Raw genomic sequence first — 71,038 nt, forward strand, 5'->3', positions numbered from 1 at the left:
TGAAGAGATAAGGCTGAGAGCCCACCTTCACGAAGGCCACCCCTGTCTTCAGGTGTGCTAGGGGAAGCTGGCACGCGAGGTCTGAGCGAGGAGGGGAGGCAGGCTCTGCTCCAGCCCTCCTGCCGGCTGGCAGCCCCTTGCCGAGGCCGTCTGCCTGCCATGCGGAGCCATACGGGAGAGGAGAGGGGCACTTGACGGAGAAGAGTGCTACAAACTGCTCACAAACCATCCCTTGTTCGGTGCTGTCGCTTCAGGAAAGATTTACCCCGCGCTGTCACAGAATTGCTGCTTCAGTCAGAGCGGCGTTCAGTCCTCTGGTAAACGTAAGCCATTATCCAGTTTTGCTTGGGTTTGTGTCCAGAAAGCTAAAACAAAAGCAGCATGTTAATGGTGGGGACGTTTTCTGGGATCCCAACACACTTCTCGTGACCATGCTTTGAGTGAAAACCCCCTTTGCCCACAATCCCGACCAGCACCCCGCTGAGCCGGTTCTGCCGTGCGGTGAAGGCCGAGGCCTCAGCCCGCCCTGCGGCCCTGGGGGGGGGCAGCCCCCTGAGGGACCCCGGCACCCCTCGCCCCCTCCAGAGGCCACAAAGCCCCGCATGCCACAGGTTCCCTTTCCTAGCACTGAGATTTACAGACGGCCTGTATAAAATTTAAAAAAAAACCCCACCACAAAAGAACACCTTTTATTCCATGCATCGCGCCTGAGGGCGCCGACCCCACACCAGGCCTCTCCCTGACAGGATGACACAGGTCTGCCGCCGGCACGGGTTCACCTCAGCCCTCAGCGGGTGGGCTCGGTCCCGGTGGAGCCGGGAGGGCCGTGGGAGCGGCCAGGCGGAGGGGCTGCCGGCGGGCAGACGGCGGGCAGACAGCACCGGGGCAGCACCGGGGCAGCACCGGGACCCCCCGCCCGGGGCTGCTGCGCCACGCGACTCCCCTAGGGGGCGCACTGCTCCGGCGGCACGCCGGCAGTGCGCGGCGAAGGGGCGGGGCCCGCACCAGCGGCGGGCGGTGATTGGCGGATGCGAGGATATAAATACAGGCGGGCGGAGGGGGGACAAAGCAGTCTGCGCGGGACCGGCGAGCGGAGCGTGCTTGGCGGAGTGTCCCGCGGCTCTGCCACTTCCACCTGGGTGTTTTTTCTTTTTTTTTTTTTAATTATTTTTATCTTTTTCTGAGGAAACCGAGTGTGGGTTGTGGTTGGGGTGTGGTTTTTTTTTTTTCTTTTGTTGTGGCCGGCCGAGGGACTAATCTGAGATCAATGAAGGAAAGAAGAGCGAGCCAGAAGTTATCGAACAAGGCGGTGATGGATCCCAACCAGAACGTGAAGTGCAAGATCGTGGTGGTGGGGGACAGCCAGTGCGGGAAGACCGCGCTGCTCCACGTCTTCGCCAAGGACTGCTTCCCTGAGGTGGGTCGGGCGGGCCGGGGCCGGGGCGGGCCGGGGCCGGGTCGGCGGTAGCGGGGCGGGCTGACCGTGCGCTGTCTCCCGGCAGAACTACGTCCCCACCGTCTTCGAGAACTACACGGCCAGCTTCGAGATCGACGCGCAGCGCATCGAGCTCAGTCTCTGGGACACCTCGGGTGAGCGCTTCCCCGCGGCGAGGGGTGGTGGGGGGTGTGGGGGGGGGGTGTGGGGGGGGGATCGGTGCGGAGCGGCCGCCCCCGTCGGTGCGGAGAGCCGGGGGAAGCGGGAGATCGGCCCCGCAGCCCCTCTCCGCCGCGTCCTGGCGGGGCTGCCCGTCTCCACATGCGAGACGAGCGGCTACTGATGGGTTCTGGTTTTTTTTAAATAAAAATCTGAGGTATATTTTAGGGATATACTTGACTTTTGGGGAGGGAAAAGGGTGTGGACAAAGGTTCCTTGAAGCGGTTCGCCGGCATTGCAGGGCAGGCAGGGCAGGGGGATGTGTTCTCACCTGCCTGACTGGCAGGAGCTTCTCTGGGGAGCTCCAGGGACGCGTTTGCTCCTCCGCTGCCGGGAAACCCTGCTTTACCTAGTAAAAGAGTGAAGAGGTGTTTATATATGCTAATGGTAAATTACATCAGCTGAGACTTGAGTTCCTTGTGGCCTCCTTAATGCCTGTTTGGGGTTTTTTTAGGAAATAGAGTACTTTTGCCCCTGCTTTTGAGAAGTCTTTAAAGCCTGGAAAGACAAGGGAGGAGGGTGTCTCTGGCCCTCTGAGGGTGCAGGGGGAGCCATCCTTTCTTACACACCATGAGCAGAGCTTGGGGTCCTCATCACTGCTCTGGTTGTGGCCCCGTCAAAAACCCTGGCTCTCATGCCTCAAAGGTTGAGGTTCTTGGTGCTTGGCTATCTTAGATCTCACCTTAGGCCAGGAACCCCTCTAGATCCTTCTGGCGTTGATAATCGGACTAAGCTTACTGCCGGGTGGTGGGGATGCACCCCTGAACTTGCCACCTCTGTGCTGGAGAGAAGTGTGGGCAGCCAGTGGATCAACATTAACGCTGCAGAAGTGATTGGAAAAAAAGCTGGAGGAACTTGACAGAGTATGCAAGGTCTTTCTTCTTTAGGCAGGTGGTGTAGATAGCTTTTTAATGTTGAATTTGGACTCAGCAGTTCCTTCTAAATACGAAAGCAAGCCTTTTACCAGAAAAGAAAATGGTAATCCCTTTTTTTATAAAATAGGAGTTTAGGCGGTGAGTTGGCTTTCTTCTTGCTGTTGAGGAAATGATTCCAAATTCTTGCAACACGATTACTGGGAAAAGGCAGTCTCTGTGCCCACAACCAGTATCAGCGTAACTCTGATTTTTTTGTCTTCATCTTATGCCAAGTAAGACTTCCAGACTTAAGAGTGTCTGGTTCAGGCTTTCATCCTGATTACGAAGCTGGCTGTAACAAACTCTGTGGAGTAAGGGCTTATTAAAAATTAATAGTTCAGTTATTTTGGAAAATTTTATCTTTAGCTATTAAATTACAACACGCTCACAAGTTGTTTGACATGGGAAGGTTTGGAATCTGTATGTCAAAGGCTGGAGACACCCATGTAATGAAACACTCTGTAGCACTTCAAAAGACAAAAGCAGTGGAAGAAACGCCTGCCAGCCTTCGCGTGTGCATGTCATCCTCTCAGGCCTGTCCTGGAACTAATAGAAAATTTGACTTGAGTCAGAAGCTTAAGATCAACAGCTATAGCTAATTTGTCTGCAATCTGAAACTGAAGAGGAAATGTTGGAAGGATCCAATGCTGGGTCTTAGAAAGTATTACTGAACAGCAGGTCCTCTGGTTGTGGGACTCTGCAGAAGAATTTCCTCTCCGTAAACAGCCCTTCTCACCAACCGCAGGAAGAAACACTACCCAAACCCAATGCAAAATCACATCACCAGATAAGGGACATCAGAAGATAAGATAGTGTTTCAGCATTATCTTAAATTCTTGGTAATTTATTTTTTACAAGTCTTTGTCCTAGTCTTCTGCTGAATTAGAATAAATGTCTTAATGACATTTTTAAAGCAGGACTAGATCTAGTTAACTTAAAAATATGACTGATTAACTGCCAAATACTAATGGAAGATAATGTCTGTTGCAACATGGGGGTTCAGTATCTCCTGAGGGAGGGGGGAAGGACGCTATTTAGCTGAGGTTGATTACAATATACTGCAGATACTTTCAAGATGACTTGATCAGTATTTAGTATCTATTTTTAACCTTCTTCAGCTATTTTCTAACTAGGAGCATGCAACAGGCTGCCTTGCAAATTAGTTTCTAACTTGAGTTAAAGTAAATGTGGGGTTTTGCATTGAATCCTTTGGAAGGAAGGTGCTGCCACTTTGAGCATTTTTTTTTTGCTCACTGAGAAAATGAGAAAAGCTGTAGGCATTGGTTAAAATAGTCTTGTGTTAGAGTGAGAACAGGCCCTGCTGTCGTAGTTTTGGTTTACGATCCTTTATATAATAATAATGTGCTTTTTTCCTAGAGGACTTCTAAGTATAAAATGTAGAGAGTCACGCAACTGATGCAACATTGTAGAGCTAGCTTTAAATTTATTGGGAAATTTTTGTTGTATCTTGGATATGCCCATAGAAATATGGGACGAAACACTCTTACAAGTAAGAGTGGAATGGGAAGATTCATTATTCAAATACTTTTCTGGTCCTGTCTAGTTCTGCAAGTCATTATAAGGATTTAAATTAGCCACAGCATTAAGGAAAGCACTTGCCAACTTGAATTTCAATTGGTTTTTGGACTACCAACCCTTCTTTCAAAGCAGGAATGTCTGGTTGCAATCTAACTACGCCGTAAATTATTCCACTCTGTGGTAACGTAGCATGGCAGTCTCGAGCTATTTGGGAGCTGCGTGCTTGGTCTGCCAGGTAGTGTTAGAAGTTTCTTCAGGCTGAAGCTTCATCTTGTAGTCTGATGGACACTGTGAAGAATACCTGTGTATTAAATGTCTTTGCCTACTATAGGCATGGTCTTAATGTGCATTTAACAAGGTTTTGGCTTCTTCCATTAAAAGTGACTACTTTGATATTTCTAGTTCTTGCTAGTACAACAACAGCTGTGGCACAGAAATCACATACTGTTAATTAGGTTTACATACCTGTGTCTCCCTAAAACATACTTTAGTTTCTTGTTTTATTGGTTGAACTGTGGAAACTGTACTGGATACTCCAGTAAAGTAATTCTCAACAGGGCCAGAAATACTTATGCATTGCTAGGGATTAGCATATAATTAAATCCAGAAGGGCCTTAGAGCTTTAAATCAGGTTAGCTTTACTGTGATTTGAATGTGCACAATGTATTCAGTGTCTATATAGAAACATAATATTAATTATAAAGCTTTTTGCTGAAATCTTTCAGAAGCCATCTGAAACATACATAAATTAAAGTTAGTAAGTATTTTCCTGAGTGCTCTGGCAGTAAGCATTGTAAAGGAAATGTCAAATTTCTGTCTTTGCCTTCCACTTTGCTTGCAAGTTGGCTGTATTAGCCTTGCAATTTTTTTCTTTCATGGCAGAGTAACAGGAACTAGTTTTTATGGGCTTTTCTTTTCCCCCTTTAGAGGGGAAATAATTAGAATTGATAACTGGGAATGCTAAGTCACCTACCAAAGTCCTGTTTTCTGTTTGAGATGCTATGCATATTGTGGTAGTCATGTGCTTGGAGGTGACTTGTCCTGTGATATTCAGTATACAAAATCCAAAACAGCCAAGGTGGCTTTGGAAGGAGGAAAGCCATCGACAGTGAGTCAGCTCCTTAGAGTGGCCACTGCACTATTTGATGTGTTTTCTATGCAGCTGATAATTAGTGAGCCCAAGGGTTTGGGAGGGAGAATGCTGCTGTTCAACTGTTGTTCTTTCAGTTGACTGGAGTCCAAAAGGCTACAAAGACTAATGCCTGATGGCTGCTTGGTGGTGTGTAAATACTAAAGTCTTGCCTGTTACTGAGCACCGCTTTCCTTAGGGCCTGGGGACAAGCAGAGGCTGAGCAGCACCATCAGCTCTGTAGGTGGGACATGGGGCTGAACCTCCTGGTTGGAACTGGTGGTGATGGTGGCTGTGGGTCTCGCAGACAGATAGGGCATCATCTCCATGATCTGGCATCTTAGAGTAGCATTAAGCCATCAAAAAATTAAGTATGCTTTAATGTTTAACCATGTAATTCTGTTATTTATTAAGGTAGCAATATTTAAGCCTAAGCTTGGTATCTTCTGTAGACCAAAGCCAACCATATTGCTGGGGAGGGGTTTTATTTCAGTTTAAAAGCTGAATTCATGTTGTAGTTTGCATGAAACGTAACTCTTTAGAAGTAGATAATTCTTAATTTAAGTGAAAATAATTTAAACATTATTTAAGCTGCCAAACAGATTAAAAAAAGGGGAGATTGCAGCTGGAATATACTTCCACCACAAAGTAAAACAAACTACAGCATTATCAGCAGTTCCTTGATAAAACTGAAAAATCATCTCTTGTCCTTGACAAGAATGTTTTATTTTGTAGAAACAGAATCACAAACAGGCTTATTTCTCCCCCCCCCACAAATACCCTAGCTGTAGCTCTACATTCTCCTTCTGTTTTCTAGGGTTGGCATGGCTTCAAATCTACAGACTAACTTGAAAAAGAGTGAGCAGCCTTACTGGGCTGTGCTCAAGTTGTCTGTTCAGACTTGAGCCTCATTCCTGAGATTCCTGGCTTCTGAGGGTTTCTCTGGGCGAAACGATGAAATGCCAGATTGAATAGGCTCGCACAGCGAGGGCCGTAGCCCCTCTTTATTTGCGCAGTAATAAAGGTTCAGTTATTGCTGTTGAATGAGACCAGGAAATTTCCTTTGTTGGTACTGCAGCCCGAGTACTTTAAATGGTTCCCGTTTGTTCTGCCACACACTACCCCAAAGAAAAGGAGGTGTCAAATATTCCTCCTCGCTTGCATCCGAGCAGAAGGGCTGCCTATAAAAGTACACTTATTCTAGCTCAGCATCTTTAATATGAGAGGTTCAGAAGGAAGACCCAAAAAGAAAAAACCCTCAAAACAAACACAGCTACAGCTGACACAGTAGAAAGGAGTCTCTGGGCTGGAGGTGGTGACTGTATGTATACATAAATACATGCTGATGGACATATATGGTATGTTGTATCCCTGAAGACTGGTGAGTGAGAAGATAGGTATGTGTCTAAGGAATTAGTTTCTGGGTGAGGCTTTTTTGAGACTCCTTTCTAGCCAGCCACCATTTGGCCAAGCATTAATGATCTTCAATCTTGCCCTTGCATGCCTGAACTCGCAGGGAGATGTGCTAGCCAGGCAGCGGCTCTCACTAGCCTGCCGGCCAGGCAGCAGTCTGCACTTTGGCCAGTCTAATGCGGCAGAGCGGTGCGAGTGGCTAGTTAACAACGGCATGCTGCTCTGCAGTTCCTCTGTCCGGGGTAAATACCTTTGCCCTGGGGCTCCAGGCGAAATAACTTGGCCTTGGGGCTCCAGGATGGAGGCACTGTAATAGCAGTGCTGGGGAATAATTAGTAATGGAAAATGCTTATTGATAGTAGCTGCAAGCAGAGCTGAGCTCCAATGAGTAGGTAACTACTGGTCAGCTCAGCTCGCTTAGATTTCTTTCTAACATGTCATTTGCAGCTGAAGACAGCTAACTTTTTTGAAGAGCGGTTTTTTTGACAGCTGCCTCTTTGTTAGATTGACATCATTTATGAAGATGAGCATTTGAATAAAATAGTCTTGTTCAACAAATTACCTTCTGCTACCTAGTTTGGTAATGCTTCATTCCCCATGTGTTACTCTTCATTTCAAAAACAACATTCCTGGGATTCTTGACTCTTTCCTTCCAGTATAAGCTGTCCAACTGAAGTCATCTGCGATACGTTCACACCATTTCCCCGCTCTGCTTTGTGCAACAGCATGAGCTGTCTGTCAGTTAAAAACTTGAGGAATTTCTCTAATGCAGTTAATAGTCTGCTCAGCCTTTGAGACATTACAGCCAATTAGTTTTAGATAGTTGGAAAATTGGCGGTATAATTAGCTGATAACCCTAAAACTCTTGAAAGCTGTATTCTCATTGCATATGTTCTGTGCTGTATTTTAGGTTCATGAGAGAAAAATACAGAAATAAGACCATATGACTAAGAAAATGCATTTTAAGTTGCAGGCATGCATTTTAAAGCCCAAGCCGTTATCCTGTTGGACCACTTAACTGTTTAAGTACCCTTCTAAATCAGAAATGCATTCTCCTCAGTAAGTGAAGCTTCAGCAGAGTTAAGGCCAAACGGAATGGTGGCTGAGTGACTGGAACTTCCTAGAAAAAAGGAAGATTTTTTTCCCCAAAACCTGTTCCTGGATTAACCAGATGATAAAAATGAGATTTCTGACTCTGGAGATGTATTTGCAACTCTGCACATCATGATGATTCTTAAAGAAAACCAGCGTATCCCTTAACAGCTCTGGAAGTAAAACATGCACAAAGTGCAATAGTGGACCTATTTATTTATGTTCCATCAGATTAGTAGATTAGCTTTGATCTCATTGATTGAAAAATTTTATGGGCTAAATGTAGACATTTATTGCAAGCATATATTGCTTTATAGATTGGTGAGGCTTTTTGTGGCAGATAACTTGCGTACCTGTCTACAGCACTGGGATTCTTCCTGCTGGAGTACTGCAAGAAAAGCTTCAATTTGAAGCAAGAGTTTCTTCTAAAAATTGCCGATATCCATGACAACCTAAGATGCTTTTTGCACTTGAAACTATTTGTTTTAAATTAAATGTTAGAAGAATCAAAATGATTTATTTAAAAACTTTCTGAATTTTTCCATGAACTGGAAACACATGAACTTTGACAAATTGGCTTTGAAGAAGCCTTTTGGAGGTTAAGGATTTGTTCTCAAATTCAAATCCCCGCAGGTTAATGCTGGGACTTAAATTTGGACTGACCCAATTTCCCTTTCCTTGTTATTGGGGGCATCACAAGCTTTCGGTGGGAGTTGGATCACTGGGGTGCTATCACTCTTAATTATTTGGGAAAGCTGTTGCTTGTGTAGGTGAGAAACAAAAGGAAAGTGGGGATGTGAGCAACTGCAATGAGTGTTTTGGGAATACAGTGCTATTGAAGAAAAGGTGGTAGTAGGATGCTATTGAAAAGCTTCACTGAAAATCTTTCTAAGCTGTCTGAATAAGCTTTGAGTGACTGCAGAATGTGGAAAGTAGAAACTAATAAAAATGTTGTTTGTTTTCCTGCAGGGTCTCCTTATTACGACAATGTCCGCCCGCTCTCCTATCCAGATTCTGATGCTGTCCTGATTTGCTTTGACATCAGTCGGCCAGAAACTCTTGACAGTGTGCTAAAAAAGGCAAGTGTTCGAGAAACATCTGAGTACAGAACTGTTTGAGTAGCTTGTCTTTAAATCTCTGAGGAGTGGTGCTGCCTCCTACATTGGGAACTTCAGTTTGTTGCTTTTAATGGAGAGATGACAGGACTGCACTCTGCACTGTTAGAATTTGAGATAATTTGTTTGAAAGGGGTGAATGTTAATTGAAAACAAAAGCTCCCTAATGGATGCTCAGGGGTGAAGTAAATTCTCATACCTCAGCCGTTACACAGCAGTGAATTGTTCAGGGTGGTGTGAGGTGCAGGGCTGGGTGCAGCAAGAAATTGTCTCTCACATTATATTTGTATAACAGACAGGATTGAGAAACTTTGCCATGTTGCAAAGACGGTTAAAATGTGCCTGCCAAGTGTTTGGACTTTTGCCATGGCTTTACATAATTCCTCAGCCTGGAGTTTTAAGGAGCCAGTGACAAATGCCTCTGGAAGACACCAGAAGACCTAGCAGTGGCATAGAAATGCAATCTTGCACTGGGCTTAGAATTTTTCAGAAGCTTGGTGATCTGAGATTCAGTGCCAGCCTTTTTGCCAAGTTCAAACACTGAATTTTGATAATCAAGCTCTGTTTGCAAGGTCGTCATGGTCATTCCTCTCCTTGGTCACTGGGCATGACTCAACTTTGCAGTGTTGTCTTTGAGGCTTAATGACCTGAAGTTCCTTTTTTTTTCTGTAGCTGGGGCCAGTGATTCTTGTGTCACTGGGAATAAAGTGGCACACAATGCTCTGAATAGTCCACAGAAAATACTTAAGACTATTCTCTCAGCTACTAACTGTGCCAACAAGTATCTAGAACTGTCTCTTTGTTTTCTGTCCTTGATAACCTTGCTTAATTTTGTGAGAGATTTTTCTTAATATGCTTTTAAACCCAAACAATATCCTTAAGTTTCAGGGTTTGTGTCATCTCTCCAGATTATGCTATGAAATTTTTGGCTTTTTTTCTCAAAATAACCCTGTAGAAGGGGAAGAAAACCAAGGAATATATCGCAAGTTCTGTTTGAAGGGCTTATTACTGGTTCACAATAGCTAAACCCTTGACGGATTTGTGTGGTTTTAGGTGTGAGGATGTAGCCATGAGCCAATATTTAGCAATGCTGCCTCTGTATCTCCATCCTGAGGAACCATTAAATGTGGTGACACCCGGTTTCTTTGGTTCCTGTCTGCAAATGGCTATGGCTGGGTGTTTACCCCTTGTGAGGAGCGACAGGTCTGCAAACCTTTACTCATGTAGGTAAACAATCTCGACTCATTCCGTCTTGATTAGTAAGTCGGTGGAATTAATGAGTGTATGAGACTGTAAGATTTCATCCCTGACCAGATCCTGCTGGAACTAATGCCTTTAGAAATTAGCTTGAAGGTAGATACAACTATTATGTAAGAATATTTCCACATAAAATGTCATGACTTATTAAACTTCATCTTGTATCCATTGCTGCTTTGCATTTAAACATTCAACTACTCGAGTATAACAACAACCTAAAATTTTACAGTGGAAAGGTGAAATCCAGGAGTTTTGTCCGAACACTAAGATGCTTTTGGTTGGTTGCAAGTCGGATCTGCGCACAGATGTAAGCACACTAGTGGAACTTTCCAATCAGCGGCAGACGCCTGTGTCCTATGATCAGGTATGTGCCATGTCCTTTGTACTTGGGGGTGGAAGATAAGACTCTCTTCTATCACTGTTGCCATCTTTAAGAACAACTTCTCCCCCCTGTAGACATGAGTGCATCCTAGAAGGCAGATGTGCATCCTCTAGTAGTAGATGGAGGTGAATTTGAAAGCTATTATGAGTAAAGGCAAAGCCTAACTGTAGACTGGATGCAGCAGAAAATCGTGCAGCCCCACAATGTGTGCTTTAAGCATTGTAAGATAGTAGCCTCATTGGTTGCAAAGAGCCTTTTAAGTGAATTGAAGATTAAGTTTTCTGGATCTGCAGAGGCCAGAGTAGTAACTGAGTGGTGACATGTCCTGTGGTAAAATTGTTGTCTTCAGACTTCAGATTTGAATGTTGTTTATTTGACTTTAGCATCAAGTATTGTATATAATCTGTCTCCTTTAAAGTTCTCTTGCCTTAAAACACCTGAGAAAACACCTTGTAGTGCTCTCTGAAGGTGGCAGCAAATCCAGAAAGCATCTTAATTCTTGGCAGCAGTTCTCTGCTGCTGGGGAAGCGAGAAGTTTGGACAATCTATCCTCCTGCCTGGCTCCAAACTTCTCACTTCCCCAGTGAAAACTGGGGTGAAAGGAAAAGGCCGTGGGAGAGCAGGAGATAGAGAACAGGGGAAAACTGGGCTCTAAGGTAAACTTCCCCTTATTACTCATGCATATGTATCATGCAATCATGCATTGCAGCTGAATCACAGTGGTGGTTTGAGATACACCCTGCAGGGTGTAAGAGTGAGAATGGTACCTCCAGAAGTAACTTTAGCTAGCGTATATATCCTCTGCTATCAATTTTTGATGTTTTATCCCACTCTCAGGTTTTCCAAACCAACAGCTCCTAATACGTGATCACTAATACTGCAGCCTCCTACAGCATGTTTAAATTTGACAATGCAAACTGAGTATCTTGATTAAAATATAACATGGAGTGTTGTGCTGCGATGGCTTATGCTGTTTATGGCATTTTTCTACACTTCACTTCGTAAACATCCCTCTATCTCAGACAATTTTATATGAAACTAAATGCCAGTTTTTTACCTTAATGTAAAACAGTACAGAAGTGTCCTTAAGTCTTGCTTGTTGCAGATGATGTCATCTTAGTTACAGACTACCACTGTTGTATGTGTATATATTTATGCTGTTCAACCTCAGAGCTGTAATTTTCCATGCTATTTTTCTTTGAACATTAAACTTAAAAGGAAATCCTGTCTGCCGCTTATTACATACACAAGTTCATATATTACATTTTTTTCAGTATTTCGGTAAAATCACCAAATCCCTTTCCATAGACAGAGACCAAAAACCTGCTGATGGGTGGGTTTGTCCCTTGGAGATGAAGACTCGCGCCTCTCTGGTGTCACAGCTTAGCCTGTACCCCCTAGGATCAGGAGTCAGCCCAACACAAAGGACTAAGCCAGAAACTATTGGCAGCTGAAGAGAAAATAGTACGTGCTACAGGGAAGCCCATAATTCAGCAGACTCCCATAATTTCATCTGTACTCTATGTAAGCAAAAGCTTAAACTGAGCAATGGTTGTATCTCTTGTGGTTGCCAAATTCGTGGGGGCATGAAGCACCCCAGTGCTCTCCTGCGCTAGTCCTAGGGAAGAGTCCTCTGGGGTCGAGAAACACAGCTTATTTTTAAATTTTCTTGCCCTGCTAAGTCAACATAGGATCAAAGAGCTTAGTGGGGTTTTCCCCATTCCCCTTAACCTCATAAGGAAGCGTTGGGAGGATAAAGCCCAGGATGGTGACACTCTTCTTCCAGTATGCTACCTGGTTTCCAGTCAGCTACACCTGAGCAAACATTTCGGAGGCTCTAAGGTGTAGGCTAGGCTTGGTTAGTAGGAGTTGAGGTGTTTAACTGTGGGAAGGGCTTGTCCTAGAATCTAATACTCCTTTATCAGCCACTCCCACTTAAAATTGATAAGATGGCTGCATCACTGCAGTGTAAATAGTGCACACTGAAGTCCTGATAGATTAGTGCCATCAGCCTGGCACTAGAACAAAGAGGAGAGGGGTTGGACTGGCTTGCGCCTGTATCTCAGGCTCATGAAGATGGGAGGAGTGGCACATCAAGGATGTGGTTGGGTCTTGTAACTTACTAAAACGATTCATCCCTCAGAAGTAAAATTCCATTGAAACTACTCCATTTTTTCACACAATGCTGTATTGTCTTCCAGTAGTAAAATCCACAAGGGTATTGTCATCTGCCGGTCACGTGGTGTTTTCCTTGGGCTGCTGGAACAAATATCCCTGCTTTGACTTTTAATGCACTTAAAATCAAAAAAGGGCTCATATAAGCACTAATGTCCTTTTTTCCTTTTTTTTTGCCTGTTCCCTAGCTACAAGTTGATCTAACTATCCCTGACCCAGAACCCCACAGAACGTTTCCCTACGAACTTTGCCCCTCTGTGGAGCTGTAACACGGGCTCCGCTCCAGGTCAGAGACGTGCTGGCTAGCCCTTAAAGCAGTCAAAATACATTTTCTCTTTGGAGATAGCAGCCTTAAATCTGGAAGCTGTTGGGTCCGGACGTTTCCCAGTGAGCACATGATTCACAGATGCAAGTTAAGGTGTAAGGGTGAGATTGCTAAATAGGTCCTCCTGACACTTTTCTGGCTTTCTGCAGTTGTTTGCAGGTCACTGAGCTTATCTTCTCTCTTCCAGTTTCTAATTATCAGCATAGGAGATAATGCTTGGATAGTTGTTTAATGCATCTTGGAACCAAAGCTCTGTTTATTTAGCAAAATTAGCTGCTGGCTGTCGTGCTGGAGCTTTAGCTTTGGTTTTCACAAAACACTGTGTACGAGGAAACAGCGCTGAAAAGTAATTGTATGGTTTGCTTTGGCTCTCTGCGGAAACTTGGTATTGATTGCATGTTCTTTTTTCCCTTAGGGTGCAAATATGGCCAAACAGATTGGAGCAGCTACATATATTGAATGCTCAGCCTTACAGTCAGAAAACAGTGTCAGAGACATTTTTCATGTTGCCACCTTGGCGTGTGTGAATAAAACAAATAAAAATGTTAAACGAAACAAATCACAGAGGGCAACAAAGCGAATTTCACACACGCCTGGCAGGCCAGAACTTTCCACAGTGGCGACAGACTTGCGAAAGGACAAAGCAAAGAGTTGCACGGTGATGTGAAGGACCTTGATTTCCTGGAGAAGGAGGAAGAGAGCGTCCGGGAGGGGTGGAGGCTCAATGAAGTACACAGCCACATGGTATTTAACGAGGGCTTATTGCCAGTGCTTTAACGGAGACTCTTCACCTCTTGTGTGAGACTGTACTTAGGAACTGAGCAGCGAGAAGAAATGGCTCTAAACGAGGTGGCATCGGGAATTGATATGTGGAAGAAAATGCCAAAAAAAAAAAAAAAGGGAAAATGTTTTGAATGTGCTGAGAAAAGAGAGGGTGAATGGGAAAATAACACTGTGGAGAAGAGAGATGTCATTGACAGTGCTTGTTTCTTTTATTAACGCTCTACTCCTGGATGCTACCACTTTGATTTCATTAAAATAATACTTTAATCTTTTTTTTTTAAAGAAGGCGTTATTAATATGCCCTTCTCATTAAGACACTATCCCTGTGACCTTATAGTTGGTTTTCCAAAGGATATGATCTAATTTTCTAGTAGCTCATCATTAAAACGGAGCGTATGTCGAGGCCTGTGCGTCACCTAGAGGAAAACACTGTATGTGAGAAGTCTGGAGTTTTGCCTTCCCAAGACGGCAGCGCAATCTGCGTTTGAGTACGCTGGTAATGAAGACAACCGTTTGAGATTTCCCAGTGTTCTAGGTGCCCTCGCACGCTAGAAATTAAACGGATCGAATTGGGGTGTGGGGGCAAACTGCCTGCCCACTGCAGGACTCTGACTTTCCGTTCCTCTTTGTGATTGTAATTTAGAGTGGAAATGATCTCCAGTTCTGGTGTTCTGTATGGGTATCTCGCTGTAGGTTGAAGTGAAAGGTGCTAAGAGCTATGATGACAAATGATCCTTAGTTTTACAACCATGATAATTCGTTAAGCCTTACTGCCCATCTGGGGAAGCCCCAAGACTCCTCTGCTTCTGCTAGGAGCTGGAGAGCCAGGTGGATCCCAGGATCTCGCCCTCTGTAAATGCTATGGAGAGGTGCTATTCTGTGATGTGGTTCTCTGCAATTAGCTTTGCAAAAAAACCCTGAGAATCTGCAAATGAGCCAGCAGAGCCAGATTATCTTTTGTGATGCTCTTATTTTTGGGGCAAGCCATCTCTTGCTGCAGACTTCGTTTGCTCGTGGTGAGGAAATGGGGTCTGAAGAACTGTGACGCCTTAAGGGGTCCCCAGTGGAAACGGGATGCTGCCCTTAGTCTTTAAGACTAATATATACGTATCCAGACAACAATCATGAAACATCAGAGAACCAGTTAAGTCTAATTCCTTTTTGCTTACTGAATACTATTGTTACATTAAATAAATTGCCCTTTAAAATGGTTTGCAACTGTTTACTGACCGACTGAACTCCTAGCTTCTCTCAAAAGAAGGATACTGTAAGCTCTAACCAGCGTGGCTGTCGCTTGTTGAGGACAAGCATTTTGTTCCCAAGGGTAATGCTTCATTTTTGAAGTGTTAAAGCTGTGTTCCTGTTGACTTGTGCAAAGGTAAAGGGTCACCATAATTAAAACTGTTCTGTGTGTTCCCGGCACTTTGTTTCATCTGATATAAGAAGAAAAAAACCCCCACAACACCGATTCCAATTATTTCCCACAAAAAGACATTTTTACCACAGTAATAAGCTTTTGACTGATGCAACAGTGCGCTTAGGGCAGTATTACAAAATAGCTGGTAAGTGCTTTCTGTATTTAAATATTGTGGAAAAAATAAGTTATAACTGTTATAAAACAGGACATTCATTACTTTTTTAATTGTTGAAGTCACTTTGTATGTTTCGTTAATGTTTCTGCAGTATTTATTAAAATTACCTTTTTTTTCTTTGAATTAAAAAAAAAAGTAATTGACTTGTAGTGGAAATAACCTTTGTGTGTTAGTTCATTAATACCGGTGTGTTTTGGACATAATTGTGCTGAGCTACAGGCCAGGCATAGCTGGGAGTTGGGATGTGATTTGAATAGAAATCAGTCTTACCCTTCCCAACAGCGTTTTGGGTTCTTTGGCATTTTATTTAAGTACGTGGTATGGGTTTCTTACCTGAGTTCTGCTTCCCAAAAGGTGACAGAGGCCGAGGAGACCGGAGCAGGCGAACGAATGAAGTTTGGTTCATTTTGCCTCTGAAGCTTTGAGAGCTGCTTTTTAAAAGGTTTCGTATATTCCAGGTTGTTCCTAGGAACTGTTCTTTGGCTTTCTCCCTTAAACTTGTCCTCAAACAAGTCAAGGGAGTTTCTGTCTCACTTCTGGGTCTACATCTCCAAAGTCATGCAGAAGCCCCAGCAGCTGCTTATCTCACTAATGCTTGTGACCATCCTGTGCTGACCTGATCATCCTTTTTCTATTTCTGATGACAACCAAGCCAGGTTCTGTCCCCTGGCTGTGTAGATGCTGTAATTACGGGGGTGGATGACTTGCTGTGCTAGAAGGTGGCTCAGATTGGTGGGAGGGTGCTGGGCTGGGTCCGTGGCGTCGCTCCCCGCTGCAGAGCCCTTCCAGCAGCTCGTGAGTTCCTGGGGACCCCCGTTCCCCTGCGTCCGTGAAACGCCAGCCCTGCAGCAGCTCCTCTTGGAGCTGGAGGCGGCCTCTGGCAGGGTGCAGCGGGGGTGTAGGAACTCCTCTGGTGAGGCTGGCCGCTGCGGTGGGGTGTGTCTGGCCAGGGGTTAATTATTACGCCTAAAAAGCTGCCTCGTCTTTGTAGCCTGAACTTGTTTCGGTCTCTGGTCTTTCCATCCAGTTGTACGTGTGTCAGATTGACATACTTTTGATTAGTGAATTTAAATACACCTTTAGGTCACCAAGAACCAAACAGATCGACTCCTTCAATGACTTTGAATGTCTTGCTCTAAAGGATATTTTCCAATTCATATTCAACCAACCGTGTGGTTCCTCTCAGTGCTCTTTTAGGTCTTTGCCATCTTTATCAGGATTATGAACGCTGGAGGAGCAGTTGGGCCACGCAACATTTCCACTGCTAGTGCTTTGTGTTTATGCTAGGCTTTACCATCGCACCCTTGGCGCCAGGTCGCCAGTTCCTCACACCGAGTGCTCAGGGGGCTTCCCGGCATCTGCCTACGGCACGGCTGGATTTTGCTCACGCGTGGTAGAGCGGTATGGTCGTGCACGTTCTTCACTGCTTTACCCCTTGCCTGGGTTTTGTAGATCCTGCTATTTCTTTTCAATCCTCTGATCTGCTGTTTTCATGGTCTTGGTAAGACCCAGTGAAGTAGGTTAGGACAAAGAAATAACCTCCTTGAAGCCTTCCTGGTGATTCCAGTTTTGGTTATGAGATCCACCAAAGTTTGTAAGGAATTTTTAACCCATTTAATGTGCACGGGCTTGGTTTGGTGTCACTCCTGTGTGAGGCCCAAGTGTGGTGTGGTCACAAGTCGAGTGGTGTGGATTATGAAGGTACTGTTAAAGGTGCTTTTAAGCCATACTTAGACCCCTACAGAAAGGAGATGAAGGTCCTCTTCCAAAGAGCGTTGACCATTAGTTGATCACTACCCTCCTTTAAGGCCACCAGCTCAGTCCTCCTTTATTTTGCTCTAAGCAGATGGAAGGTGGAGGTGCCTTGATTTATTGACATGTTCCTCTTAATATATAAAAAGATAGGTCTGTCTAAAGCCACTGATCTTTTTTTCTGTTCCTGCTGCTAGTTCTGCCATTTTCTTTAGACCAGAATTGCCAATTCTGTTGTGCACATGAAACATCTCCTACTAGCTGTGGCCATGGCGGTTGAAACCTCTGAGCAAGAGGAGGGACCAGAGGTTTACTCTTCTCAAGCTAGAGCTGGGCTTGAGGTGACATCTGCAGCTGCACGGTTTGGCGTTGGTAAGATGGTCGGCCCCGTCAGCTCTCCAGTTGCTTGCTGAGGTGAGCAAGGAGCAAATTGGAAGTATTTTCAGTTGTAGGCTGTGGCTTGGTCAGATGTTTCTCTTCAGTATTTGATCCCTGGAAAACAGATTTTGGCAGATCACCATGGCTTGCACTTCCAAAAAGCGCGATCTTTTTGTTGTTGTTGTTGTTCTTTTATTGCACAGCTGGGTTGTGCAATCACTTGCGGTAATTGAGGCAGTTTACTAAAACTCATTCCTTGGAGAAACCCCGGGGAATCCCCAGGAGAGCAGTGTTTCTAAACGCGGTGGGCTGGTTTGTGGTGCAGAAATAGACCTGCCACCGCATCTCAGTGGGATGGCAAACCCTCGCCATGCTGAGTACGTGCAATTCAGCACCTCCGCGTTTTGCAGACCGTTTTTGATGAGCGCGTCCTCAGCGCGTGATCCTTGCGAGGGAGGAGGCAGTGGCCAGCAGGATGCCAGCACAGCGGGGAGAAGGTGGGCGACAAAAGCAAACCCACCCCACGTTCCTCAATAAACTTTAAAAATGGCTGAGTTATGCTGTTTGATGGATATTTATGGGTATTTCCACCCATCTTGGTAGCTGCTTGAGGCTCTAGCAGGTGCAGTTATTTTGGTTTGAGGGTGTGGGGCTGCTCGGTGGTGCTGGGTCCTGGGTGGATGGGTCAGTCTGGTGGCCCTGGTTCCCCGCAGGCAGGACCTGCCCGTCTCTGGGGCTGATGGCAGGCAGGGAGGAGAGCTCGAGGAAGAGACGGCTCATGTCTCGGACTGTTCTTCGTAGCCAATCTGCAGAGAGAAACGGGCAGAGCTCGCCTAATTAATAATTTGCTGTTGTCAATACGGCATTTCGTTGCCTAATCCTCACGTTGGCTCTCCTAAGGGAGGGATTATTTGCTGAAAAGCAAGTAATTAGTAATTCTCAGCTCATTGGGCTTCTTCCTACCAAACTCCTTTCTTATAACAGAATTTATTTTTTTTTTTCTCAGGGACTTTCCATCCCATTCGGGTCTCGTTCTAACTGCCAGCCTTTCTCCAAAAGCCACTGAGATGCTGGAGTTGCAGCAGAGCTGCAGTTCCCGGGCCTGCAACAGCGGCCGTTGCTGGTTCGTACGCTCAAGTGATAATATATTGGATGCAGAAGCAACGTTTCTATTTTCCTGCAGCTCCTTCAGCTTCCCGGGAGGCCCTTGAATGTCCAAAGTGGCCCTTGCAGGGTGCTGAGCCCCAACGAGGGGATGCTGGGGTCCAGGCTCCCAGCACAAGAGCCCCGTGAGAGTGGAAGTTGCTCGGTATCGAGGAGGGATGTTCTTGCCAAGTGTCTCTTGTTTCTCCTTCCTAAATTAGTTTGGAGGATTAGGGATGAGAAGCAATCTGAGGGGAAAAAAAGAGAAAGAAAAAAAGGTCTTGTCCAATTTTAAAAAGGATCTGTGAAAAAGGAAGCCTTCCTACAGCTGTCAAATGGGAAATGGTTTTTTTTAGCCCACCGATTCACGCGCTTCGCAGAAGAGCTAATCCTGGCAACTCCAGCTCCTTGCCGTTACACAGACACCGTGGCACACGTTCCACAAAGTCCTCCAAAAGCTGATAAATCTTTTTCTCTTGCAATTTGCTGAAGTTGGTAAGAGGTTGCTTGTGCATCAGCTGCAGAAAGGCTGTGACAGGGGACGTCCTGCTCTGCCATGGCCATCCTGGGTGCCGCTTTGGGATGAAAGTGGCTGTGTCGCTCATTTAGCAGGAAGATGTAAAATGTTGGAGTGGGGAGGTATCAATAACCCGCTACAGTGTGCCTATGTGGTGTGCTCATGAAGTGATTTTTCAGTGTATATGCAAGGAAATAATGGTCATATTAAGTAATATTATTAAATATATACATGGGGAGAGTCAAGGTATGGTCCCTGCTAACCCATGAGCAGCAGAGGAAGGAGAAGGGCTCTGGCTGGTGGGGCTGTGCTGGGGTCACCTGGCTTTTTTGGGGGAAAGCCCAAGGAAAGGCTTCATCTCCAACACAAGCAGCCTTGACTTAAGCAAGCACCCAATTTGAAGGAGCAGAAGAATAAATAAACAAACAAACACTGTGGATGGCTCCAAGATGTTGGCCCATGGCTGGAGTCCGGGTCAGCCAGGCCAGCAAATGGCATCGGTGGTCCTGGGATGTAACAGGGCAGAGGATGCTGAATCGCTCCCCGGCACCAAGTGGTCTACATGGTGGTTGTCACCCTGCGATGTCAGCGGTGAACAACGGCTGTAATGCCCTGCAGCACCTTTGGGTGCTGCTTGAGGAGTTACAGTGGGTCTTGGTATGACCCCAGTGCTGAGGACGAGCTAGTGGTGCCCGTGGAGGGACTGGGCAAGGGAAACGGAGGTTGCTCAGATGAACGCGTCTGGGGATGTAACAGCAAAGGAGCTGCACGCCCATCCTCAGCCTTTTTCCCGCAACAACTCTGTGCCTCCGTGGCCTGATCCGGAGTGGCGGGGACGTGTTCCCCTCCTTGGGAAAGTGCTGACTGCACCGAGCTGCACAACCTTTCTGTCACGGGCAGAGGAGAGCAAAAGCAATTTATGGGGCTGCAGAGCATTTTTGGGCCCCCAAAATGAACCTCCCAAAGTCAGGGAAGGACTTTGGGTTGTAGCTCGCTCTGCTACTTTCAAGTTACTCAGAGCAGAGCCATTAACCTTATCCTGACTGTAATAACTGCAAATTAGATTCAAGACTTTCCTTAAGCCAGACAGTGAGTCATTTATTCTATAGCATGTCTCGCGTTTAGGGAAATACCTTCCCTTCGACGCTGCCGGCTCCCGTGACTAATGCCGGAGGGAAGCAGAGCATCCGTGACGCTGGGGATGCGCAGCATTAACCTTTGCACGGCAACATCGCAAAGTGCCTGGGATGCGATCTCACCCTCTCCTTGCCGGCACAGCATCATATTTTTATTGGTGCTTGTCCGCTTTGGAGGCGTTTTGCTGCTCTTCGTCCTGCTTATTTGCTGGGAACCACAGCAGGGAACCGTGAGTACTTCTGAGCAGGGGCAGGCGATGAGAGGGATGGGCGGCGGCGTGTGGGGTATCTCAGCTGTGAGAAACCCTTCTCCTCAAACGCCTGCTCTCTGCTACCGCTTTGGTAGCTTTAACCACCCCCAGTAAGCTTGGGAACGCTAACACACAGGGACACGCTTCTATGGCTAAACGTGGGGTAACGCAGCCGAACTGCGTCCTTCTCTCCGCACGTGCACACCTACAACTGCAATACCGTCTCCAAACACCACACCTTACTGCCCGAGGTGCTGTGCCGACCGCGTGCCGCTCGAAGGATGCGCCGGTGGCTTTTTTTGTTGCCTCCCTCCCTTTGTCCCTTCCGTCCGCGGTCCCACCGGTAGTCGCAACGGCTCTGGGCAGAGCAGGCAGCCCCGCGTGCGGCTGCTCCGGTCCTCTCCTGCTCCGCGTGGTGCGTGGCCAGGGCGGCTTGAGCAAGCGTGCGTCGGAGGGGGGACAGCAGAGGGATTTCGTTAAAATTAGGGGATGCTGCGGGGGGGAGCGCGTGGGGTTTGGTGCTTTTCCAAACCGAGGAGGGCTTTGTGCTCCTGGAGGGACGCGGGAGGGCACCGAGATGTCTCTGTGTGTGCGTGTGTGCATCTCGCTCTGCTCCCCGGCAATGAAAAGGCTGGGAGGGGGCGGCGCGGGCACCGGCAGCGGGGAGGCCAGAAGGCTCATCTGGTGTCAGCAGCATTCATGTGCAAAGCAGGGACCCAGGGCAGCGCATTAGCTCCGAGCTGGAATCGCTCTTGCAGGCGATCCCAGACTTTTCAGGGATGCTGCACACTCGAAGGTTGGTTATTAGTTCCAAATGCTGCAGGAGCATCTGCTCTCAACTAGCTCGAAATCATGTTTAATAACAAGAAAATCTACTTCAGCCAAATCCCTGTTGGGAGGGCTTTAGCCCGAACAAAAGGCCCCACTACCACTGATTTCCATAACAGATGTAGCATGCGATGCATGACAGCTCAGCGCAGTGTAACTCCTTTATTCCCCACATCTCCATCTGCAAGAAACGGGGCTTTCATTTTATTAATTACTCTGGTGTGCTCCGCACGGCTTTGTGTGGCTCCAAGAGGAAGGTTTTGTGTTTCATGCTACAATGGTCATGGTAATGGTTTGGGTTGGTTTCTTTTCTTTTTCTTTTTTTTCTTTTTTTTGTAATCTTAGTGTTAAAGGTCATTATCCCTCCCCTTTTTGGTTTCTCTGCATATGGCATATTCGGGAAAATACCAGCGAGACAGGCTGCGGGCACCTCCAGGAGCCGACGGGCATCTTCTCCGTGCCAGCCTGGGGACGATGCTCAGCCAGCGCCCTTGGGACGCCTCTGTCTGTTCCATCCTCAAAATCCCTCCAGGTCCAAATTCACGGTTTTCAACCAGTGGCAAACTCTGAGTATTTTTCCTTCTCTTGACCAGGTCCGGTCCACTTTGTTATGGTAATATCTGGCTTATTTTGGGCGGCGTGCCCGCTGCGCCCCGCAGCTGCCCTCTCCCTTGCACGCCCCGCTGCTTCCCAGGGATACGACGTGTATCATCATGGATCTCTGTTACTCATCCCCGCACACAGCACTTTCCTACACTATTAATTTTATCCTATTTTTGCTACTCAGGTCACTCGCGCGGTATTTCAATCCTCCTCTGTGCCGACAACTTGTCCCCACCCCTGTGCCACTGCCAGATTTCCACGGCGGCCTCCCACTATTCCCATCGAGGCTGCCCTTAATCCCCTTTTCCCAGCTTTTTTTTTGCTTTTTTTTTTTTTCTTCTCCCCAATATATTTTGGTTTATCAAACCCTTCACCATGACTACAGCTCTGAGCCGTCGCTTTTTGAAATCCACGCTGTAGGTTTGAGCGTGAGATTTTGTGCTCTGTGACTGGATCGTTTCCAGTTTTTTCAAGGCGTTTTCAAGATGTTCACGTTTCCAGCACTCTGCGATATTAAAAGTCACTTTTTTTTCCCCCCCCCGAGTATATTTAATGGCAGAAATGGAAGAGAAAAATCTCAGAATAAATTTGCCGGGTTCAGTAGTATTTTTGAGCATTATACGCTTTGCAGAATATACCCACTTTTAATCCTACCTCTGGTTTTATCTATCGGAACCTGGGTTCGGTGGCCCAGGGAGTGGGGTCCCTTCCCCGCAGCACAGCAGCGGCACCCTGAGCTGTTTTGGGCTGCTCTGCCCCGAGGCACGCAGTCCTCGCAGCATCCCGGGAAGGCACTGCGGCATCCCGGGAAGGTGGCCATCCTGGGACTTCCACCTCTGAAACCCGTCGGACAAGGGAAAAACATCCCCCCTACTCTGGCGCACTGCAAAAGGAGCAGCACGTAAATCCGAGGAGGTCCCGTTTTAACGACTTATTTCGCCGATCAAGTCTCCCGGCAGGAAGACCGTACAGTATAGTGAAGGCCATGAAGGCTTAACTGGGATAGAACTCAGGTCTGTGAAAATGCCGGGACGATTCCCCAGGGCTACTTGATTTTTTGCCAGCTGGTGGGATGGGAAAGCCACGCGGTGCCGGGGAGTTCCCAGGCGGACCACCCGGGAGCGCGGAGGAGTGCCCGGCCATCTCCTGATTACCCTAACAGGCCCACGGCAGAGACTTTCAAAGGCAAGGAGTAAGCTAATTCTCCTAAAAGTTCAGAAGCGGTGAGATGAAAGGCCATCCCTTGCTGCTCTGGCACAGATGGGAAGGGGTTTTTCGATGGTTTTAAGCATCCTCTCCATTTTATTTTGCTCCCGCAGGCTGAAGTGGAGAGCGGTCCCGGAGCCTCCGGCCGAATCACTGCAGGGCAAAGGCAGAAGCCGACAGTGATTCAGGCTACAAGTTTCTGGAAGTAATTAGGCCACAGAAATTCTTGTTTTTCTGGGGAGAAAAAAAGGAAAAAAAAAAAAAAAAAGGAGCGAAGCCTTGCAAAAGATCAAGCTTACAAACTGAACCCAGGATTTTTCCTAGTCCCTTTTCCTGTGAGCAGAGGCGCGGAGTGCAATGCTCAGCATCTCCAACCAGAGACGTGCTGCCGAAGGGCAGCTGCGCCTGCCGCGGGGTGGGCTGCCCCAGGACAGCTCTGCTGCTCCCGAGCAGGCACCTCCCGTACGGGCACAGAAGGGGACACGGCCCTTCCCGTGCCTCCAGCACCTCTGGCTTTTCTGCTTGCAGAAGGTATTTTTTTCCCCCCAAATTTTGCCCCTGCCCAGACGACCCGCTTCCTCCCACCCGCCCAGAGGCATCTCCTTAACGATCTCTTCCCAATCATTTTCCCCAGAGCATGCCAGCGTATCCCTTCTCGCCCAAGCTGGGCTCAGTTACTGCATCACTTAACAAACGTGGCCTCATCTTCCCCTCCGTGAAGCATCTGAAAACAGATTACCTTTTTCTTTTTCTCTCAATTCTGTCATTTGAAAGATTAAACAATTGCTATAAATAATTCCTGGTTTGCATAGAGCCGTGACGAGCGCGCCGAAAGCAGTCGGTGGGACTGCTGAGCGGCTTCGGCTGCCCACCCCCCCCTCCCGCAGCAAGATCACGGATGAAGGGCGCAGGGAGCGGGGCCGGATCCGTACCTGTGCACCCATCCCAAAAATCAATCCTTTGGGCACAGAAAGCAGAAGCGTTCGCTGCATCTGCCGTGCCTCCTGCATCAGCCCTACACTCTGGGCGCGATGGCCAAACCGAGCGTGTTTGTCCCCAACGGTGCTGCCTGAATTGAGCATCATCAGGAACGACCCGCCTGGGCTTTGCTGGGATGTGCCCCAAAAGCTGCCTCATCCCAGGAACTGAATAGCAGGGTCCAGCTGGCCTGAGCTGCCCATCACTCGCATAGCTTCTCATCTAATTTTTGTTATTTTAACTTTGCAGATGGAAAAACCCAGCTATCTTTGGTAGCACGCCCATGGGAGCTGCCTCCTGGCCAAAGGGCTTTTGTTAAAAGCTTGCAAAAGTGCTCCGAGAGCTATTTTCACCAGCCAGACTAACAGAAAGGTATGGGCATACCCTAAAATGAGACACTCAAACACATCCTGAATGGATTTTGATGCCATTTGTTGGAAAACAGCTTTTTCAGTTGCATTTTTGACCGAAACCGGTGTGATCCATCCAGCCGAGTGACGTGGGGTCCCGCACCGGGCTGTGCTCGGGGTGCTGGGGGCTTGGGGCGAGAAGGGAGAGGGAGCACGGCTTTCTGAAATGGCCACCCTGATGAGAAGCAGGTGATAACATTTGCAGTTCCCGAGAACTCTCCGGCTGTGCGTTAACCTGAAAGCATCGCTGATGCCAGCACCGTATGCGTATAAGGCACGAGGGAGCCCTTGGAGTCACTTCAGCCCTTCGGTCCGTCCAGCACGTGTGCTGGGAATTCAAACGGCCCTTGCAAAAGGCGCTCCTTCCCTCTCACCACCTCTCCTACAAGTGGCCTGTGCCTTTCTCAAGCTCCTTGTTGCACCCCTGGGGCCGGATCCACGCCGCTGCCACCCCGGCAGCACGGGGCAAAGGAGGGATTTTTTTTCTTTCCGAGCATTTTGCATAGGTCCGTATGATTTCTTTTCTGTTTAACGCTTATTCAGAGCCCGTAAATGGGTGTTTTCCCCGTGGCTTTGTAGCACCGGATTAAAGTCAGCCGTGCCTGTGAGACAAATAAGTGAACGTGGGTTGGGCAGATACCTTCTGCAGAGGTGGGAGCGGAGCTGCAGCCGGGCGATGTTTGGAGATGTGGGATGTTTTGAGTGAGCACTGGGCTAAATCAGACCCGGTTCCTTTGCTCTCCGTAATCAGTTTTTCGGGATGTTGAGATGGCCCTTTTCCTCAGTCCCTAATTTCAAGCAATAAGATAAAAGCTGATTCTGTGCAATGACGGTTCCCCAATTAATCATTTGTAATTTTCCAGCAGCTCTTGCCATTTTACATTTCTGCTGTAGGAGCAAAAAGGAAAAGCAACACTTGGCGTATGCCCGAAAAGCTGAGCATCGGGGGCGCGTGGCTTCACCCCTCCTGCAAAAGGGACAGCGCATCCTGACCCTAACCCAGTGGGAAGCACGGATACGGCCCTGGGATGGGGGGAGAGACACAAAACCCCCGCGGACAAGCCCAAATACGATCCTTGTGATGGAAGGCTATGGCGAGAGAAACCCACGGCACATCTCGGCTCACTTCTGTGGATTCATGGTGGTTTAATCCCCATTAAATTCCCCAGGATTTTTTTATGAAGGGGATATTGTCATGACAACCCGTGCCATCAGCACGCAGCGAGACGGAGCTGGAGTGGCTTCAGTGGCAAAACTTGGTGAAGCACATTTGGTGGGTAAGACCCAGCGCCTGGCACGGCTTTGCCTCCCTCCCTCTGCCCCTGCTCCGGCAGAAAGAGAAGAAAACAGCACGTTTCCCTGCAGACAGATGGTTGCTTTCTTCAATTCCTTTTTAAAAAAGCCTCTGTTTAAAATTCTCAGCAGATGAGGCTGGCATTTCCCCATGAGTCATCCTCCGAAAGATTAAACACCAGCCGCTGGGACGGGTGGCTCCAACTCAAGCAGATGCGGGGAGCGGCTGCGGGCGGGCGGGTGGTCCCCGTGCGGGGATGGATTTCGGCAAAGGCGGGCTGGCGGCAGGCTGGCGCTCCTTGGCGTGGAGGCACAGGGCAGCAGGGTCTTTGAGGGGAAGCCTCTCTGAATGCCTGGGGGTGGAGAAAAGCAGAGGTACTGATCCGGAGGAAAAGAAACGCATTGAAATAGGAAAATGCTGTGAAATAGGAGAATGCATTGAATAGGAAGCAAACGCATTGCACCGCAGGCAAGGGGGGATTGGGTTTGGGTCCGGCTGCGGTGCTGCGTGTTTTCAGGGCAGAAACACCGGGGCTGGAGAGTTTTCTGTCCTTTGTGCTCCGGTCCTGCAGCCTTTGCTCCAGCAAGCACTCCCCATCAGGTGAAGAGAGGCACGCCGAGGGGTTAGATATAGGCTGCGTTTGCACGAGGTTTGCACGTGTCCTGCAGGTTAATGCAAACGTTCACAAGCACCGGCCGAGCATCCGAAACTCACAGCCTCCAGCCACATCATGCCCCCTCCATCGCCGGCGCCCGCAGGACACCCTGGCCCCCCTGTACCCCAACCACAACCGTGAGCCCAGCCCCGACTTACTCTTTCCTACGGAGAGTTGGGTGCTGGTGCTGCCTCGATGAGCCTCGGGAAATAACCCTGAGCAATTCAGGTTTTTTCCTGGAATACGGAAGATAAGGAGGATTTATAAAGGTGTCTCTAACTTCAGAGGTGGGCAATATTATATTCTTTTTCGGAGCCAACAGTGCAGCCAGCTACTCCCAACCTGAGCCTGATCGCGCAGATCAAAGGCCAGCGTTTACCATCAAACAGGATTAGGTCATTACTTTGTATGACTCAGAATAAACCCGAGCACTGCCGGGATTTCTGTTTGATGGTAGAAACACACCTCACTGATTTTATAATCCCCCGTGTCCTAACATCTTCACATAAATGGATCTCGGAGCGTTCGCTGCCAAGATCTTCTAAAGCAGGCACGTGGTGGGCAAAGCACCCAGGCTCTCCAGTGGTCGGTGTCTTTTCTGGCAAAATCAGCTCTAAGCCAGGCTTAACCTCTGGGCCGGTGTCCCCTCACTCCATACTTGCTTTGGGTTCTTTCTGGTTCAGCCGTGCGAAGTCGCAAGTGGAGTCTTTGAGTTTATTTTTGAGTTGCGCATCTTCATATGTTAACCATGTTACTTAAACTGTTTGGCTGTGGCTAAGTCAGTTGTTAAATGAGTGTTTTAAATTAGAGCTGGGATGCGTAATTACATTTGCAGACCTGAAGCTCTGCAGGTATTTCCACGGACAGATGTCGGGTACGGAAAGGATCGCTACCTGGCCATGACGCATCTGGCTCTGGGAGCTGCAAAATGAATTATTCCGCATTTAGCTCAGCGCTCTGGCAGGGAAAAGCCACGTTCCTCACTGCTGCAGGGGGTGAACTCCACACTAGCCCAGAGCAAGCTTTGCTAAGCTGGGCAGCGCAGTCTCTTAACAGCGATATCTATTCATATGTATGGGAGGGTGAGGAGTGGCATACCATTGCGTTCAATCAATGAACTAATAAATGAACTAACGAACAACTGATACAGCTGAAATTAAAACCCAATTTATGCTGTGCCATTTGGCAGTGCGTGATTTTTCCTTTGCATGAGGTTCGCAGCCGATTTTTCTGCGTATTTTCCCCAGCAGAGGTAAGGAAGAGCTGCTCCGAGCAGGGCTCTCCGTAGCGCACCGCGCCGGGCTGTATTTAGTGCTGGGCTGCACCTCACAGGGATGGATGTGGGTCTGAGCAGAGTCGTAAAGATCATATTTATCTCTGTGTTTACCTGCAGCTCACAAAACCCCAGCGTTTCTGGGGCAGTCTGGTTGCCTCTGCCATCCCCGGCCCCGGGGTTCGCTGTGTGCGGCCGTACCCCCGCAGCAGCGACTGCGTGCGTTTGGGAAAACCAGAGCCTACGTACAAACGCGTTTCTTTAAACATTTCTTTGCAAGCCACGATCTTGTTATAAATCAGCTGAGGAGCTGGCTCTCACCTTCCACCAGCCTCCTGTGGTCATCCCCAAACCTTCAGGGATGCAACCTGGAGGATGTAAGGAGAGAAGCCGTGGCTTTCAGCCTCCTGACTTAATTTACTTCTCGCTCCTTCGTTAGAGATGCTGGAGGATGCTCCTGCTCCCGGACAGCCCAGCACTAAGGCTGCGCAGCGCACAGGAGCATCCCTCCCGCCTTGCTGCTGCTGGAAGCCAGGATAAATCAGCCTCCTTGTGCGGACGGGGCAATAAAACCCGCGCGTCGCCCAGCACCGTACGACAGCCTTTCAGCCAGACACAATCGAATCCTCCAGCAGCAAACTCCGGTTTTTTCCCTATTCATTATCGCCCTTTATTCCGAGATAATCTTGTGTGGCAGGATTAGATGAGATAGACGTTCGTCTGTTAGAGACCGGCTTTGCAGTGGGCTTTGGCGAAGCAGGGGGCACGAGCACGGAGCCGAGTTAGAGCTTGGCCTGACTCTGCAGCCTCAAAGCAAGCCAAAAGCCCGGATTTGGGAGCGAGCGCATGAAAAGGTCTCCGCTGGCCCCGGGGTCAGCAGATGCTTTGCCGTGGCTTTGCACCTTCCTTCCTGCTAGGACCTCAGCAAACACCCAGCTCCTGCGCAGCGTTCCTGCTGCTCCACCGCCCAGCTCCCCACTCGCCCCGCCGGGCCAGGCCGGCGCTGGGACGGGGCTTTCCAGCAAAGTAACGGCGTGCCGTCACCCACCGCACGGCCCGGGGTGACACCGGTGGGCACCGCAGCCGGGGCACATCCAGCACCTTCCTTCGTTACGTGGGAGTCGCAGCCGCTGATGAATGGGCAGCGGCTGGCCCAGGGTGGGGGGGTGGGGGGATGAAAAAGGAAAAAAAAAAAAAAGATGCTTTGCTAAAAAGCTGACTTGTGACTTTACGGCGGCGCTGTTGGTGTGAAACAGGAGCACGGCGGTGCTGCCTGCGGGGGTTTTACCCCTGCACGGGCAGGAGGAGCTGCCAGGCTGTGGAGTTTGCCCCGTTCCCGGCTCCCCTTGAGGATCCCCTGGGGGTTTGGCCCCTCTGCGGAGGGACGGGAAAAACACGCGCCCGAGTGGGCGTGCGAGGGCTGCTCGAGGGCATCGTCCATCTTGCCTGCAGCTCCCACAGCCCCGCGGCACCGGCGCTGGGGCAAACACAGGGGTCACGAAAACAGGAGGATGCTCCGAAGCTAGAGCACGTCAGCAAGTGTGAGCGTGAGGTTCGTGCCCCCCCAAAATGGGGCGGTTTCTGGACAGCTCAAGAGGCTGCACGGGGGCACACGGGGGCTGCGGGGCCGGCTTGCCTCCCCCGGGTACCCTCCCAACGCCTGCCGCATCTGTGCTGACGCGCTCCGTGCAGGGCCAGCAGGAATATTTATGTGCACGAGTGTTTCAGGAAATACCACCGGGATTTTTAAAAGCATTTTTTCTGGAAACAGACCTTTTCTTGGAGATTCCCACCCTGCCTGCGCTCCCGGAGAGCGCTGACACGGGGAGGGAAAACATGCCCCTCCCAGGAGCCCACCCCTTCCTGTTCCCCTCCCGGTTCAGAGATATGCAACTGGACATTTATCTCCTTTAACTGGAGCAAAATCAGTTTCTTGCACCATCCCTGAGGAGAGGATCCCCTCCGGGCAGGCAGACCCCGGGCACGGAGTGGCGGTGGTCTGGTGGTGAGGATGCGCTGGCTGCCAGAAGCGGGGTAGAGCCCCCCTGGCTTCATCCACCCCCCAAGGTTTTGAAAGCGCACCATGCCAGCGAGTGCATCAGCGGTTGATACGGGAAAGCCTGAGCTAAATTGTATTTTAACTGCTTTTTTAAACGTAGCCTAGCAGTTAGAAACAGGAGGAGCCAGTGCTTTGCGGCTATCCCGATCCCTCCGTGCAGCAAACTCACGACGGGCTGTAAACCATCAAAAGACATGAAATAAAGTTGTATTTGGATGTGGGAAGCACGTACAGCTCTGAAACAGTGACCCGGTGGCGTGGGGTTCTGCACAGCTCCCTCATCCGTGCTCCCCACCGTGCACCCGGGGAAGGAGGAGCTGGCTTTACGAAGTGCTGCGAACAAGTCCCATGTTTCTCTGGCCAGGGGCAGTTTTGGGGGTTGCTCCGGCTTCTCCTGGCCCCGCCGGAGTGGGATCAGTGGGTTGCTGCTCTCCAAAGGGGCCGAGGCCGGGGCGATGCCCGCGGGGAATTCTTGCCACCGGGGAGCATAAATCTGCCCCGTCAGGCGCGGCGATGCGCGAGCAATTGCACACTTGCAGCCAAATATACGGCTCCGGGAGGAAGTAATAAAGCGTAAACTCTGGAGAGCAGAGGGGCAGTGCTGCCGGAGGGGCTTTCAGGGGGGTTCCTTAAATCCTTCTCCAACCAGCCGCCCCCCTGGCAGCCCCGGCACGGCGCGGGTGGACCCTGGCACGGCGGTGGGGAGCAGAGCCATCCCCACGGAGAGGAGCTCCGCGCGAAGGGCGTTATCCGCGGTGAGCCCGTGCTGCCGGCGCCGGTCCCACCCTGCGACCCTCGCTGGTACCAACCACGGCTCTTTTGGGGTTGTTGCAAGTCTGAGTGTTTCTGCTCAAGACCTGACCACTTACAAAGCCGCACAATCCTTCTCTCTGGTTTCACCCGTACAGTGTTAGCATCCACCCCTTGCGCTGTATCCACACGCTTAGTTTCTTTCCCAAAAGTACTTTTTTTCTCACAATTGCGAAAGGGAAAGCAGGATTTCTGAAGTTTATTGCTCACGTTTTCACGTAGACTAGATAAATTCGGTTACCGCTGTGTGTATCCTGGGTCGCGCATCCTGAGTCATTTCCAGCACCTCCTCTTCTGCCCGGATTTTCATCCCAGACTCACCTGCATAACACATTTCTGCAGCTTTTCCTCGTGCACACTTATGTTATTATTTGAATGTGAAGTTATCTAACAACAAGTCATCAATATCTTTAAAAATGGAGAATTATTAATGTGGTTTTTTAGCTAAAGCATTGCGTCTTGGCTGTCGGACTCCAATAATTCCCTGTTTCTTACACGAGGCACCGCTGTCATATGGGCATCCGAAATGCCCCAGAGCCGAGCATCTTTGCGGTGCCCTACTTGTTCTGTTTAGGATACAGGATGGAAAGTCCGTGACTGCCTCCCACATTGCCTGCTCCCTTGGCATCCACCGCATCCCTGCTCCGGTGGGAACGTGAGGAACTGCCAGGTTTGGGAGCTGCAGCACACATTGCCTCCCGAAATGTCGGCTCCCGAAATGTCGGTTCCCGAAATATCGGTCCCCGAGCCCGGCTTTGCTGGGGCCAAGGGAAATGTCTTGTATGACTTCAGCATGGTCAGGACCCATTTTCATACACACATCTAGTACTCAAATCGCCAGATGTTGTTTTAAATATTGGTACCCTTGAATCCTCAATATTTGTTTCTGTTAAATACAACCGTGTTACCACCCCTCTCTCAGTCTGCATTCAAAATACCGGTTTAGCACCAGTAAATTAGCTCCTCACCGTAGCATGTTATTGCGTAATTTTAAAATGACTGTATGGGTTCCTAAATTGAAAAGGTGATGATCCTCTAAAGATTCACATTCAGCACAGCGGAGTCTATGCGGCATCACCTTTAGAGCCTCCCTGGGCTGAAGGTCATTATCAATCGCTGTTTAATCAGCCAAGTCATGCACGCAGGCAAAGGTTAACTGAGCATGGACGAATCCAACCGCCTTTGTCAGCTCCAGACAATTTGTAGCTTAATAAAGCTGCTCTGATTGCACTTAACACCTGCTTTAAAATCCAGCCTCATTAATACTGTGCTAATGAAACAGAAATCTTCTAGCAAGGGCAGAGTCAAAGACAGGGGTTTGCCTTCCATCAGATGACCTAAATGGCATTTACCCACCAGGCAAGATGTTTGCAAAGCCGTTCCGAAGAAAACGGTTGGGAATAATTGCCAATGATATTTTAATTTCGTTTTAAAAGCAAACAAACAAGCAGATTGTGTTCACCTTGAATGGCACAGAGGTTTACCAGTTTGGTGGGACGTGCTTTGTGTTTTTCCCGAAGGCTGCTCTGGTTTCAGCCCAGCGAACAGCAGCCACGCAGAGCAGGGAGGAGCGGGTGCAGGACAGTGCCAGGCGCCCATTGCCGGCTCTCTGACAGGCATCCATCATGACATCAAACAATAACCAAGCAGAAAAAAATCAAATTGAATAAAACAGACATTTATGATCATCTTCCTTTGGAGTTTCCACTTTCCCCAGACCATAACAGCCAATGATGCCAACCGCACCCGCCCCGTGGTTGGCCCTGGGGATGTCCTCTCCCCTCTCCCCTCTGCAAACCCCATCCACAGGGGCCATACAAAACAAAATACGGTCTCCCCAGGCAGTGGGATCCCAGGGAGGCACAAACCCGCTGTGACTCGCACCACCTCTAAATCCCACTGGAATCTGTTTCACTTGAAGCGAGCAGAGAGTGGTGAGCTGCTATTTTCCTTTCAGTGTAGATTATTTGTCTTCATTCTTTATTTAACTTCTGCCTAAATATAATAATCCCTCGCAGAGATGGAGATTAAAGCCGTGTTGCCAGGGATGCTTCAACATTAACCAGAGAGGCAAGTGAGCTATGCCAGACCTCGAGTAAATCCTCTCCACTTGAGTCTTTGAAAACCAGACTAGACAAAATGTTGGTGGAAAAGTTACGGGGAGAAATCCTGCACTTTCTCAGGGTAAGGGACTACCCAGTGACGTGTTAGGTCTTGAGTTGCACTCCTTGGAGGAAAACCCTCCTTTTCTCCTCTTTTTAAATGCTCTCCTTCCAGAAAAGTATGTGACAGTCTTGCATAAAAAGCCAATACAATCCAAGATTTCATCATTGCTATGAGAAGAAACCATTCAGGTTGTGAACACTGATGCTCTGGTGGGCAAGAGCTCAAGAGATTTGCAGTTGTCTCATCGTCCATGTGCAAAGGGCAAAACTCTGCTCCTGCGTGGGCTGGGAGGAGCTGTGTGTGACTCACCAGGAACTTTGGCCGTTTGCATAGAAAAACCAGCTCTGACCCAAGCTGAATCATCCCATTTCTACTTTGCTGTGTCTGCGGCCGCCCCGAGGACATCCCCGCCGGGATGTGTCCTGCTGGGACCATGGGAGCAAACCCAGCCTTGAACCCACAGGGAGTCTTCTGGGGTGTTGGAAACCGCGTTATTCAAACCCTTGGGGGATTTCTGTAGGGAACTGCATTTCCTAACCCGAAATGTTCAAATACTGGTAAAGGAGAGTAAATAAAGGAAAAGCCCATTTCTCGGGCAGCTCTTCCACCTGCTTTCTTTCCAGCTTTCGGCTGGGGACTTGCATGATGGTGTTACCATGCACGTCCTCTTGCTTCCACCACTTGGGCGCTGCTATTCACGCTTGCATTCTTCGAGCAATCCTTATAACAAATGCTCGGTGTTCAAAAACCCAGAGGGTCGGCTAACAGAGATTATCAGGCCATCTTTCTTTGCCTCCTCTCCTTTCCAGCTCCAGTCTCCTCTGGTAATGGCTGACTTTACAACTGTTAATATGTACAAGTAACCCTTAAATTAGAAGATCCTCTGACAGGGAGCTGCATAGCAAAGGATTTGCTTAATCCAGTAACAGGAGCGGCGTTGGCTGGAGATGCCCGGCAATTTTGGCATTAAAGAGAATGACTCTGCTACGGGAAGACTCAGGCGGACGTTTGCTTCACCAAAACACCTTGCCCCACCGTAACTCACATTTTAAACCACAGTGTTCAAAGGTCTTCTGCCCTTTGCCGGTGTACGATGCGGGCAGCACTGCGTGAGAACCTCTGCCCCACAGAGTCAGAAGAGGGGGGTGATGCCCAAACTGGGAACCACCAACACGTTTGTGGGTCTGTTCACTGCAAAGGGAAACTCAGCCCTGAGCAAGACACAGAGCAACTCATGGAGTTAATAATATATTGTGCAAAATAAAAAATGCATCAAAAAAGAAACTAGCCTGGTCTGAAGAGATGTAGCACAGGGTGCACTGGTGGAAAGCTCAGCCTGGAGAAGGGTGGTCCTGCCTCAGAGGCCAGACCCAGCCTTGCAGCATCTGGGGCTGCTCAGAGATGCACCATGGAGCTGTATTTGCTTTGTGAAAGACCAAGAAGTGAACAGGGTGGTGGCATGCACATGCCTCCCAGGGACACACTTTTCCACCAAAAATAGTCCTGCCAGGAAATTTGGGCTGGGCTCTGAGGAGGGAGGGCTTGGAGGGTCCCATGAATGGGTAAAGGTCCGAGGCTGGCCACACATGCCAGCTTGCTCCTCCGGGTACGAGCAGTCAAGCCTGTAATCATCCCTGTGAACATCGCCTGGGATGAAGGGGACTCCTGTTCCTTGAAGAACCCTTTCATCCCACTATTCTTCCCCACAAAGCTTGCCTGATTGTCTTCTCCTCTTCTGGGTCCTTCAGATGACATGGATTGAAGGGAGCGAGAAATCCCGACGGCGCTCCTCAAAGGACAACATCTCTGGGTTGCCACTGCGGCAAGGCCAATGAAGCAGGAAGCTCTGCAGCCTTGAAAATCAGGAGAAAACATCTTTCAGTCCAGAAACTGGTGGGTATTACATCCAAACGCACTGCTGCCGCCGTAATGAATTCGTCTGGGAGTGCGTTGGGTGAGAGGATAAGTAGATGCAAAGTGGGGATGATATTCTGGCAGCCGCGTGCAGCTCATTAAATCGATTGGCGGGAGCCAGCGTGTTTCATGCATAGAAGTTTAATTTCTGTTTGGGCAGACAGATGCTCCGAGGTATCTCGGCGTGCCACAGACTGTGTTCGCACTCTTGGCTTATCCAAAACAAGCGTGGATAGTTTTATCTGCGAGTCAGCGGTGGCTCAGGCATCGAGGTGCTGGATTTTTTGCAGCTATCTTACAAGGAAAATAGATAAAAGAAGTTTGAGTGCTTAATAAGAGTTGTCAAATACCTGGGAATCTTAGCTGAGGTAATTTAAAATGTATTTATGCAAGCTGTATACTGCATTTTGTCTCTGCATAAACCTGTGTGAAGATCTTGGTGTGCCAGCTCAAGGTACGAGCTGGATTAGCTGAATTACTGTAACACCGGAACATACATAGTGAAGCCCTCTTGTTGCTTGTCAACCACATTAATAAACCAAGTTTGAGTAAAGCTAAGAATTTGGATAGGTTTTTCCACCCCAGATAACCCGACAGTGACCAAATAGTTTCTGCTATACTTTTCCAGGATAGCTCGCCTCCGGCCACGGACCACTGTAGCCACCAGAAATTGGCTTTGGAATTTTAATTCACAATTTAAATGTTTATAATGGTCATTGAAAATAAAGTTTAACTATATGCTCTGATCAAATTGCACATGCTTTGCTGACATATAGTGTTTAAAAGACACCGTGAGTCAGATTCAGCAACAATTAAGCCGGAGAGCATGGCATTTAATTTGCATTTTAGAGGATGAAATGGGATGCCAAGCGTTTTGCGGGCGCTGCAGCTGTGCTTAGCTGAGCGCAGCTGAAAATGTGGCCTTTGGCAAGGCTGGAGAGCACAAAGAAATGCAAGAGGTGACACACACGAGTAGCAAGAGGTGACACAAACAAAGTCATCCCTGGAAAAGGGCTCCTGAGCCCCACCACCTCTGCCCAGCTTCCTATGGGGTGGTCCAACTCCCTGGGCCTTTTTTTTTTTTTTTTTTTTTTTTTTTTTGGTAAGATAACAAAAATGGGATGCTGAAAATCTTCCCTCCGTACGCACGCACACACACGAGCTTTACTTTGCAAACTCCAGCAGATGTTTTGCTAAGCTGAGCTCAGCTGCACAAGTTATGCTCTACAAAGCAGTAGCTGGGGAGATGATAAGACGCACACCAGCAATGCACCACCACCATGAAAATAACAAGAGCCATACCCTGTAGCAGCTGGGTGTAAATTCCATCACCAGCTGGGACTGTCGCTGAAATTCAAGGCAGAGATATGATGCAAAAAAACCCAGGGCTCTTGCCCCAAACCCACAGCCCGGGCCCACAGAGCACTTTTGGGAACACCACGTAGGAAACCATCATCAGGGATAAATTCAGTTTTCTGGCCGCCGAGTGCTGCAGAGAATTGCAGGAGCCACGCGCGGTGTTATCGGGGCACGTTATCCCCGCGGGAAGGCTGGAATTATTTTTGTCAGATTGTTTCAACCTGTTCATTACCTTCAGTGAATTTTCAGGAATATTTATGATGCTGCTGAGCAGAACTGCGGTAGCTCTTGGTCTGTGCATCCAGGAATAGTATATAAAGCAGTAAAAGCAATTATAAGCTAACACTGCTTTTGTTAACCAGAGTTATATTATTTCTGTAAAATGTTTTTATTCTATTTTTGCTTTCAAATGGAAGTGTTTGTTTGCTATTTCATGTTACTCCTCTATATCATTTTACACCACTATGATGTTTGAAATAGGCATGCACGACTGCTGCTGTGTTTTCCACCTTGAATGAGCTTTTTATTGGACTTCTCTCAAGTGTTGTTAGATCACCACAAATTGGAGTCTTCAAAGTACTTGGTCAGAAAACAGATTGAATCACTTATTCAAAGGACTTCCCAAAGAGAAGGATTATTTCCATTTTTCAGCAGAGCCGCTGGTTTACACACGACCTCAAGCTCAAGAAAACAGATCTCCAGAGATGTCTTGTTTTCAGACAGGGGTCTGGTAGTCTGAAGAATGCAAATATATTCTTCAGCTACCAGAGCAGGAGGGATTGATATGTAGATGTTGATGCTACCCAGGCCATGAAAGCCCAAGTGAAGAGCTTTATTTTTTTCTCTTTTTAATTCATGTGATTCCTACACCTCTTCTCAAGGACAAAATCTTTAAATGCAAGCAAAGAACTGTCGTCATCTTCTTGTTAAAAACCAACTGCCTCTGAAAACACACATGGAAAAAAAAAGGGATAAAACATAAAATTGGAACAGGTTACCCACGAGGTGCTGATAACCTCATGCTGCATCGTGCCACTCAAGGCACCCCTGTAGCATCTCCCTTTATCAGTTTTGCATGAATAGATAAATCTTTCTAAACAAATACGGAATTAAATGAGTGTTGTAGCTGGTTGTGAGTTCAAGAAACTGTCTGAATGTACTCGCACAGAAGACGTTTGAAAGGAACATTTTCTTGGATTGTTTCCTTGAAACTATCTGAATAGAAGTCTTTGTGCTGCTGAACAAGTCTTCATAAGATCACATTAATTTGGGGGTTTGGAAAGCTCAGCTGACTGCAGCAAAGCAAACAAGAGATGCTCACCACGCAATGAAACGCCTTTGCCCATTCGTAAACTCCTCATGAACGATGACACGTATGTCTCTATTTACTATTGATTCGGGAGCGTCAGACACCTTTATTCCTGATAAATTAAAACCAAACAGAGGTGGATACCCTCGCGAAGGCTTTGTCTCCGCTGAGAGGTGAGCAGGTCAAAATCTGTGTGCGGAGGGTTCTTCCAAAACATATGGTTTCATGAAAAGCAGAGATTCCTCTTGGGAAAATATCAGTTCCAGCCTAATACTTATGTATTTTTTTCTGCAGGAGATGTCAACGCAGCCACTTTTACTTAGCTTTTATCTGAAACATCTTGCTGTTGTGGTTGTTCAAAACTGGAGTCTGAGGACGTGTAAGAACTGTCATTTGCAGTCAATGAGGAGAAGAACCAGCAAAATTAAGAGGATGCTGCACATACTCGCTGCCCTAATTCTTCCAGAAATGGCCTGACAGTTGCACGTGGACGTTTGGTGGGAACCAGGCTGAGGGTTGCAGGTGGGCGTTTGATGGGAACCAGGCTGAGGGTTGCACATGGACAGCTACTTGGACTCTCCACCTAAAATGCACCAACATTGTTTGCTATTAAGGACAGCTAACACGGAACTCTGCAAGCTGACATTGCACAAGAATGCATCAGCATCTTTTTATTAAATTTCCAAGCCATTTCTTTCCATTAAGTCTTAAAGGCCAAGTTTAAAACTCTCTTTTCTTTATCTTATACAGACCTCCTTTTTCTGCAAGTACCAGAAACATATAAATGCAGATTGTTTCTCCCTATGGCAGTCATTAGTAAAATTAGTAAAAATAGTACCGAAAATGATGTGTGGGTGCACCATCTCTATCTGCTGTACGTATTTGTGTGCTCGTGAAAAAAATTATTAGGGGGGGTGTTTAGTGCAATTAGATGTAAACCCCTTCACACTAATAAAAGCAAAGTGGGAATTGGTGTGCTAGAAACACAAGAAATTGTGGCGTTGCTTGGGATGGCTTTTGGTGGCACACCAAGGTATTGTTATTACAGTTACACTTTGCACTGTTTTCCAGGAGTCATTTTCTATTAAAACAATTTATTTTCTCCAACCTGTGATTTAGCCAGAGACAAGTGCTGGTTTTCTTCTGGAAGAGCAAACGGCAGCGCTCGCGTTCCTGCTTCCCGATACGGAGATCGCGGGTCAGAGTTAAACCTTGTTGGAAGTGGAAGGGAAATGGCTTTCCTGGTGCCAGATCCGCGCTATCTTTAGCTCCGACTCATCTCTGAGGTGTTTAAGGCTGATGAACTGTGCACGTTTAATGTTCAGATTAAATATGCCTCTGTGTATATCTCAATAGTGCTAATAATTGTTTGCTTCTCCCAGAAAATTAATGTCAAGACCAAGTATGACAATGTCCATTAAAGGCAGTTGAGCTACAGGCACCAGAGCTCTGAGTGAGTTTGCTGTAGTCGGGGCTGTTGCAGAGGCTCTTTCTTGTTCATCTTAGTACAGCTTGGGTGGTTTATCAAAGGAAAAAAAAAAGCTATATTTAGTAAAATTTTGGCTCAGACTCACGACACCCATTTTATTCGCACTCACACTTCTAACTCACCAGGAGCAAACAGCAATTTTTCTAATGCTGTAAGAAAGTTCAGATCTGTTTCCGTATCCTTTCAGACTCCTTATCCTATTATAATTAATTAAGGGCTGATTAACTGTTATGTCCTTTATTGTCTCTTTGTCCCGGCTGCAGTCAGGAGAGACGTCTGGGGTAGTGTGGTCGGCGTCGCCGTGGCTGGGCATGAAGCCACTGGCACCACGGGAGGTCCCACCATGTCATCTTCTTGGGGTGGCCTTTCACCTGACCCCCATCAGGAGTTGGCTCACCTCTATTCAAATTGAAATCTTTTTTTTGGGGGGGTGGGGGTCTGTGAGCGCTCCTCCCCACCAAAGGGGACCTGAGCAGAACTAGGCAAGAGCACCCCTGAGAGCCATCCACTTCTCTATCCATGGGATGAAGATGTGTAGAAATACCAAGAATGCATTTTTTGAAAAAAGAAAGAAATGTGTTTAGAATTTGTTGGTCAGAGGCAGCTTTATCTCACCCAGATAAACACGAAAGGGGTTTGCTAATGTCATTATTGAGAGACAGGAGGGACGAAAGTTGCGATCGCCTCATGTGACCTCTTCCAGGTGAAGAGTGAAAAACCTTGCCCAGTAAATTGGGTTTGGTCTGGTTTGGCCAAAAAAAGCTGGAGAATTGACCCAGGGTCCCAACTGCCCCCCATGACTGAAGACGTGTGTCACCGGTAACCGGAGCGTGCCCGGCTCCCAACTCCAGCCGTCGGACGCCGTTATTCCTGCTCCCAGGAAACCCCGTGTGCAGCATCCCTCCTGAATCCGATGGGGACCACAACGGTCCTCACCCAGCAAAGGCTCTTCTCGAGGCTTGGCTGCCGGCAAAGAAAATCAATTAAAAAGCAAAGGGTTTGCCAGGTTGTGGGAGGGAATTGGTGACCTTTGCCGTGCAGCCACCTGAGATCGCCTCCCTCCGTTCTGTGAACCCCAGGGTCAAACTGAGGGTTTTAAGCAAGTTAAAAAGAAAGGATACAGCATCCAGGATGGGTAATTTTTAATGTGCTGGGGTCGTTTGGAGACAAATTTGTGTAATGAGCGCACTAGAAATGGAAAGACAAGATTAAAGCCCTGTTTGTCATGTACAGAAGTGCTTATCAGCCCTTCCCAGCTGAGCCCGGCTCAGATTAAAAATGATCTGAGAGAACAGGGGCTGACTGCAACCATGGGTCTTCCCTTCCAGGCTAATTATAAAGTGCATATTAAACACAAGGCCGACGATGGAGCAGCTGCAAAGGTCTTTATCTATATTAAGAGACTGTCCACCTACATAATAGGAATAATTATTAAGAAAGGAAACTTAAAAAGGAAATTGCACATAATGGCACATTGTACATTTCCCTAATCCCACGCCTCTCTGTAACAGCAAACGCAGCTTTGGTTTTCATCTCGGGGCAGCGCTGCAGGGTTTGTCCAGCCTCGCTGGGTGCTCCTGGGGGATGCAGCCCTACTTCTCTGCTCCTGCCAGCAACCCAGGAGGAAGAACTCCTCTTTCCAACATTGTTTTCCAGCTTTTTTTTTTTTTCCTCCATATGGGATATCCCTAACCAAAATCAGAAATTGGGCCTTGAGCACTTTTTTTGCTCAATTTTTCAGACATCCTTCAACACAGAGCACGGCCAGCTCTCTGCATCCCCTGGGCACTGCAGTTTAGAGCTGCCAGTCTGTCCAAAGGGACACTAAAAACTGAAGGCTTTAATTAATGATAAATTAATATATTACCCTCTCAATCCTAGAAGACTTTACCAGCCCAACACAATCAGCAGAGAGAAAGATGTAGAAATACAGCAAAAATAAAAGCCTGAAGGAGGAGAGAGACCTACACCCCTCTCGTCCCCACCTGTTTTAGGCATTTTGGGAGCTCACTGACTCGAGCCCCTGCCTTTCCAGGGGGCTGCATGCACGTGGGTCGGGATGCTGCTGGTTTATGAGCCCGGGTGCTGCTGCACCCACTGTATGTGTTAGGGAGCCCTATTTATGGGAGTGGGTCTGAGCCCTCTGATTCACATCTGTGTTTGCCCCCACATCACGCAAGGACTGTCCAACCTCAGTGATGTTTTTGGGCAGGGGTCTCAGGGAGGGCCAGGGGCATAATCTGCAAGAATAAGCAAAAGAGGGTCTTGCAGGGTAAAAATTAATTTTTGCTACCTTGCACCAGCAACCAGATTTGTTTCAAGACTGTTCAGCTCACCTCTGTCACCCGGGGGAGAGCAGCTGGACGTAGGATGAACGACACGTTGGCACGGGTGTATCAGCACGTTCTGCAGAGGAAACGGGGATGGACCTGGATTTTCCCAGGTCTGGCTCTGCTGAGCTCCCATCTCCATCCCACCCCAACTCTTTTTGCCCAGATGCCTTTGCCACAGATCTCCCCCTTCCCAAGCGGCTGGGAGTGAAGGTGCGTGCTCGCCTTCGCTTCTCTTCCCCCGCGGCGTAAATCAGGACCGGTGGGGGGAGGTGAGCGAAGGCGGGGAGAGCGGCAGAGCCCTGACGGACGCAGGATTTATTGCACCGCTCTGCACTTCATCCCGTGAGCTTTGCCTCCGTATATGGGGTGTGATGGGGGCTGAGCCACAAAGGGAAATGTCTCAGCTAGCTTTGACTTGGCTTTCTTTGTGATCCGCCTGGGTATACATTCCCCTGGGGCTGCTTAGCAAAGCCCCGTGCTGCACAGACCTAATTCCTGCCCAAAACCGGGGTGGTGAGGAGCCCTGGGAGCCCCTGTAAAAGGCAGAGGGTGCTGGGGAGCCCCAGTCCAGCATCTGCGGGGCAGTTTCCCAGGGATGGTGTTTGCTTGGGGTGGCTTTCCCCAGGTGGCTGCAGCAAGAATGGCTCATTTCCCTAAACTGAAGGGAAAAAAAAATGTTGTTTTGTTCCCATGAAAAAAACCAACCACCACCAGCAGTGAGACCCGTCTGCGGGCGCAGGCAGTGCTCCTGTCACAGAAGCCCACTCACGTTGTCCAGGAAGCCGCTGAGGCCAGGTTTCCTGCTGGCTTCTACGTGGATGTAAAGGAGGATGCTCTGCTCCTCTGGCCAAACCTGGAGCATGAACACGCTCCCCGGCCCAGATACGGACCGTCAACGTGTTTGTACAACTTTCGGGCACTCCGTGCCCAGGGCGGTCTCATCCCCAGGATGGACAGTGCAGGGATGGATGGAGGGTGTTTGCTCTTACCACCACCCTCAAACACCTCAGGCATTTCGGACCCCATGGGCCAGGAAAGGCAGCCCACGCTGCAGCCATTTCTTCCTACTGCCAAAGCAATTAACAGCAATTTAACCCCCCCCATGCGAGATGTGATCCAACACCTGCGCTGCAGGATGAGCATGTAAAGAAACGGCTCTGGGGTCATTATTTGCAGTCCCTGGCCATTGCTGCATCACGTCGGTGTGGTTTGGGTGCCCCCAGCACGGCGGGACACAAAACTCCCAGCTGAGGCTGTCCCAGAGCTGTTCTGGGTAGCGTCCCCATCCCACGTGTGGCTGGTGCTGCCTCCAGGACCCGTGTCCCATTACCAAGGGAAGGTTTACCCATACAGAGAAACCCAGCACCCATGCGGAGAGCTCTTTACAAGCACAACTCTGCCTTTTGAATACAGTACCGCGCTGCAAGTAATTACCCCGAAAAGCCCAGGGGCTGCACGTGATGTTCGTTACCAGCCTCATTATTGCACTGATTTATATGAGCCACTGCATGATACCAGCTCCTGCAGATTGCTCCACTGAGTGCATTTTTTTTGAGGGGCAAGCCAGCTGTCCCCATCACAAGGCTTGCTAATAGCTGCCTCTTTTGGTCATAACCTACACAGTAGGATTTGCCCTAAAATCACTCCTGAATCCTAGAAAATACGCTTTTTCCTGAACCATAAAATGTGTTATTAGACTACCAACTCTGGACATAGTGATCCTTCAATCCTGAGTGTCGACAGTCCATAAATAGGGTAAAACTGGACTCCTGGTGGGAGAGCACAGTGGTGGGAACCCGGCATCACCAGTGCTGCATCCTTTACAAGCAAAACTGCCAAATCCCTGTCTAGGATGAGAATAACTTATTCCTGCTCCTACACGTGGCACAGACGTACCTTGACTTCCACTGGCCTATGTACGTATACATAGGTGTCTTGACCATATATCATACAGAGTATACATTTATACAATATGTGTCAAAGTATACATTTATCTTTGTATTTAAGTGGTTTTGATTTGTATTTAAGTGGTTTTGCTTTATCCCCAGATCACTGTATTCCCTACACTGAGACAAATCTTGTTATCAAGTGGAAAGCCAGAATTTTCCCAGCTTCCCCCCCCAAAAAAACCCCCCCCAAATCACACACACTGTTGTATGTTCATGTAAAATATGAAACCACTTCTAAGCAAACAAAAATGTCTATTCAAATGCCACATAAGTGGTGATGCTGCTTGGCATCAGGGGCCGAGGCAGGAACGGCACAAGCCAGAGGCTGCCCTGCCCAGCACCAACATTGCTTTGCGTGGTTCAGCCCTTACGCGCAAAAGAGGGTAAAAAAATACATGAAATGTCCTAGAATACCCTTACTTTCTAATGTTTCAATAAAAATAGCCCACCAGCCTGGCTCGTAGGGCACAGTTCACAGGTTTTGACTTAACGCCGGCGCTTGCAGGGCTCTGATTTTGCCAGGAATGCTTTACCCCGAGAAGAAAAAGCCTTTTCTACCGTCCTCCTGGAGCACCAGCATATTGCTGGAGTCTTCTGAGGACACCGTTTCCCCATCCCCAGGTACACCCTGCAGCATCGAAGCCATGGCGGCAGCGCTTTGGGATGCCCCGTGGCAGCAGGGACCATGCAACTGCCCCCGCATCCCCTGCTGCCCTGGGCAGCCCCGACCCCAGCAAACACCCCGACACCAGCACTAACCCTGGGCACCCACCACAGCTCGTTCCTGCTGCCTGCTACCGCTGAATTCAGGGCAGGTTGGGCAAAATAGTGGTATTAGGCTTGTTCTGTGTATTAAAGCCATGCCAACTTCTCGGCTCCCCTTCTCCCACCAGTGCCTAAAAAACAATTATTTAATTACCAGCAGAAAAAAAAAAAATCGAAAAATCAAGTTGCATGAGCCCGGTGCAAACACCAACCAGCACTTGTATCTGATGTGCACATCGCCAAGAGGAAACTTGCTTGGGTTAGCAAAAGCTGTGAGAGAGGGAACTGGCCTAAAACTGCAATATTTATACAGTCTTGTTCATATATCCTCTCCTGAAACCAGACCAAGCCTAGGGGGATTTTCTTGGCAGACCCTGTATTGCAAATGGCAGATTTATTGGTGCGGAGTGAAGCAATCCCAGGCTATCAGTGCCTGCACAGTATCTCCAGCGTGAATTGAAAACAAAGATTTGATTGTCTCTGTTTATCTGAAATGATTTATAAAACAGTTCTTCGCTTGGAGCTGGGGGAAGAAAAACATTTGTGTTCTTATCTGAGATCTTCTCTTTCTTTTTTTCTTTTTTTTAATTTTTTTTTTATTTTTAAGGAAAAAAAAATGTTTCATGGTTGAATGGAGTATCAAAGCAGAGCTGGCTCTTGGCCCCCCATCGCTGTGCCCACAGGTAGGGCTGTGGTGGGGAGGTCCCCAGCCTGGGCACGCGCCGCACCTTGGCATCTCCATCTGGGTCACGTTTGCAGATATCAAACCAACTCTGATCCAGAACCTGCTGTAATTAATGAGAAGTTTCCTAATGAGCTTGTTACGCTGCAGAGCACAGCCCTGGTGCAACCAGCACGTGCGTCCAGGCGGGCAGGAGGACGGGGTTATGCACAAGGGACGCGGATGCATTTTGCAAAATGGAAATGTCCTCTGCTTTTTCTCACTAAAATGAGAAATTAGTTGAGATTCTGATCCCAGCGCAGTCCTGCTGCCAGGCTGAGCGTGGCTTCGGGGTGTCAGCCCCGGCAGCTGCTCCGGTGCGGTGTTGGGGGGTCTCGGCACACCTGGGTGGCTTGGGCAAACAATAGTCTATGGGCCAAAGGCTGGAAAACCCAGCAGGAAAGGAAATGACAGCATTCACGCCAAGGAAGGTTAAAATAACTTGCTAGCAGCAAACATCCTGGAGTCCCTGCACGTGGAAGCACATGTAATTGTCTTTAAGGGGAATTGTTCCCAGGTTGGTATAGATGAAGCTGGTGCCTGCAATGGGCTCACCCCACCAGGCTCCACCGGTGCCAGCGGGAACACGCCCGGGCGGCACTGAGTACCTAGAGGAGCTGGCAAGAGCTGGAGGTGAATTATTAACATACCGCCCATAATGTTCATTCTCAGCTGGGAGAAGATTGCCGTTTGTTTATTTTCCCTAAGCACGGGCTAGCGAGAATATTTGCTCGTTTATTTATTTATGGTACACAAACCTTAGTCCTGTACCGCATCTGATGGGCAGCTGGCAACCCCGGGAGGCTCACCGCAGGGTCGCTGGCCCTACAGCCCTGCCTCCTGCATGGGCTGCCCTCCCTACTCCTGCACCATCTCCGTACCACCTCATCGTTGAGTTTACACCTGAAAAAACAAGACGACAGAGGTTAATTAGTTAACGGGCTATTAATGCTGGTGATAAGCCATTGAGGAACATGGATGGAAGCCCACCATGCAGTCCCAAGGTTTTCCATGGGGCTATGAATTTAGGGGAGACCTGTGAAGGTTTGTATTAGGAAGGGTGATGAAAATAGTGGCTATGCTACACCACAGCCTCCCTGCCTCCCCCCATTATCAAACCCTGGGGTTTCACAATGGTGTTCCTCAGCCTTCCTGAGACAAGTGCAATTCCCAGCAGGTGACCTGCAGCTGCTCAGCTCTCCCTGCCTGGATCTGATCTCAAAACAGGATTTAATGCACTGCTCTAGCTTAACATCACTGAAAAAAAAAGGTCTCTCTGAAGCAGACTTGCTCACAGGGAGCTCCAAAAGCAAACCACAACATTTTACCGTATCTCCAAAATTGCTGAGGAGCAGCCAGCGTTGTCCTGGGCAGGCAAAAGCCCAGCGGGCAGGCCAACCCCTTGTGCTACTGCTTCTGCACCGGCTCCACAGGGTATCGGGGCTGCCCTGGCATCGCCACAGCCCTCGGCCTGGGTGGGAAGGGATGGCCAGAATGTGTTTCCTTCCCCCAGCAAGCAGCTCCATGCCCAGGGAAGGGGGGATTATCTTTCCTTCCTTCCTTCCTTCCTTCCTTCCTTCCTTCCTTCCTTCCTTCCTTCCTTCCTTCCTTCCTTCCTTCCTTCCTTCCTTCCTTCCTTCCTTCCTTCCTTCCTTCCTCCCAGAGGTAAAGCAAAGGTTATTTACCGGCTTTTGCTGTGCTCTCACAGACACAGATGCTCCTGGCATTGCACTAGAGCAAAACTTGCATTGCTTAAAATGTCCCCATCCCTCCCCAGGGGCTGGCAGCGTTGTCCCCAGGGTGTGCACCCTGCTCGGTCCCCGTCCCACCAGAGAGCCGGGAGCCAGCGGGGAGGGATGCAGGCCCCAGGGATGCCACAGTCAGCCCCCGGGAGGAATGAGGACATTTCAAGTGATGCAGCTTTTGCTCTATTGCAACCCTAGGAGCATCTGCAGAATATTGCACCCTTCGAGTCTCTGCAGTGTGCCTGTGACTCTGCTGTGTAAGACCAGGAGGTGGTCCTTGACCAGGAGGTGGTCCTTGGTGATCCTTTTTTGGACCATGTGTGAAGGGTCTGGAGCACAAATCTTTTGAGGAGCAGCTGAGGGAACGGGGGGTGTTTAGCCTGGAGAACAGGAGGCTGAGTGGAGACCTGATCGATCTCTGCAACTCCCTGAAAGAAGGGTGTAGCCAGGTGGGGGTCGGTCTCTTCTCCCAGGTAACAAGCGATAGGACAAGAGGAAACGGCCTCAAGTTGTGCCAGGGGAAGTTTAGATTGGATGTTAGGAAAAATGTCTTCACCAAAAGGGTTGTCAGTCACTGGAACAGGCTGCCCAGGGAAGTGGTGGTGTCCCCATCCCTGGAGGTATCCAAAAGACGTGTGGATGTGGTGCCTAGGGACATGGTTTAGTGGTGGGCTTGGCAGTGCTGGGTTAATGGTTGGACTTGATGATATTAAGGGTCTTTTCCAACCCAAATGATTCTATGACTCTGTAAGCTCGATGTTTTCTCTGGTGTAACTTTGCACGATGAAAACAGTTAACAGAAACACAGGGAAGTTTCTGAATTCGGTGAGGAAGAACAGCTGTTTTGCAGCAGCATCCTGGCCGGCTGCTGAAGCTTCACGTAATGCTGTGCTCGCTCCAGCAGGATTTGGCTAATGGAAGGCTGAAGCCCCATGCCGGGGGTGGCGGGGGGAGCGGTTTGGGTAGCAAAACAATGTGAAATGCGTTGGTGGAGGGAGGTTTATTTGGTTTTAAGGTGGTACCAGGTTTGAACCTGTCATTCTTTTCCAGCTAATGAAAGGTGAGAAATACCATGTGTTTCTTCATGAAAGCAATGCATTTGCCAGAAATCAATTAAATCCCATTAAAAACAGAGACGTGAATAGGCTGTGTGTGTAGACCTCTTTGTGCTGGCTTTGCTCAAGTGCTTATTTTTATACTTTTTTCCCATCCCATGATACTTCTACCTTTAAAATACCCTTCCAAAAAGCCTCCTTCTGCCCACTCTACAGAAAGCAGACGCTTTCTATGTATTCATTAGCGCCGTGTTGCTTCTGAAAATGAATTACCAGTGCAAATTATTATCTACCCTGATTCACTGTAGCCGCATAGAATTACACCCAAGCATCTTTTTGTTGCCTTGTGATCAAAGTCCATTTTCCTGAACAATCCTGAGTAATAACTTCCTCTTAGGATATATTTCTTTTTTGCAAAAACACATTGGCACTCTGTCCCCAGCCCTCCTTGGCCTGGTCTCGAGGCAGGGGCAAGTGATAAAGCCATGTCCTCAGCCCATCCTGCTGCTGCAGATGTTGGAGGGAATTCTCATGGACAGGGTAAAGCTACTCCGAACGTCTTCCCAGCATCATATGAAAATCAATGTTCAGTGCAGAAAAACACAGGAAAGGAATGCCAGGAATGGTTCAAATAAAAACATTACTGAAAACATGAGGTAGTTAAAAGCCACATTTTGTTTCAGACTGTATTCGTTTGTCATAAAATGTTGGTCTCTGAAGCGGGCCGGTTGTTTAATGAAAAGCAGTCAGAGTGCCAAAGCCCTGGAAATATGGGAAGCACGAGGAGGTGCAGAACAGCGTCAGGGGGAGCGGCCAAGCCCCCTCACTGGGGAGCTCTGATTTCTAGGGTCAGGAAAACCCTCCACACGTTTCAAACCCAACCAGTGAGTGCACATAACCCCTTTCTGTGGCTCCGGCAGGTGAATCACGCACCCCTGAGCACAGTTCCTTCCCTCTGCTCGTGCTCAGGGATGCTCAGGAGCATCCACCTAAATTAGACACACAGTCATATTTGCGTGTAAGTGGCCTGAAATAGGATGTTTATCCCAATATAACTACTTCAGCACATCATGATATCCTTCGTGTCACTGCTACCTATCCACCACGGCCATCCTTTCAATACTTAAAGGGCACTTAGAAGAAAGATGCAGACAGACTTTTTAATAGGGCCTGTAATGACAGGACAGGGGAATGGCCTGAAGCTGCAGGAGGGGAGATGGAGATGGGATGTGAGGCAGAAATCCTTCCCTGTGAGGGTGCTGAGGCCCTGGCACAGGGTGCCCAGAGAAGCTGTGGCTGCCCCTGGCTCCCTGGCAGTGTTCAAGGCCAGGTTGGATGGGGCTTTGGGCAACCTGGGCTAGTGGAGGGTGTCCCTGCCCGTGGCAGGGGGTTGGAACTAGATGGGCTGTGAGGTCCCTTCCCACCCAAACCAGGCTGGGATTGTATGATCATACGATCTCCATCGCCTCCATCTAGATTAATGGTTCCCAATGTCTGGCCAGGGAAACTGCAGCTGATGCTCCCAGGCAGTCTCTGCCACTCTCCCTACCTGCCTTGACCATGGCTGGGTTATTTAAGATATGCTCAGCCACCTGGAGAGGGGCTTTTGTATCCTTCTGTGTTCAGGAGAGCGTGCCCCCAGGATATCAACACTGGGGAATTAGTCTAATGCAGTCCTCCAAATTCAGCACTGAAGTCAGCTGTTACAATTAATTAGCTGTGTTGCTTAATCCTACTTTCAGTCCCTAATGATTCAGTGCTTCGTTGGAAATCTAGCAATGATGTCTCCTATTGCTGCTCAGCCTCAACTGCAGCGCAGATGAAAGCGGAGAAGAAGTAACGCAAGCACAGCACGGACCGAGGATGTGCGTGATGTGCTCACCGGTGGGAGCCTCTGCTTCCCAAATTCCCATAAAACAGGTTATAAAACCCCGTGCCAACCTTCAGAGCACGCCTGGCCATGAGGAGCTGCCGGGGTGCCTCGACGCCGGGTTCTTGCCGGAGGTTGCGGCTAACCCTGGCAAGGTAGGAGGATGGGGATGCTGCTTGTCACCACCAGTGCCGTCACCGTTATTTAAGGCGACCTGCTACGTTGTCACAGGTCTCAGCAAAATAAATGCTGTAACTTAAAAGTGCATTTCCCAACCCATTGAAAAACTCCATTCCCAACATTTCTGGTTTATAGGTACTGGTTTATAGAGCTGTATTTTAACTTCACTTTTCTTCTTTTATTTGTCTGGCTATTGTGTTGTTTTATTGTGGGTTTTATTCCAAGTGAATTAAATTCTAGCTGGCTAGAGTAAGCAGGGGCTTACTCATGCAAGTGTTCCTGTTACTTACTGTGGCTCTGCCCTGAGGAAAGCTTTCCTGTATAAACAAGGATTTACAGGATCTCAGATGGGCGAACACACCTGAGTTTGGCATCTTCTGGTATTTACATTCACACAGCCCTCGCTCTGCTTTTCAAATCACTCATGGAGGGGCCATCCCCAGGGTTACATTTTCAAAAAGCCTCGCTCCGGCATAAGCCCTTTATCAGACCTTTATTTGACAGAACTGATTTTATCAGTATTTACCAGATTTATTTCACTGCAAAATATGGTTTAAAGATGCTGGAGCCGTCCAACAGTCCCGATGGGGAAAAGCCTGCCAGCCCCTGCGTGGCGAGACGAACCCGGTCTGACAGGACCCACACCATGCTGAGAACCGGCCGGCTAAATATGTGTGTTTCATGATATTAAAAATATGCCAAGCTTCCTTTCCTTACTGAGAATGAAGACCCCAAAAGTAGGTCCCAAAAGCAGCGATGGTAGGAGAAGACGAGCCGTGACGTCCTGTGAGTCGGGGTCTGTGTCTGTGGTGGCGCGGAGCATTAGCAGATGCTGAGCAGCTGGAGATTCAGCCCTTGCATCAAGAATCATGGAATCATAGAATGGTTTGGGTTGGAAGGGACCTCACAGCCCACCCAGTGCCACCCCTGCCATGGGCAGGGACACCCTCCACTAGCCCAGGTTGCCCAAAGCCCCATCCAACCTGGCCTTGAACACTGCCAGGGAGCCAGGGGCAGCCACAGCTTCTCTGGGCACCCTGTGCCAGGGCCTCAGCACCCTCACAGGGAAGGATTTCTTTCTAACATCTAATCTAAACTGACCCTCCTTCAGCTTGAACCCATTCCCCCTTGTCCTGTCACTACACTAAGAAAGAAGTAAGAAACAGTTGTGGGCAAATAAGAGAGAAGGTTATAATCACATCAGGCAACGGAGGCTGGTAATTCTGTTTGGGAAACATATTTAAACCTTCCCTCACGTCCATGCTAAAATCAGCATTTTGAAAATAGAGATCACGTCCTCCAAACTGTTTCTCTCCATGATATCCTCCTCCCAGCACGTCATTTCTGAAGGCAGAGCATCCTGAGGGCGAGGAGGTACCTCTCACAACCCGCACCACACCATCGCGGCTATTTGCAGCCGCATATCGCGGGGAACGCTTTCAGTGAGGGGTTGATTGAACACTTAATGCTCGCAAAAAGCACACCCCTACTCCAAGATGTTTCTGCAAACCTGCTCAGCATCTTCCAGGCTAAGCGTCGCTTGCGGGTGGGAGCCGTGCTATTACCAAGCCGTGCTTAACCCCGACCCTGGCGTAACCGAAGATGAAATACCAACATATGCACGATATTAATGATGTCAGCTGAGTCTCAGGTCACACTTAACTGGATTTTAATATGGAGATGGGTCATAAAGTCTCCCTGACCTGAGGCTAAGAGAGATGAAATGAGATTTTTTTCCTTTTTTTTTTTTTTTATCCAGTATTTGCTTAGCTGCAACGCTGAGCTGCCAAAGGCCCACTGGCAGGGCTGAGCGTGGGTAAAAATGCAGTTATTGTAATGATTTCACTTTTATTAATGGCTAAGAACCATCTCCATGAGCCCTGCGCCTTGTATAACAAGACAGGCGGTATCACAGAAGCACAAATAAGTATGAAAAGGTGAACGTGTCGCCCAGCTCCCCCTGCACCTGAATACATTTCCATAGGTGGCTGCATTCGGGTGGGTATTTGCGCACATATTTTTGTAATGCATGGATTTTTTTGTTATTGCACTTCTCTGAGGAGCAGCTCGAGCTACTTGAATTTAATGACATGATGCTGAGCCCTGGGAAAGCCGGCATGGGAAGATGCCTTGGCCCCAGGGAGGCTGTGCTCCCAGCTGTACCTACCACAACTCTTTTCTAAACGTGGTTTTCTACAAATGGCTAAACTGTTGAAAACACAACAAATTCCAAAATCTTCCCCATATGGTCAGGGTTGGTGGTATCACAACTCTAATTTCATTTTTACTATGACTTTATTAACTATCCTGCTTAATTACTCCTTAGTGAGGGTAGTTTTCTGAGCTCTCCAGAGGAAAGCAAAGCACCCGGAATGGCCAGCAGCTCTTCCCAGCTGTGCGCTTTGCCTGGTTCCAGATGTGCAAATAAAAGAAACACTGACAGCAACGTGCTGTCCTAGAGCAGAGGAAATGAAATGCACGGCCCATTTCCGAAACCCTGCCCCAGCCCTTCCACCATCAAGCACCAAAATCAATATTTGCATTTTAACCTTTGCGTAATTTTAAAGATGATGGGTTGGATAAAAGATGGAAAACTTTGTGGCATCCTTTGAAGTCAGTTTATTTTAACGAGATGATACCTACAAGCCCTCACTATCCCCTTGCACATCCTGAAAAAACGCCGCATGCCAGGGATAATGACGCTAAAGCAGTGCCACACACGTGAAGGTAATTCCTTGGGTTTAACACACTCGTGATGACAGTGAAATGTTCCTGCAGAAGCGTGGGCAGAGGAGCAAACCACCAGGTATGTGCAGAGCAGGTGAAATCCATGCTGCGCCAGGCAGGCTCCAGCCGTCGAATCCCACTCGTGCAGCCAGCAATAGGAAGCAGAAACATAAAAACTGGCAAGAAACCACATAAACCCCCCACAATTCCTGCCCATAAATATCAAGAACAAAGGGGGCAGGCACGTACGTGGAGGTGGGGCACATGGCAGGCACTGGCCCCAAAGGGAAGGGGACAGGGGTAGCCAGCAGCGCTGGGAGCGAGGGATGATGGAGCTGCACGTCACAGGGGAATGAGCATCTGCAACCCAGAGCATCTGCAAGCCTAAAATTAGGACCAGCACGTCCTCTGGGCAGGTTTAGGGAGTCCTCGCAAACCCCTTTAAATTTCCACCCTTTCTCAGGAGATTAAACCCCTCTTTGCTCCAACCCCAACTGGCTGGAAACCTCAATTTTGGGTTACCCCAGGCTTTTTATTGTGACCACCAACATTTATAGCCCGCTTAAAATGCAGCGGTGAATTTGGGTAATTTGGACTCAAACCCAGTGTTGAGCTCTCCTACAAGGCAGGAACAGGGATGTGGGTTAGGGCAAAATCTCACACGTCTGTTTTTTATTCTGCTTCTTGCAGCGAGGGTAAAAAGCTTTGAACATGGGATGTGTTGTAAATGAAGAGGACTGGTTTTCTTTTTGGTTGGAATGGGAGGCTGAGCAGAACACGTAGAAATCGCAGAGAGCTGCCCTAACACATCATTCCAAGAGCTCCCTGCAAATAACGTCCTGCGTGGGACTTTTTTTTCCACACTTTTTTCTGCGTGGTCCAGCCACGGCACAAGTGTATGATCCTGCCGTTGCCATGGTTATCTCTCCAAAATTATTGGTGAGCCAGGCAATTAGGATATCACAATGCATTTAATTGCTCGTATATTTTCCAGCATGCTTTCCGTACTTTTTCAGTGGGGCTTTTCCCCGAGGCACAGCCGTTTCCCTGTCTCTTGCACCTTCCCCACCTCCAGCTTTTGACAGCACCCTCCCTGTGAGGAACCTCCCAGGATAAATTGCTTAACTCCAGGTGACAGATGCTGCAATAAACCCGCTCCTAATTAGCTGATATCAGAAGCCACTCATTCATAAAATGTTGATATTACCAGCAGGACAAATGTGCTTCCTTTAATGGCAATGTATTATATTATGGGCTCAGAGCCAGCTTTTAATAGCCGCAGCCTGGAACGACACTTGATATTGCCATTGAAATCCTTCCCGATGCACCTGAGGATGCTCGGGGTTACGCCTGTGCTGGGTAAGTACTAGGGACAAAGCAGGACAGCACTGAAATCCTGCACCCCACCACGACCTCCGCAGCCCCCAAAATCAGGGATGGAGGTAGCACCTTCCCACCTATCAAGAATTTTATCCCCAGCGCTGAAAACAACCGTGCTACAAAAAACCCCCACCATCCCCGAGCTCGGCGCTGGGTACCCACAGGGTTGACGCAGCCTGAACGCCTCTTGTGAGCACTGGCAGGAGGGGATTTGAAATGGAGCAAGGGGAGGATGTGCAAAGAGTTGGAGTTCCCACCGTCTCACATCGTGCTGGAGAGAAGAGAAAAGAACATCTTTTCTTAAAGCCCTATTTCATTGTCATTTTAATGAGCATTTCAGGTCAATTCTCTTTCTGCCTTTGAGCCATCTCGCTGGCTGTACAGTTGTTAGGGTACAAAATATTCATGTCAGCTAATTTGAAATGAATTTCAGGATTTTTACATATTTCTTTAAAGATGACTTTCATGATCAGAGTTTAGCATCCATTTCAAATAGATGGGACTTCTGTGACTTCTGGCTGTTTTTCCTGCTGGCACAATACCTCCAGAATTCGCCCTGGTACATTAAAAAGGCTCGTGACACCACACAAAATAGAAGCTATTACTAGCGAAGGCACCTATTCAGGTCCTAAATTTATTAAAAATATAATTATTCTAAAAACATTCAGCACTAAAATTCCCAACCCATTAGAAAACCTCTGTGCAGTCACCTTCCCTCCTGCATAGGGTGGGGGCACCCGGAGAAGAGTTACCCTGGGAAATCTTGTTCTTCTTTGAAGGGAAATTTGCTGCAGGGTATCTGTATGTTCGGAGAACGTTTTTGATGGAGGTTCCCCTGCCATGGGGTTTGGGGTGCCGGGAGCAGAGCGGGGACCGGGGCTGGGTTCCTGGCTCAGGGTCCCTTCTGCATCCCGGCGGCAGCAACATCCAGCCGCACGGGCAAGGCGCAGCCTAAATACCTTGGCTCGAGTTGGTTCCATTTATGGTAATGGAAAAATTAAATGAAATGTATGATCCGAGGCTGATTTATGGGCAGAAAAGGAGCTTTTGGAGCATGTTAGTTTGAAGGAAGGGTTTGCCTGGTAATTCCCAGGGTAAATGGTGAGCAGGGATGCAGCCGGGCACTGGGATGTGCTGGGCGGACAAGGGAAAGCAAGAGCAGCTCTGCCATGCTGAATAATTCATGGATGCCCAGGAGAAATGGGGCTGGTGTTCCCTTGCACAGCTGGCAATCCCTGCCCTGCCTGCCCTGCCTGCCCAACCGGGGATGCTCTGGCTGCCTTCTGGGCCCAGGTTTGCCTCGCCGAGGGGTTCCCCCGCTTCGTCTGCTCACAGCCCTGAGGATTAGCACATCCCCAAGAGCAAAAGCTCCTTGTTGAAAATGAAAAGCCGGGTGACAGTGACACATTTCTTCTGGTTGTTGGCTCTGTGGTGCCAATCTTCTTTGTTAGTGGGCAGGATAATGAAGGTAATGGCCACGCTCCTCGTCAGGGCTGGCACCAATTACCAGCTGGCTTTTTAATATTACAATGGTTATTGTTGTTGCTGTTATTGCTCACAAGCATTTGCATGACATCTCTGCATCCCTCACCAGCCCACGTGAAGGATAAGTAATTTGGCACATGAAAAAGTGTGTGCTTTGCATGGAGAAAAGTTCCAAATCCCTGTGGCCAATTCCACCTGACTGCTTCATCTGGGGTCTTACAAGCCCAAGTATGGATAATGCCAAAATGCAAGTTACTACCATTCCATGTTGGCTTTGTGGGTTAGCAAGATTTGGGGAAAAAAGAAATCCCCTCCGTGAACTAATCCATGGGTCAGCTGATGGGCTGGCTCAAGGCATTGGCCGTGCTGAACCTTGTTTGGTTTCCAGGATGGGAAAGCAATGTTATAAAAACCTTCCTCTGCAACAGGGAAGGATTTCACATGATTTTTGGTCCATCCTGTTATCACTTAGCTCAGTGCCAGGGCTGCGTGCCTGGGAGGTGGGACGCGTTCAGCCTGCACCGCGCTTTGCAAAGGCAGTGACACATTTGATGGACCAGGCAGTCTGACATCGCTTACTTTCGGAGACGTCTTGTCTTGAAAATTCATTAAATATAAGCCAAGGGAAATGCAAAAGCAGCAGATTTACCGTATGTACTGATGCTCCCAAAAGACTCGGCACAGAGGCATGAAAAGAGGGGTGCAGTGCCCACTTTTTTGGCTTGCAGCACACGTGCACCCTGGATTGAGCAGCACCCGCACCAGAGAGGGTGGAAATAACGGGGCAGGGCAGGACACGATGGCCGATTCCTCAACATCCCTGTTTTCAGCCGTCACGTAGCAAGAGGCGATACCCGACAACGCAAACCCAGCATCCGCAAGGCAGCATGGGGAGAAAACCTGGGGGAGTGATGAGAAACCCAACGTCTTTTCCTTCTTGGCAACATTTGCTTCACAGTAGCAGGATGAAATATGAAGGAGCAGCAGGCACGGGATCTGCTTTCTCCTTTCCTGCAGTAGGGTTTGGATTTTTACCTACACAAAACATTTCAATTGCTTGTTTCCCACCCTTAGTGGGGTATCCGTTAAAAATAACAACAGCCCGGTATTTTCTGTTCAACTCGACATTGCGCAGCTGGGTTGGCACCAGGAGTTTTGCCATCCAGATGTGGCGTTTCTCCCCCAGCTGCCCATCATCACTCCCGGAGCCGCAGTGCACGCGGACAGACGCACAGCTGGATGCTCCCGGGGGTGCAGCATCTCCCGGCCACCCCCGTGGTCCCAGGTTTGGGGGGATAAAGCACCCAGTGGGTGCCCCGGATGCTGCCACAGCAGCCGATGGGCGAGAAGGCACGTCGCAACGTGTTACCTGCCACCTTGGTTTGCGTGCAATTAGATGGAATTTGAAAGTGATCTGGTTTCCCGAATGAAAACCTGCTTCTAATTAGAGGTAAATGTGTATCCTGGTAACACTGAATTTTAAGCACCGTTTTCAAATGTTTATTGATTAATCATTATTATGGGAAAACATGAGCTCCCATATATAAATCTTTTGACAGAAGCTGTCCATCAAAAATAATGATCCTTTGAAAACTCATGAATAAATAATAATGCAAATCTATTTTACACAAAATACATACTGCTTTCCATCCCAGCCACTGGAATGAAATACAGTTATTTAAAATAATGACTCTACAATGCTTCAATAATGAGCTATTATGCATGTAATACACATGACATTTTTTTTCCTGGCCTCTGGATTATTATTTTTTCAAATTAAAACATTACATTCCTTCATATTCTTCTATCCTAAATGCTTCGCCTATGACATTTTTTCCAGTAGGTTAAGGAGAAGATGGCTTAATTAGCCACAGAGTCATATCATGATGGGTACAGTAATATTGAGCTGATTAACATTCATCTTGTGCTTTTAGGGGGCCGATGGGGATGTGTGCCCCCAATGCCGTCCCCATTGGCCCCCCAAAAGCATGGTAGCACATGCAAAGCCCCAAGGCTACCAGAGAACTGAGGAAAAAATGCTGAGAAATGTTACTTTGGGGCCATTTCAAACATACGAGCTGCTGTAAAGTGCTGAGTCAGCATTTATGCTCAGAGCCAGAGTTTGCACGAGGTTGAAGGCTGGCATCCTTGGGCATCTTGGCTTGAGAAGTAATTAACAGGACAACCCCCAAAAACTTAATTTTATTAGTGTGCAGAGAAGTTATCCGTGGTCATGAGTTGTTCTTGGAGGAGTAAGTCTCAATGCTGGCGTTCACCAAGGAGCCTGGTTAGCGATAAATATGATGTTAAGGATGTTCTTTCAGCTCTTAATTATACAATAAAAATACCTCTAGTGGGGAGCTGTGGTAGTTCACATAAATCTTCAGATATTTTAAAATTATATTTTGAAGGCTGAATTTAATGCACGCATGTACCTCTGAAGCCACAGGAGAAGATGGGGCTGGTAACACCGTGGCTGGGAGGTTCCTCCTCTTTCCCAAGTGCATTGTCCTGGCATCCTCCAGCTGCCGGAGTCCTGGCACCGCTCCTGGAGCTGTTTGCCACACTCCTGCCCCATGGAAACAATATGAAGTGTTTTTCCTCTGAAATCACAGTCACTGAGAGTATAACACAGGGCTTTCTCTCGTCCTTCACATGCTCCCATCATCTTTGGTGGGGCGGCTCGTTGCTTTGGTGCATGGCCGGGGAGGCAGCGCGGGATGGGTATGAACAGCAGTGGTTCTCCCTTGCTTATTGACCAAAAAGAAACCCCATCAAGCCATAATTAGAATAAAAGTTGAGACACAAATGAGAAAAAAATGGGGTTTGCTAGATGCGTATCAGGTGTAATGAGTCGAACACGGCCGTATCCTGGGGTGAGCATTTAAAGCGATGCAGCAGCTAACCCAGCACCTCTTGGCGACCAGGAAAAGGGCTGCAGGGAACCGGCTGGTGCCGAGGGAGAGATGTGGAGGGGAGGGCAGCTCTGCCCTGGCTAAGAACAGCCTCTCACCCCATTCTCAGCTCTCCGCCATCCCGACGGCTGGGCTCTGCCGTGCCCTCGAGGATGCTGATGCTGCTATTGCTTGGTGAGGTGCCTGTGCCTCTTTCCCACATCAGCGATGCCCATCTCAGCCCATCCCTCAAACTGGATGTGAACTGGGAGCAGGTTCCCAACCTGAGAAGCAAATTTCCCCAGCAGCAAGTTCCTGAGCTAATAAATATGAGAACCACACTTACGGGTGGGAGGGATGCAGGGATGGGGAGGGGAAAAGATTTTAATAAAGGTGGGCTTAATATGTATTTTTCTCATATTTTCAGTTGGGGATAGAAAATAGAAATGGGCCTCTCTGCTGTTCCTGCGGCTCTAATATTAAAGGTAATGTCCTCAGATTTCTCTTCCACTGGAGTAATTTGGAATAATCTGAAATATATTTTCAGAGATGACTGTTAACATCTGCAATTCTTCTCCTGGCTTTCAAGTGAGCAGTAAGTGTATCTAATGTCAGGCAAAGAAATCACATCTGAAACAGCAGTAGTAAGGCCATTTGGAAAATAGTTCAGGAGAACAATTTGTGTAGATGATTTCTTTCTATTTTTTTCCCCCCAATTTTTCAATAGGAGTCTATTCTAAAATGTTATTTCATGGAATTCAAACACAGGCTTTAACCATAAGAATTTTTCCCAGTGGAAATGTAAGGAGGCAGTAATCAAGAAATTCACTGCAGATTGGGAAGAGGGCTGCTGGTAGAGTTATAAACATTTTTTTTCTTGGGTTTTTTTTTTTTTTTTTTTTTGCTGTTTGATATTTGCAGAAATGTTCATGGCTGGGTGATAGCGGGGCAGCAGCTCTCCCCCCACCCTCTGTGTGCCCATCGTCCCCAGCAGCACAGCACGATGCTGAAGCCCCAGTTGTGTGACCCATAGGAGCGACTCAGTTTAGATACGTAAGAAGATGGAAGAAGACGCAGAATTATTTGAAGGTTCAGGACTGGAGAGATTTGCAATTAAAAAAGGAAAAAAGAAAAGAGAAAAACCCAACAGAGATGTTCCGTGACCAGGCTGCGGCTTATTTTTCAGATCTCTGCTCATTAAGGAGTGACTCCCTATGTAAGTATGTGTTTAAGCTTTGCTCCCCGCTCCCTCTTCACAAAATAAGAACCCTTTCAAGCGGAGAGAAGGAATCCTCTGAAGAGAAAATCAAAGGCAGGTCCCCAGCAAGCGCCGTGTCCGCAAGTGCGGGCTGCAGGAGCCCCTGGGACTGCCCAACCCCTCCTCGCACCCCGGGGTGCAGCCCCCCGGGTGAATGGATGTGCAGAGGGAAGGGGCTGGAGAGACCCCGGCCCCTCCGCGGGATGGACAGGGGCCCCGGGCACTGGGCTGGGAGTCCTGCTGGGAGAGGCAAAGGAGCCCTTTCCCCTTCCCCTTCCCCTCCTCTTCCCCTTCCCCTTTCCCCTCCTCTTCTCTTTTCCTTTTCCCTTTTTTTCCTTCTCCTTCCTTTTTTCTTTTTCTTTTTCTTTTTCTTTTTCTTTTTCTTTTTCTTTTTCTTTTTCTTTTTCTTTTTCTTTTTCTTTTTCTTTTTCTTTTTCTTTTTCTTTTTCTTTTTCTTTTTCTTTTTCTTTTTCTTTCTTTCTCTTTCTCTTTCTCTTTCTCTTTCTCTTTTTCTTTTTCTTTTTCTTTTTCTTTCTCTTTCTCTTTCTCTTTCTCTTTCTCTTTCTCTTTCTTTCTCTTTCTCTTTCTCTTTTTCTTTTTCTTTTTCTTTTTCTTTTTCTTTTTCTTTCTCTTTTTCTTTTTCTTTTTCTTTTTCTTTTTCTTTTTCTTTTTCTTTTTCTTTTTCTTTTTCTTTTTCTTTTTCTTTTTCTTTCTCTTTCTCTTTCTCTTTCTCTTTCTCTTTCTCTTTTTCTTTTTCTTTCTTTCTCTTTCTCTTTCTCTTTCTCTTTCTCTTTCTCTTTCTCTTTCTCTTTCTCTTTCTCTTTCTCTTTCTTTTTCTTTTTCTTTTTCTTTTTCTTTTTCTTTTTCTTTTTCTTTTTCTTTTTCTTTTTCTTTTTCTTTTTCTTTTTCTTTTTCTTTTTCTTTTTCTTTTTCTTTTTCTTTTTCTTTTTCTTTTTTCTTTTTCTTTCTTTCTCTTTCTCTTTCGCTTTCCCTTTCCCTTTCCCTTTCCCTTTCTCTTTCTCTTTTTTTTTTTGCAGTCACACATTTTAAATGGGTGGATCCATTCCCACCAGTCAGGTATTTCCCAGTTCAGCCTGGTGCTTCAGAGCAGCCCCTGGCACGTGGTCCCTACCTCCCCTGGCATTTTTAGAAGGGCAAGAACAGAAGTCACAGTTCCATCTGTGAGTTACCGCACCACCATCCCCTTCACACAAGATTTCTTTGAACACGTGCCTGGGAGAAGGCAGGGGATGGTTTGTTATACCCTGGCTCCACCCATGTTCAGACACCTAATTATGCCTCAAGGGATAATTATGTCAGTGGGACTGGAGATCTCACCTGGAGTCTTCCAGACTCCTCATGGTTTTCATCCCAAGCCCATTGACGAGGAGGAGAGGCAGCAGTGAAGGCATGTGTTCGGGAGCCGGACACAGATTTTATTTATATAGGTGTAAATCCAGGGCTGCTGCATCACTTGTCACTCTGATGTATTCATCTTGGCTCCACAGGTGCATTTGCAATAAGCTCAAGCTACAGCTGACCAAAAATCTTCTGTTAAGCTACTTTTTGAGGGAAAAAGGTAGGGAAGGCATCCTCATACAGCCCTGGTCCCCTGGAGCCAGGGACGCGCAGAGCATCGCACAGTAAATCGCTGTCCGCTTGGCAGCCCCATCGCTAAACCCCCTCCATCCCTCCACCTCCCTGGCCAGAACCTCTCATTTCTGCCATTTCTAAAAGCTATTCTTCCACTTTCATCCCCAGAAATGACTCAAAGGAGACACCAAGATTTACACCGCAGTGCAGTATTCAAGTCACTGAGTCTAAAAAAAGTCCATAAGATGGATTTGCCATTTCCCCCTTTCCCTGGCCGGGCACTTTATTCTGTTCCTTTGTGCTGGCAGACGTCAGCCAGGGATTAATTGCTCTTCCTCACACTCCTGCTATTTGCGAATGCTCCCAGCACTTGCTCCTGAGGGAGCAAGTGAAAGTTCCCATCATAAGGGAGCACCGGCCGGCAGCAGAGAGATGCTGACGCATCCTGCCATCCCTCTGCAAACCTACCTGCACACCCGTGGGGTATTAAAGCTCCGATCCTACAGTTACCAGCCAAAAGCCACAGTCCCTCTCAGGAAAGAAAAGATGTTCTGTAAATACAAAAAGGGGACAAAGATTGATATTAACCTTGGAGAGATGGAATTCCAGGATCGAGAGAGAAAGGAGAAAACATATTTCAGAATACCAACAGCGGAGAGTTGCCTCCTTGTTATTTTAACCAAGGCTTTAACCAAGCCAGATTTCCTTTTTGAGACTTCTTTTCACCGCTGTTGCTCCCAACAGAAACCATGGGCTTCACCCGCTGCCCGCACTGCCACGCTGCAGGCAGCTCCTGCCCGCTCTCACCCCTGCGCAGCCATCCTGAATGAGATGAGAAAACCGAAACTCATCCACGTCACTGCAAGCTCAGGTCGGTCAGACTGCCGTAATAATTTTCAGACCGTACCTTGGGTTTGGTTCACTCTTTCCTCCTTGGCTTGCTTTGAGCTGGTTGTAAGTGTCGGTGCTGCCTGGGATCATTCTTGCGGCAAAGGGAGTGACACCAAGCCTGAGCTTCCCACGGAAATCAGTGCTGGCTGCTGAAAGCATCGTGTGTGAGCAAAACATGACTGGTCTGATGGGAAAACAGGAGGTACTGGGGGCAATTCTCCAGCTGGGATGCTCCCAGGCGGTTGGTACCAAGGCAGAGATGGTGTTAGGGGCCCCGGGGAGGCACCGGGGTTTGCACAAACCCCTTTGTGTGCAGGAGCGATACCCTGCTGCACAACCACGTTTCCATTTCATAGTCACCAGGACCTGGCTCAGAGGGAAACAAGGAGCTTGATGTTTTCATGCCTCCACGCGCGATTCGTTCGGCAGCATCCAGCGTGGTGGGAAAGAGCCAGCGTGCCTCGGTACCGCACCGCAAAAGGGCTCTGGCCTTAAACTTCCCTTTCCCAGCCCAGAAAGAGAGCCGAAACCCCACGCCCAGCACCTCCCTGAGAGCTTCCCTCCTTTCCCAGGCAACCAAAACCAATGCCAAAGTAAATCCTTCAAGCTGCAGTTTCCGAGAGCATTCCTCTGCTTATTGCTTACACATGGGTACCGCTGGAGAGCTTCCTCCGTCCTCCGCGCTCGCCCTCGGGAAAGAGGCTCTTCCAGCAAATACCGAACCTTCTGCTTTTATAACCACAATATAAAGTCCTCCGTCAACATTAGGAATCATTTAATGAGTCTGGCAGGGATCACCCACTTCAGCTGCTTCGTAGCCAGCCAACCGCAATAAATAATTTATTATGGCAAAGGGAATTTCTCTAAAAGCCATATCTCAGGCAGTGACAATGGGGTATTTTTTTGCAATGGTAAACTTTTAATCCCTCCCCCCAAGAAGAACGAAGTGTTACAAAGGGCTGGCCAAGCTCTTCTGATCCAAAGTGATGCATAAATGGGACCTGACATTAATCTCCTCCTGCCCGGAGCACTATAATGGGACACTTTACAAGCAGTGAAAAATTTAAACTAGGAAGGATTTTCTGGGGAAAAAAGGGGGAAAAAAGACCTCAAAAAACAAACCTAGGCTAAAATAGCATTAATCCGGTTACTGGGGGGGAGTGTTTGCTTCAAAGGATGTTCATGAAACACGACTCCAGCTATTGGGGTCTTCGCTTTATAGACAAGGGCCCTCGACAGCCACGGGACGGTGAGGAGGGAGGCAGCTGATGGGGCTCTGCAGGGAGGAAGGACCCTCGAAGCACTGCACTTCCTAACACCGTGACTCATTCCTGAAAGGTCTAAATGTACCTGCATGCTTGCCATGGATTAATTAATTTTTTCCCACCCAAGGAAACGAGCTTTATGCCGGAAAGTCCTTGCAAGCGGTTCAGAGCATCCCCTGCCATGCTGGCGAGTGGATCCAGGCACTGCGGCGGGAGCCCTGCCCGGGGTGGCCCAGCAGCATTGCAGGGCTCCACGCAACCCCAGAGCTCTCTCCACAGGTGGGGCATGGTCTCCTCTTCGGACACCCCTCATAATGGCTGGGCTGTAGCCATCAGCAGGGAAAGCCTCTCAGTGTGCTCTCAAGCAGTCCCAGCCCTTGGTTTTGTGCCCCCCATCCCCTTCCCAGGCATCCTGGCGTGAAGAATTTGAAGGAGCTTCCATAAGAACTGAGATTTCGTCAGATGTGGGCACCTATGAAATATGAAAAATTACCTAAACACAGGTACTTACAAAATATGTAGCACTTGAATAAATAAAAAAACTTCATAAACACGGTGAATGCTCACTTTGCAAAAGTGCACGATAAATCTCAGTAATTTCTATGAAGCAGTCCTGGGAGTTTAACCTCTGCTCTTGGACCATCCTGGGGTTGCAAATTGCCTTGCAGAGCCTGCGGCAATTTCTGCATTAATTTCATGGGCTGCTGCACGGGACTCAGTTCAGCTGTTGACGTTTGCACCCAGGTTTGCTCCAGGATGCACCGAGCTCCATCCTCCCTTCCAGAGATGCCCTGAGGTGGGAAGCAGCTGGCACTGGCCCTCTCGGACACAACAAAATAGCTCAGGGCATGTCCTTCCTGAGGCTGGCACGAACCCACCCCCAAAGTGCTCCAGCAGGGCAGGAAAACTGGAGCAGGGACACAGATTTAGGCATTTATCAGTTTGCCAAGGTCATCTCAAGGGTTGTTTGTGGGAGGTTATGCTTACAGAGCTGTGTGTCTAGAACAAAGTCCATCGCAAGGGATAATATGGATAAAAGCACTGTGATGATTTACCAATGGAGGAAAAGGACCTGGATTAAAAGCTCAGATTCTGCTCTCAGAAAATCCATGATAAGCTTTTTCTCTGTTTATCATAGGATGTGGCTCTAGTGGACGTCCAGCCACGTGCTGGGCTGGTTCTCCTGTTCAGGTCACAGAGCTGGAGGTGAGGATCTGTCTGACTAGGAACGCTGAGATCTATCAATATGTCTTTGCACAGTGACACTGCATTAATCAGGTTCCCTATAAAACTCACAGTAGGCAGAAACATGCTGAAGGTTGGCTGTTTGTCCATGGAAATGCGGAGAGGACCCAAGGCTGCTCCAGGACACTGGCTGGTCCAAGTCCTGCAGAGGAGGACAGGAGAGGTGGCACAACACGTCGGAAGCTAGGGCATGGAGCAGTGAAATGGCTGAAAATCCAATGCTGATTGATAACGGATGGAGCCATAAGTTTGAGGAGAGAGCAGGAAGGGTATTTTCCCAAATCCTGAGGACAAATTATCCTATATGCGCTGATGGGATCTTCATCAGCATTTCTCCATGCATCCAAGGGTGCCTCTGAAGGATGCTCGGGAGCGCTTTGGTGGTATCTTACCAAGACAAACACATATCGGTGTCTACAGAATTGCTGCAGCACCACAAAATATAAAATGACAACCCTTCTAGTAATCTGGTCCCCTGTCCCAGCCAGCCAGCCCCATGGTAATATTCACTGAAATCATCCAGATCTAAGAAAAGAGCTGATTTTGGTTGTGATGAACATACAAGAGAAATAAACAGAGGGAAAAAAGCTGTAATCATTTCAGGCTCCATTAGGAATAACTAATAAAACTCAGTGTTTGCCAAGTGGAAAATAACTATCTTGATAAGGAAAAAAAAAAAAAAATAGTTTTCAACATCACAAAGTGAATTTGGCAGCAAAAACAGCCATGCAGACTTTAAAGAATACCAGAGGAAGGACCTCTGTTATTGAATGACTTCGTATGGGTTTATCTGGCTCTTTTTCACCCAGGCTGTCTGTTGTTATGTCTAAAATCATGTGTCAGTATATTATATCCCACATAAGCACGGGCATTTCACAAAAGTGCAAAAAATCACAAGTCGATGCTTGAAGAGCTTACGCTGTGCGTGGGCTTGGAAAGCAAGGGGAGCTCAGCAGCTTCACCCTCTGATTTACAAGCAGCTACTTCCCTGGCTGAGACTGGTCCCTAATTCCAAATACACTCAGGATAGTGATGTTCAAGGGGGTCTTTTATTATAATTAGACTCTCAGCTTGGAGCAAAGGGCTCTGGCACTCTGGGAGAATTATTCCTAATAAGGCAGGAACAAATCTGCCCAGCTTGTGGTAAAAAAACATATCCACGCTCAGGGGCTGGTTGACTGAAGTCTGTAGATGTGTGGGCAGTTGCTATTTAATTCCACATCTCAGCTATTTTTCAATTACCTTTGGCTAACCTCTAATTGATATCTGAAATTAAAATCAAACAGGATGGAGGAGCTTTAGTTGTGAAGACCCAGTCGTGCTGTTTACCTCTTTGTTTCACCCAAAAACCTTTTCAGGTCCTTATATTGCTTTTTTTTTTTTTCCTTATTTGCTTTGCCAAAGTGAATTATTTATTAGCAAAAAGTATTTTCTGTACCCTAATCCCACACATAGAACCACAATTTCCATTGGTCTGAGGAATAAATATGAATCGATCTGGCTTCCAGTCTGGAAAAGACGCCTTTAACACATTGATATGCGGCATGGCAGATTTGTTTCTGGAAATTGTTCTTCTTTTGGTGTTCACCATTTCTGTATAATTAGACTTTTTGCATTTCCACTGGGAAATCATTCCTGGCTGGACAACTTTGCAGTGCTAATGAAAACCATTTGACACAGTCTCTTCTTTCTTTCTATTTTATTTTCTACTTTTTATTTTCTATTTATTTTTCTATTTTAGCTCATTAAATTCAGATCTGGTCGTATATTGAGCCCTCAGGGACTGGCTCTACCTTCTCTGACCACAGAAATCCTCTGCTTGGGGAAACATGTCAGTCTACGCTCTGTAGGAAACACCACGGTGGGAGCCCACCATCCATTTGAGTGCCACCTTCTGCTCGTAGCTCCAGGAGATGCAAGGCATGGAGCAGAAAAAATGAGTTGTTCAAGCCTGTAGTACACATAGTCCTTGATAAAAATAGGGAAGAACTCAACTATTTGCCACCCCAAGCAGCAGATTTGATATTGCAAAGTCAACAGAATTTTGTGGTATTGCATTGGCTTCAGACCTGCTTCTGCCCTTGCCTGCGAGGTTGGTGGCAATGCAGCATCCCAGGCCAGGGGGCTGGGATTTCCCCCAGCAGCAGCCTGGTCCAGCTCCTGCAGGCTGGTATGCATGGGAACACCATGGCCAGCTTTCCAGTTGGAGCTCTTGGACTTGAGAGCATCTCCATTTGCCATAACAAGTAGCACAAGCTCATATTACTTTTTAATGTCACCACAACCAGTCTTCTAGCCATATTTAATCTTATTTTGGAAGGAAATAATTTCATCTTTTTGATTCTAGCCTGAAAACCACCTTAAGACACATCACCTTGGAAGGTGTTCATGCATCTTTCTGGAGTGTGGGACCACGAGGACTACAGGATGTCTTTTCTGAGAGAGCATGGGGACCATGGTCTCTCACGCTGAGAGACCACATCAGCAGTCATGCAGGGCTTTCATGGGATAATATTTATCCCAGCAGGGTTTGAGCAAAGGAAAGGTCTGCTCCCAAACATGGTACTCATCGTACTCCTGCAGATCCTTGAGAGTTTGGACTGAGAAGCAGGATCAAGGAAATGTCCTGAGCTGACTTCTTTGCTGAAGAAGCTGCATGTATGGAGGATGAGAGACCCAGACAGGAAAGCCCCCTAAATAACATGTTTCTCATGAAACTACATAGTCTTACAGTTCCCCTGATGCTGTTTCCAGCTCATGGCATTGCTCAGTTCACCATGGCCAGCCAGCAGGGAGGTCTTCTGGCAGGTTTTCCTGAAGGATGTCCCTGGATGTGGTGGTGGCTGGGACCACGGCAGTTGTTGGGGTCCCATGGGCAGCCACCTCAGCCAGCAGAGGGGTACCAGCTCCTTGCACTGGCTCACTTTGGGGAAGGGATGGTGCCAGGGCACAAGGATCTGCCATCTGGAAGAAGGTGTGTTGGAAGGAGACCTGACAAAGGGTCACTGAAACTGCCTCAAAAGCAATCTGGAGAGCATTAAAAAAGATTTACAACACAGGATCCCATTCAACATAGATCCTTTTGGCTACAGTGAGGCAAGAACTATAATTCCCTCATTATCAAAACCATCTCTGCTTGTGTGTTGCAAAACAAAAGAAAGCACTTTCGCAACATGACCCTTCTGCTAAGGACAAGAGCACTGCTGAAGATGCTGCTCCTCCTCGCTCACCTCTGTAGGCTAGAGTACAGACCGTATACTCCCATCTGCCTTCAAACTGTTTTGCTTGAGGTCTAACTCTACCTACTCCATGTTTTTGCATGAAAGCCTAGCACGAAATCCTGTGTCTATTGAAATCAGTGGGGGTCTCACTTGTGGAGCTGGGCAATGTTCCCCCAGGTCTGTATCACAGGAGGGTTCATGGTACAGGTCAGTAGGGGTGAAATGACTGTTGATTTTTCTGCTGCAGTCCTTATTTACTCAGTATCTAAAGTAACTGCTGCTCTGAGCACCACAGTTGCATAATAAAAATGCCATTCAAGTGAATTTCCATTTGGACATGATTCCTGAGCAGTTTATCCAGTTTCAGATGAATTGCACCACGCTTTGCAGACCAGGACCGGCTCCACGCCGAGCGAGCGGTGCCCAGGCTCGTTAGCCCAGGCACAGCATGGCACGGGCAGAGCTGCGCTGCATCACGCGCCAGCTTGGACCCAGATTAAATTCAGCCACTTTTGGGTGGCAGAGCGCCCATGCTAATAAACCCTGTTGGATGAGTACAGGTTGCTGCAGCACCAGCATATCCTAACCATCTTTCCTGGAGTAACGGAAAGCCATGACTCCAGACTTGATGGGCAGCGAAGACCGTCTGCATGAGCGTGCATTTGCCCTAGCACAACAAGATTTGGTTAAATCAAAGGTGATTGATGTGAGGAGAAGGAGAAAATGAACCTCAGCGCTCCCATCCCAAGCAATGCCCAGCATAACTCATCTGGTGAAGCCACCTACAGTGATAGCCCCCACGCTCACACTGTCACCAGGTGGAGAGCGTTTGGCTTTGTCCGATGACTCTAAAATCAAAAGAAATAAATTAGATGTTAAGAGAAAAGTAGCTTTCCACATCTCATGGGAGATTAAAGAAATTGTAATAATAGATGCCCTGCTAAAAATATTCTGTAGCACCAAATAATGCCTTGTCTGTGTTTATGTCACAGCTCCAGGAACGAGACCTGAAGGCAAATATGTAAAAGGAAGATGTGTGGATAGCAGTTGCGATGTTAATTTTTTAATTATGAGTTCCCTCTTAGAAGAACCTCTTCACCAAGTGTGCATTTTTCTGCACGAAGATCTCTGGACGTGGGTTGCAGCTCTGAGAGGAGAAGCGGGATCCCTCGCCGCTCTGATCTGCCTCCAGGAGGGATCACGTCGTGGTGCCGCAGGTAGCGCTGGCCGCCAGCATCCGGTTGCCACTCGGCAAACTGGCGGTACCCAGCGGCGCGGCGGGGAAGCATCGCTGGCCTTCCTCCCCCTGCCAGCCCCAACGCCGCTCGGCCCAGGGGCTGAATTTTGGCCAGTTTCTTGGGGAGTTAAATGGCCCATCTCTTTACCCGGGGAACCAGAAGCTCATTACGAAAAGTTGTTTTGATATTCCTGCTGGAAATCCTCGCCCAACAACACATTTGATAATCATACATGGACTCATAGCTAGATACACTCCTGCCCATCTGCTGGGATGGCAAGCTGCCTGCTCACCAGATGGTACGCTTGATTCACAGGGGCAGAGGTGCCAAAAAAAAAGATGGATTTAGATGACACTGTTAGTGCCACCTCTTCTGCCTTCCCTCCACAGTGACAGCTCAGACAAATTAGTGCCACGGCAACAAAGAATTCCTCTTAATAAAACGCAGGAATTAGAGATTGAAAAGACCTATTAGGTCATCTACTCCATCTCCTTGCCAGTGCCTGATCATCACATTAATCTTCCCAAATGTGAATATCGCCGTGGAAGAATAAAAGACAGACTGCTTCCAGATATCGGCAGTTGCCAACAACACGAGCAAGATTTCAGCTTGTGCCTGAGAGAACCGTGGGGACCATATGGGGTGTCAAAATATATTACACAAAAGTTCAGCCTGAAGGCAATCTACGTGAGAGGAGGCCCGTGACAGACATAAAAAATGTTCACGTTTATGGGAGGATCTAATGGCAATGGTGGAGCGTAACGCGCAAGAAGTCGTCCCAGGGACTCGGGCAGATAGGCAACAGCGGATACCTCTGTGTGCCTTGGGAGACTCAGAAAAGGGGAGGTTCACCAGCAAAATAAGTAGCTGGGGACATAAAAAGGGACATAAATGGCTCTGAAAGGACAGGTCTGCTCCATATTTCCTTTTTTTTTTTTTTTTTCTCCCTCCCATCATCCCAGTGCTCCATCATTATGTTTTACAATAAAAGTATCAGGGCTCTAAACATTTGACATGGCAAATACCAAGCCACCCTATGACATGCTTCACAAAACACAAGTCCTTTCTTTCCAGTTGGGTTGGAATAGCTTTAACAGCATCCATTTTAAAAACACACATTTCCTAAAGCTTTTCAAAACTTTACAAATCCAATCCAACTCTGATTTCAAGTCTCTTGTCCAATACGAGGGGAACATCAAATAGAAGTATAGCCACATTTCAGGATGAATATTCTAAGTACTGCCAAACGTTTAACTAAAAAAAAGGAAGAAATGGCAGAATAAAAGGAGTTCTCCCCAAATGTTGCCCTGAACTTGAGATAAAGGTAGTTAGCGTCTCATTGTATGGCAAAAGACAAGGGTGGGTCCTCTACCAGGTTCTTGGCCTTTCCATGAGCTGGCTGGTTTTACACTCTCATTCTCATTTTTCTCTCTCCTTGATTCCACTGTCTATCCCTAAGGTCATGTAAATAACACAAAGAAAAGACAGCCATTTAGTCGGTGTTTTTCCATGATTTTCAGGTCCCATCTTTCCTTCACGGTTTGCAGAAACCATAATTGCTCAATTAACCTAATGAGGTGGATCTTTCCAAGTGCTCAGCAGCTCAGCTCTTGAAATCCCTTGAATACCACCGCCAATTACTTCCTATCATACCTGTGATGGGGGTGATACCTCTGGCTGATGCTAGACGAGTAAATAAATGGAGAGGAAGGAGAATGGAAAGGAAGGAGAGGGACTGTCCCTGGAGACCCAGGACATCTCCCCCGTGGTTTGCAAGGGGAAAGGAGAGAAGGTTCCCGAGTGCTGCAGGAGGCAGCGGCACAGTGCCCTGCACAACGACCAGGAAAGGGCATCGACACACAGGTCAGTGACCAAGGGTGAATATTTTAGGAGCTGGAAGGAAACAAGAAAGCAGAGCTCCCCCCTGCCCCCCCCCGCCCAAAAAAAAAAAAAAAAAAATTGAAGATTTTGCTGTGGCAACCCACTGACCTTATTTCTTCCTCCACAGCAATCACTAGCCTAAAGCAAGGTCTTTGTTCCCCATAAAAAAAGGCATCTAGTGGTGCTAAATGCCTGCAAATAGCTGTGATGCATCACGTTCTCCATGTGCTGGTGGAGAGTTAAAAACAATTCTTACTGAATCTTATTTTCAGTGCAACTTTGCAGTAATAATACACAGCAAAAATTAAAAGGTGATGCTCCCTTATTGTGTTACTCTCTTGGCAGAATTTATTCCAGGCAAAGGGATAAAACAGCATTGATTTGTTTTTAAAGAACATCTTTGGGAAAGGCTGCAGAAAGGCTTTGAAGAGGAGCCCTTGGT

General features: G+C 48.0%; 1 protein-coding gene and 1 long non-coding RNA gene across 2 annotated transcripts; both read left to right on the plus strand.

Annotated features, from left to right (window-relative positions):
- The first annotated feature begins 1,071 nt into the window (after positions 1-1,071).
- RND3 (Rho family GTPase 3) lies at positions 1,072-15,526 on the plus strand. The gene is made up of 5 exons (XM_054830471.1): positions 1,072-1,417; positions 1,503-1,590; positions 8,711-8,820; positions 10,343-10,477; positions 13,411-15,526. The coding sequence occupies exons 1-5, from the start codon at positions 1,268-1,270 to the stop codon at positions 13,660-13,662; spliced, it is 735 nt and encodes a 244-aa protein (XP_054686446.1). The 5' UTR covers positions 1,072-1,267; the 3' UTR covers positions 13,663-15,526.
- A 4,866-nt stretch (positions 15,527-20,392) lies between these two features.
- Positions 20,393-38,098, plus strand: LOC129208245 (uncharacterized). The gene is made up of 3 exons (XR_008577738.1): positions 20,393-20,526; positions 34,578-34,722; positions 37,706-38,098. It is a non-coding gene; the product is annotated as an uncharacterized LOC129208245 (long non-coding RNA).
- The last annotated feature ends 32,940 nt before the right edge of the window (positions 38,099-71,038 follow it).

This window comes from Grus americana, chromosome 6, assembly GCF_028858705.1.
Source record: "Grus americana isolate bGruAme1 chromosome 6, bGruAme1.mat, whole genome shotgun sequence".
NCBI classification, from domain to species: Eukaryota; Metazoa; Chordata; class Aves; order Gruiformes; family Gruidae; genus Grus; species Grus americana.

Coding starts and splice junctions, on each gene's coding strand:
- RND3 (XM_054830471.1), top strand. CDS start 1,268: ATGAAGGAAAGAAGAGCGAGCCAGAAGTTATCGAACAAGGCGGTGATG. Junction 1,591..8,710: donor CAGTCTCTGGGACACCTCGG/GTGAGCGCTTCC, acceptor GTTTTCCTGCAG/GGTCTCCTTATTACGACAAT. Junction 8,821..10,342: donor TTGACAGTGTGCTAAAAAAG/GCAAGTGTTCGA, acceptor AAAATTTTACAG/TGGAAAGGTGAAATCCAGGA.